This window comes from Chrysemys picta, chromosome 22, assembly GCF_011386835.1.
Source record: "Chrysemys picta bellii isolate R12L10 chromosome 22, ASM1138683v2, whole genome shotgun sequence".
NCBI lineage: Eukaryota > Metazoa > Chordata > Testudines > Emydidae > Chrysemys > Chrysemys picta.
In genome coordinates, this window is record NC_088812.1 from 1,476,611 (window position 1) to 1,537,558 (window position 60,948).

At 55.7% G+C, this 60,948-nt stretch overlaps 4 protein-coding genes across 13 annotated transcripts in view; 1 reads left to right on the top strand and 3 right to left on the bottom strand.

The window, feature by feature from the left end:
* The window catches only part of KRI1 (KRI1 homolog), an 11,065-nt gene extending 10,339 nt beyond the window's left edge, over positions 1-726 (bottom strand). Inside the window, 2 exon segments of the mRNA XM_065575641.1 lie at positions 201-277; positions 567-726. Of these exon segments, the coding sequence (XP_065431713.1) occupies positions 201-277; positions 567-648 (159 nt within the window). The 5' untranslated portion in view covers positions 649-726.
* A 1,733-nt stretch (positions 727-2,459) lies between these two features.
* On the bottom strand, positions 2,460-5,433 carry CDKN2D (cyclin dependent kinase inhibitor 2D). Its single transcript, XM_065575658.1, has 3 exons — positions 5,178-5,433; positions 4,700-4,857; positions 2,460-4,162 (listed from the first exon to the last, which is right to left on the bottom strand). The coding sequence occupies exons 1-3, from the start codon at positions 5,398-5,400 to the stop codon at positions 3,803-3,805; spliced, it is 741 nt and encodes a 246-aa protein (XP_065431730.1). The 5' UTR covers positions 5,401-5,433; the 3' UTR covers positions 2,460-3,802.
* Positions 5,434-7,161: 1,728 nt separating this feature from the next.
* AP1M2 (adaptor related protein complex 1 subunit mu 2) lies at positions 7,162-13,615 on the bottom strand. The gene is made up of 12 exons (XM_005279553.4): positions 13,436-13,615; positions 12,440-12,596; positions 12,151-12,218; positions 11,658-11,788; positions 11,289-11,436; positions 10,925-11,051; positions 10,438-10,580; positions 10,100-10,171; positions 9,282-9,440; positions 8,833-8,958; positions 7,577-7,652; positions 7,162-7,361 (listed from the first exon to the last, which is right to left on the bottom strand). The coding sequence occupies exons 1-12, from the start codon at positions 13,475-13,477 to the stop codon at positions 7,339-7,341; spliced, it is 1,272 nt and encodes a 423-aa protein (XP_005279610.1). The 5' UTR covers positions 13,478-13,615; the 3' UTR covers positions 7,162-7,338.
* An 8,959-nt stretch (positions 13,616-22,574) lies between these two features.
* SLC44A2 (solute carrier family 44 member 2 (CTL2 blood group)) lies at positions 22,575-60,639 on the top strand. 10 transcript variants are annotated; one of them, XM_042844381.2, is made up of 24 exons: positions 22,598-22,714; positions 33,300-33,456; positions 41,306-41,354; positions 41,651-41,724; positions 42,842-42,926; positions 43,800-43,884; positions 44,520-44,636; positions 44,849-44,909; positions 45,554-45,677; positions 46,208-46,291; positions 47,139-47,251; positions 48,011-48,142; positions 48,995-49,094; positions 49,386-49,478; positions 49,723-49,810; positions 51,132-51,394; positions 51,522-51,616; positions 52,589-52,692; positions 53,169-53,242; positions 53,792-53,862; positions 54,129-54,217; positions 54,743-54,827; positions 55,778-55,933; positions 58,579-60,639. In XM_042844381.2, the coding sequence occupies exons 2-23, from the start codon at positions 33,420-33,422 to the stop codon at positions 55,897-55,899; spliced, it is 2,145 nt and encodes a 714-aa protein (XP_042700315.2). In that variant the 5' UTR covers positions 22,598-22,714; positions 33,300-33,419; the 3' UTR covers positions 55,900-55,933; positions 58,579-60,639. The 10 variants fall into 10 exon arrangements, with proteins under 10 accessions (XP_008173659.2, XP_042700313.2, XP_042700315.2 ...); XM_008175437.4 differs by lacking the exon at positions 33,300-33,456 and having other exon boundaries at positions 22,575-22,714; XM_005279591.5 differs by lacking the exon at positions 55,778-55,933.
* Positions 60,640-60,948: the final 309 nt, after the last annotated feature.

Here is a 60,948-nt window from a genome sequence, read left to right on the forward strand (position 1 = left end):
AGTCACTCACCCAAGGGCACAGAGCCAGTCAGCGTCAGGGCCGGGGTCAGAACCCAGGAGTCCTGGCTCCCAGCCCCCCCTGCTCTGACCCACCAGCCCGCACTCCCCTCCCAGAGCCGGGGAGAGAACCCAGGAGTCCTGTTCTGAAGCCACTCCCCGTTCTCAGGCCCGCTGACCCCCAACCTCCATCCCAGGCTCACCCCGTCGTCCCCACTTTCCTCCGATTCCGAGCTGGACTCCTCACCGGCCCCTGCGTCGGCCCCATAGCGATCCTGCACTGGGGTGATCAAAGGCAGTGGGGTTAGCGGGGAGCCGGGGGGTCTGCGGGTGCCTCTCCCCCAGGGGTCCCACCCCCTCCCCCAGGACCACGGAAGGAACGGGGGGGGGGTCTCTGGGTCAGGGCGGGGGGCTATTCGCTGAGCTGGGGGGCAGCCCAGGACAAGGGGGGGCTGCAGGGGCCGATGTCATGCAATGGGGGGGCTGCTGGGGAAAGGCGCCCTTGGGGTGGGGGGGCTCCCCCCCTCTCGCAGGCCCCGCCCCCTCGCCAGGCCCCGCCCCCGGCTCACGCCGCTGCAGCTCCTCCCGCCGCCGGTAGCGCCCGTAGCGGGCCGCGAAGCCCGCGTTGATTTTCAGCTCCGGCTCCGGCATCTTCCTCGTCCACCACGTGGGCGCCGGGCACTTCCGGGTCGGGGAACCACGTGGGCAGGCCAAGAGGCGGGGCTCAGGGGCAGCCCCCCCCACACATTTAAAGGGACCGCAGCAACCTGGAGCTGTCACTGAAGACAGTGTCCTCCCCCCTCCCCCCACCTCCTTCCCCAACCAACCCCCCCCCAGCTCTGCCAGTGCCCCTCAGTCCCAACCCACAGCCCCCCGGCTATCCCAGCCCCAGGTGCCCCTTAGCAACACTCTGTATCTGAGGTAGCCCTCTGGCTCGTACCCCTGTGATCCCTGCGTGCCACAACCAGGACGTAGGGCAGAGCTTTCTCCCCTATTGTACGGATGGGGAAACTGAGGCCCAAAGAGATTTGGGCCTAAGCTCCCTGGGGGCTGTGGCAGACTCTGCTGGGGGAGAGATGCACCGGGTGGGTTCGCCCCACTGTGAGCTACATCACTGGGATGCAGCGAGGACCGAACAAAGGGGCCCGCCGTGGGGTGGGGGTGAGGAGCTGTGGCTGGGGAAAGCCTCCATCTCCAGTAATCTCCTCCCAGCTGCTCGCGGCTTCCGGCACTTGCCCCAGGCTGGGAGGTTGTGAAACGGCCCCAGCTGGGCCCAGGGCTTTCGCTTTTATTTTTTAAAGCGCCTGGCAGCAGGCAGCGCTCCTCTCTCCTCCCCTCCTAGCTTGGAGGCTGAGCTGCCCCACCCTGGCCTGGCAACAGGCACCCAGCTAGCGTTGCCAAACGCTGGCTTCCTTCCTTCCCTTGCTGTGTCACTGAGCGCCCCACCCAGAGGCTGGGCCCAGGCCGCAGTGACAGTCCGGCCGATAAAGCCTCCCTTGCAGCGTCAGTGCAGAGACCCAGCCAGCGCTAGGGGCAGAGACAGGCCTGGGAGCTGGGATCCCCACCCCACGAGCGCCAGGGCGGATCCCGCTGCCCCCCCCCCCCCCCCAGTTCCTATAGCAGCATCTGAACCAGGCCAGATACCCTCCCTTGCAGCAGGAACCTCCAGGCCGTAGCAGGGAAGCCAGTTCCCCTGCCCCCTAGGGGCCTAGCAGAAAAGGGGAAGGTACCCGGCCAGCATCCCCGAGCCGGGCTCCAGGCGCACAGTTCCCAGCATTGCGTGAGCAGCTACGGTCGGGCTGGATTCCCAGCCAGAGTCACGGCCAGCCCGGCAAAGGCTCCGGACAAACCTGAATAGTTCTGAGCCCCTTCTCCCCACAGCCCATGGAGCAGGTGGGAGGAGAGCTCTGCCCAAATCACGGGGATCGAGGCGGGTTCTTGGCATCTTCTCCAGTCCCTGTTGCAGGCTACAGGGAGCAGGAGACTCAGACAGGGGAAAGGGGAGGGTGATGCACCAGGGAGCAATGGTGCCAGACCCCCAGTGTCCTCCCCCCAGCAGTTACAGCAACTGGCACACAGGGCACGCCAGCGACGGGGGAGCCAGAGCCAGGGGACTGTGCTGCCGTAGTTGTGTGGGATGTGACGTGGGTGCAAAACACAAGGTATCAGGGCAGCTGCAACTACTGCCCAGCTCTGGGAGGGGAGTGGGGTCTAGTGGTTAGAGCGGGGGGCTGCTGCGTGCCAGGACTCCTGGGTTCTGCCCCGGGCTCTGTTGCAATCTGTGACACCTCAGAAGAGTCACTTCCCCTCCCAGTATCAAATGGGAGCAGTGACGGGAAGTCGGACTGAAAAGTGCATTGAGATCCTAACTCCCCACCTCTGTGGCAAGACAGCTGCAGGGAACCCACCAGCCCCACCCAGGCCGCTGGGGCCGCCATCTCTGCCGGAAGGAAGAGCCAGGATTCATAATCCACAAATATTAATTTAATGGTTAAAAACATTAAATTATCCCCCAACATTTCCTCCAAAGCACAATAAATAGAATCTGGTTTAATCTTTTCTCTGTTTTAAAAAAAAACACTATGTACACAGCACAGATCCACCAATTCATCCGGGGAAGAGGCTGCTGCCGGAAGAATCAAGCTCAAACGTTTTCAACGCAAAGACAATTCTCTTTCAAACACACGGGCGCTCGGGGGGGAGGGACGCGGCTCGCCTGTCCCCGGGAGAAAACACCAGCCACCATCCCCCAAAACGTGGCTGGAGCGTGGCTTGGCGAGACCACAGAGCCCAGCATGAGCCGCATTGCATGCTGGGATGTGTAGTCTCTAGGGCAGCCTGGACCGAAGAGGGGCAGGAGGCACAGAGCTGGGAGTGGGTGTGGAACCCCCAGGGGCAACGTGAGGCTCTTGGGACGCCCTCTTTAATAGGAGCCCCATGCATTGCCATGGGGGATCCCAACTGCTGGCCGGCCCTAGACATAGGTATTTGCCCCATAGCGCCGACCCAAATCCAGCGCTGCGCTGAGACAGGAGCAGGCCCCCTCTGTGCTGGGTTCTAACCTCCTGCCCCCCCCTCATCAGCTTGGCCCCATTAATCCTTTGCATGCCACAGTTCCCAGTGCCCCCCGCCCCACCCGGCTGGATTCAATGCAAAACGGACACTCACAAAATAACACTGTACAGGGGAGGGGGGGAACGGCAGATATGGGGGTGGGGGGAGACCAGAGAGCACTGTGCATGGAGCTCTCTCCTGGGGAATCACACAACCCCACCCCCACCCCCACCCCACCCCGCTTTGCAGGTGGCAGGGAAGGTCTGGCTTTGCAACGGCAGCACCATTGTGTCGCCGTGCCCTCCCCGCACCGCAGACAGGCTTTGCGGGGTGGCAGGTACTCCTCCCGGGTGCAAGGTTAGCAAGCCACCCAGGGATCCAAGTTCGAATCATGGGCAGCAAAACCAGGCATTCACCCCCCGCACACACACACACAGGTCAGCAACCCGAGAGGGAGCGGGGAGGCAAAGAGGACAGGGTGGGGAGAAGCCCCCCCCCACTTGGGAACATCCTAGGAGGGGAGAAAAGCACCCACAAAAAATATAAATAGAAACAACAGTGAAAGTTAAAGACGAACTCTGAGGTAGGTGAGGGGCGGGGAGCTGCCTTTACACGGGCGGGGGGAATTAGGACGGGAAGGGGCAGGCACGTCCCTTTGGGGCGGGTGCAACTGAGGGATTGGGGATGTCCCAGGAGGAGCCAGCCACCCCCACCCCAGAGCGGTGCCACCCACCTCCTGCCCAGGAAGGTGTTACGCGGGGGCAGACAGGTGCTGCTCCAGGATGGCCTGGAGGTGCGACAGGCCCAGGTGACGGGCAAGCTCCAGTGGGGTGCGCCCCTCGGCGTCGCGGTGCCGCAGGTTGGACTCGGGCGCCAGGTACCGCACCACCTCCGTGTGCCCCTCCCGGACGGCCACGTGGACGGGCAGTGCCCCCGCCCCATCGGGCACATTGACGTCGGCCCCATGCTCCACCAGCACGCGCAGGGTGTCCAGGAAGCCGGTGCGGGCGGCGTCGTGGGCGGGCGCCCGGCCAGCCTCGTCCTGGATGTTGGGGCTGGCGCCCTGCTTCAGGAGCTCCTCGGCCACAAACGTGTTGCCGAACATCATCACCTGGGCGAGCAGATGGGCGAGGGGTCACACGCAGCCCGGGGGGGAGGGGATTTGAACCCAGGACCATGCTCCCCCGATGGGCAGCTGGGGACTGCACCTGCGTCCCAGAGCCCTCTCCCCGCTCTAGCCAGGGAGCGGACAGGGACTGGGGCTCAATCCCAGTGAGACCTGGAGCCAGGCCAAGGGGCAGCCTTCGGCCCCGGGCGGCTGTGTTTGGTCTGCACCCTCCCCGGCTGTTTATAAACATTGCTTGTTTGGGATTCGTGTAAACCTGGGGGAGGGGGACACGCCAGGGGACCCGGGTGCTGGGGGGGCTCTGGAGAGGATGGGGGAACAGAGGTTGGGACCCCGCTGGCGTCCCAGCCCTTTCGGGGAGGGGGGGCCCTTAACTGGACAGCCTGGGCACAAAAGAGCTGGGGGCTCCCTCCCCCAGGAACTGCCCTTCGACCTGCAGCTGGGATGGGGGAGCCAGCCCCCCGCGGGGGGGAGCGGGGGGGTGGCTGCCTGCCCTGGGGGGAGGGTCCGGGGGGGGCCCACCTGCAGCGCCGTCTTGCCGAAGCGGTTGTGCGAGTCGGGATGAACCAGCTCCTGGTGCAGGAGGCGGCGCAGCTCGGCCAGGTCCCCCCGGGCGGCGGCTCCGCTCAGCCGGTCCCCGGCGCTGATCTCGTCCCCCAGCAGCATGGCCGGGCGGGGACCTGGGGGCAGACACACGGGGGGGGGGGGGGGGTCAGCCCGCAGCCCCACCGGGCATCGTCCTCCGCCCAGGTACCCCCAGCCGGCCCGGCCCCTCCCCTCCCGGGGCTCCGCCGCACGCCAGCCCGGCCCCCCGGCCCCATCCCCGGGCTCCCCGCGCCCCCGCACGGCCCCCCGCCGGGCTCCCCGCGCCCCCGCACGGCCCCTTCCCCGGGCTCCCCGCGCCCCCTTCCCCGGGCTCCCCGCACCCCGGCCCGGCCCCTTCCCCGGGCTCCCCGCACCCCGGCCCGGCCCCTTCCCCGGGCTCCCCGCGCCCCCTCACCCTGCTGCGGGGCGGCTGCGGCCAGGGAGCGGGGCCGGTGGCTGCGGCAGTGGGGAGGGCGGGGGCCGGGGCGGAGCTGGGGGGCCGCAGGGGCGGGCTGGGGGCGGGGCGGGGCCGGGCTCCGCGAGGCTGGGACCGGGGGCCGGGGCGGGTCCCGCGCTCGGCTCCGCCCACGTGGCCGCGCCGTGTTTGTTTTTCTCTCCCAGCTCCGGGTTCGAGACATTGTATCCGAACCACCGCCCCTCTGGCCACGCCCCCTCCGCCGGCCTGGCCAATCAGAGCCCGGCTCCGGGCAAGCTCTTGGAGCGTCTCGCCTCCTGATTGGCCGCGGGGAGGTAGCACGGAGGGCGGGGCTCCCTGATTCAAACGCAGCTTCGGGCGGGAAGGAGGCGGCGGCGCCGGAGTGACCGGGACCCCCTGGAGCCACCCCGGGGGGGGGGCAGGGACCCCGTGACCCGCCCCTCCCCCCATGGCCAGGACCTCTTCGCCCCTGTCCCAGTGACCCCCCCGGGGCGGGAACCCCCTGACCCCTGTCCCAGTGACCCCCCCGGGGCGGGAACCCCCTGACCCCTGTCCCAGTGACCCCCCCGGGGCGGGAACCCCCTGACCCCTGTCTCAGTGACCCCCCAGTGACTAGCCCCCTAATCCCTGGGGCCGAGCCCCCCCAGGCTGAGTGACCCCCTGGGGCTGGACCCCCCCACCCAGGAGCCTCCCCCAGCTCATGGTCTCTGTCCCCACCTGCTAGGAGCCCCCCCATCCCAAGAACCCCCCACACGCCAGGAGCCTTGCAGAAGCTCTGGCACCCCCACACCCGGGCTGTGCCCCCCCCTTCCTCAGATCCCCCCCATGCTCTGTGGGGAAGGGCTCCCCTGCAGCAGCATCGGGGGGGGGGCAGCAACTGACCAGGACCAGAGGAAGCAATTGATTGTTGGGGGCACTGGGGGCAGGCAGGCAGCCACTCCCCAGGGCAAGGCAGGCTGTGTGCCCAGACATCATGCCCCAGGCCCCCTCGATGAAGCACCTGCCCCATATGCTGCATTGGAGGATGGGGGGCCAGCCCCCCTGCGATCCAGGCAGGCATTCTCAGCTCTGCCCCCTCTCCCCCAGCTCACTGCATTACCAGCGTGGGGAAATTCTCAGGCCTTTCCCCCCCGTGCTGAGAGGGGGAGGATCTGTTCCTCTCCATGCCAGGCAGGTCAGCGCACCCATCCATCCTGCCTCGCTCCTGCCCACACCCCTCCGCCCCCTGGCACGCGCCGAGCTGCGAGGGGGTGGCCTTTACTCCAGGGCCATTCATAACCGGCTCTCAGGCGAGCAGCCGCTGTGTTCGGCTGACTGGCAGCTCCAGGGGCCCGGCGCGAAGGGCCGACACTCCCTCACCTCTGCCCCCACTTTGCCAGGCCCTGGCACCGCAAAGCCAGCAGGCCCGGGCCCCGGGGAGGAGCAGCAGGCCGGTTTGGAGCCAGGCCCCGGTTATCTTTCCCCACAAGCACTAGGTCAGACCCTCGCCCTGGGGCAGAATTCTCTGCCTCCTGCCCCCCTCCCGTCCGATTGCCCCCAGTTGATCCATAGCAGGGCTGGCACATAGGGGTCCACCTTGCAGCTGCCATTGGAGGCAGTACAAACAGGCCACCTGTAGCAGCCAGAATCCGGTCTCAGCTACGCCTGCTCCAGAGGAAGGACGATTCCTTGGCCCCGGGGTGCCCTCCTGACCCATTCGAGATTGGCTCATGCCCCGAAGCAGGTGGGTTTAGATCCCATCCCAGCTCTCAGGCTACGTCGTCCTCCCTTGGGTTCCTTGCAGGGCCCAATCCCCTGCTCAGGGACGCACATCCAGCCCCGCTGACTGCAATGGGGAGCAACTGAGGGCAGAACGTGGCCCCCCGCAAGCCCCGCCCAGGTACCAGCAGCGCCTTCCAGCCCAAAGGGGGCAGGAGACCCTCTCCCCCGGCAGCTGGCACTAAAACCATCCTCAGAGCCAAGCGAGGTTCATTTTCTCTTTATAAATCGATAGAAGTTGGGAGAAAGGACCAGGCCAGGGCAGGACAGAGGGCAGCGGCCCAGGGGGAAACACACACGACCAAGGGCCTCTCTGCAGTCCGGGGGCTCCAGCCTCCTTCGAGCGTGGGGGCGGCAGGATCCCTCGCTCCTCAGTTGGTGCCTACTGGGTCCGGAGCTGGTAATCTGGACCGAAAAAGGGAGACGTGCGTGTGAGAGGGGGTGCCGGGATCGTAATGGTCCAAGTGGATCACGCCAGCGCAAAGTGCACCACGGCCCTGTGACCCTTCCTTCAGTAGACCCCCACCCCCATGGCCGGGGGCCGACACAGGGTGAGCGTCCCCCAGCTAGGGCTGAGAGGGGAGACCCCAGGGGACCTACCCCAGCCCCGGGTGACTCACCCCCGCTCTGTGTGATGTACCGCACCCAGGGCAGCGCCTGGTACCCGCTCTTCTCGATGATCTTCATGTAGCGCACCTGGCGGGGAGGGGAAGTCACAAGGCAGGTGGCTATTTGGTGGGGACGTTCCTGCCCCCCACTGGCACCCCAGCCTCCCCCCAGCTTGCCAGTCACCGGGACCTTCCCCTCTGGCCCCTCTCCAGCCTGGGTCGTCCAGAGATTTCAGGGGCATGCTGCAAACATCAGTCCCCTGGGAGCAGGCGAGTTGTTATACAGGGGGAAACTGAGGCACAGGCTTACCCCAGGAGCTGGGGCAGAGCCCAGCCCTGGCCCGGCCTCCCTGCGTCTCCAACCCATCTCCAGAGTCGCTGCATTTCCCTTAGCCCCAGCCCTCCCAGACTGCCCCGACTCTGCGATAGGAAGGCTCAGGGAAGAGGAGGGGGAATGAACCCCATGCCTAGCTGCTGAGCTGCGGTCCGGGGGTGGGGGGGGGCTCCCCCATCCAGGGTCCAGGTCCCCCGACGAGTCGCTCGCACACAGAACCACCATGCACGTCCCCGGCAGGAACCAGAGTGTCCCCAAGCCATGAGCAGGGGGAGGGGTGATGCGGGGATCTCCCCACACCCAAGGGAGGCACTGGCTGCCCCCCAAGTCGTGGGAAAGGGTATAGCCCCGTCCCTGGGCTTCCCCAGCCCTCCCCACTCCCAGCCCCTCTGCAGTGGGGCAGGAAGGCTGATTGGGGAAGCAGTCACAGCTGGCCAGGATATAAGGGCGCAGGGAGGGGCTGGCTCAGTCTCACTCCAGCCTTGGAGGGGGAAGGACGTGGCTGCCGGGGAGCTCAGGGTCCCTGAAGCAGGGCTGGGGAGCTCCAACCGGGCAACTCCCCAGGCTGAGGCCTTGTTCAAGACCCGAGAAGGTCCTGGGGCTGCAGCGGCCGCTGGTCCAACCCCCTGGCCAGTGATGAGTGGCCGCAACAGACTGTGTCTGCCCCAGGGAGCAGGGGCTAGATGGTGACTGGCAGTAGCCACTGAGGCAAGGTGGGGGGTTCCCCTAGGAGGGGAGACCCAGAGTGTAGGGGCACTGCTATGGGGCAGCACCCCAAGGCAAGGGGCACTGGGGCAGCAGAGACACCGGCCAGCAGGAGACACTCACGCTGCTGGAATTGAGCTAATTCCCAGACTGACCAGCAGGAGGTGCCGGGGCGGTGAGGCTACAGTCTGCTACACCCCCTCACTCCATATAACCCCCTCCTGCCTACCTGGATTCCTGAGACGGTGAAGTAGGGGATCTCGAAGCGGACAGCAATGGGCGGCCGTCCCTCCACCTCCTCCTTCTCCACGCTGGGCAGCCCGAAGTGGGCCCGCATCAGGAACTCTTTCCCACCCTGCGGAGATGAGTGCAGCCCTCGTGGGGAAACTAAGGCTGCAGATTACCGCAGGGCACCCCCTCCCCACCTTCCCACACCTCTACAAGCAGCCGGCCAACCCAGGGATCGATTCGACTAGGACAGGCAGCAGGTAAGTAACTCGTCCAAGGTTACTTAGCAAGTCAGTGGCAGAGCCAGGGAGTGAATCCAGCAGTCCTGGCTCCCAGCACCTACGGCTCTAACCACTAGACCCCACTCCTTTCCTAGAGCCAGGGATAGAACCCAGGAGTCCTGGCTCCCCACCCTTGCCAGTATAGGGGGAGGGCAGAGGCTGCTCTTACCGGGAACGACTTGATGCTCCAGACGACGATGTTCTTCTCGGGCATGTACTTGGCGCTGCCAACGCTGGTCTTGAACTTGGGGGAGTCGGCGTCACTGGGGACGGGGACCGAGATCTCCACACTGTTGGCCACCGACTGCTTCTTGAACTGGCCCTTCGCCTTCCCAGGGCAAGGGGGGGATGCAGTGTCATTGGAGGCGTCCCCTTTCACAGCTCAGGAACCCCGTGAGCTGGGGCCGGGGTGGGAGGGGTGAGATCAGACCCTCCGGCTGCTCCCCCAGGAAGGAGGCATGGTTACTGCGCGGAGGAGTTAATTGGTGGGGCTTGTTATCAGCCATTAGGACACGGCCCTGCAGCCCACAGCGTGCTAGCAGAAAGGTCTCCTGTCTAGGTGCCTGTCTAAGACACTCACAGTCAGAGGAAGGACATGTTATCCCCATGTTACAGATGGGGAAACTGAGGCATGGGGCTGTGTGAGTGACACACTCAGGGTCCTGCAGGAAACTGACCCCAGGTCTCATGAGTCGAAGGGAGTACCCTACCGACTAGGCCATCCTTCCCCACTAGAGTCTTACCCTGCTAGGGGCAGACAAGGCTGTGGGTGTGGCCCCAGCCCCACCGGGCGTTCATTCCCCTTGGCAGGCTGAGGGTGTTTGGGGGGGCTCAGTGCAGGCCAAGGGGAGTCCCCACACCCCGTTAGCTCCGGGGGATCTGGCACCGCGGTGTGAAAATCGGGGGTGGGGGGGCGTGAAGGAGCGAGGTGCCCTCGGGCCCAGTCATGGCAGGTTACCCCTGCCCCCACCCAGCCCGGGGGCTCACCTTCACCATGATCTCCACGCGGCTGTGGGAGAACTTCTCGATGACGGACTCGATCCAGATGAGGGGCTTCACCTTCCCGCAGGGAGAGAGACCAGAGAGTCAGGCACCCCCGGGGGGGGCAAGAAGGGAGTCACTCAAGGTCCCACATTGAGTCATGGGGAGAGCCCAGGAGTCCTGCTTCAACCCACTAGATCTGCCCCCCCCCCCCCCCGAGCCAGGGACAGAACCCAGGAGTCCTGGCTGGCTCCCAGCACGCTCTCTGACCACTCAACCGTATTCCCTCCAATCTCACGTGTCAGCTGGGAGCGGGGGGCCCTCCCTGGGAGCCCCCTGCCCACCTGCGTGTTGAGCCGGTAGGACATAAGTTCGAAGTCTCCGTCGGGCGGGATGAAGGAGATGGTGCGGTCGTTGTCGAAGCGCGAGAGCCGCACGCACTGGTGGAACTTGACGTCCTCCAGCTCCACCGACTTGTTCTTGCCACCTGGAATGCCGAGCAGAGGGGGCAGCTGTGGGGGGGCGGGTGGCAGAAGGGCTGGGGGTGTACAACTGGACGGGGGGAGCCCTGCAGACACTTAAGATCTCCTGCTCTAGGATAAGAAGCTGAAAACCAAGACACAGTTTACATAGGACCTACAATAACTCAAGGTGCTAGAGGGAGCTCTGCCATAAGTGTGTGTGTGGTGGTGGGGGGGGGCAACCTGTGAAGTCAGCCTGCCCCCCAGCATGGCCCCACCCCTCCAGACAGGGAGCTCCTCCCCTTGTAAGTGCTCTCTGCCCCAGACAGGAGGGGCTAACCCCTGGTAGGGGGCACCCCCAGGTACTTACGCCCGGTCAGCTCGAAGAGCATGCGGTCGTTGAGGCCCAGCCGCAGCTCGGGCATGCCGGAGAGAAACACCTTCAGCTTGATGGTGCCCACAATCTCGCTGAGCAGGACGCTGCCGTTGGTGTTCACCTGGGGGGGCAGGAGCGCGGTCAGTGGAGGGACCCCGTTCCCCTCTCCCGCGCTGACCCGGCGGCCAGGCCCGGTGCTGCCCCCAGGAGCCAGCCGCAGCCCCGACACACGCTGGGATGGGGGGCTTGGGCAGCCACCGGCCAGGGCAGGGAACCACAGCTGGTGTCCACTCTAATTTGGGGTGTCTCTCCAGCATCTCCCTTGTGGCCCCAGGCACCCCCCCCCCCCCCCGCTCACCAGCAGGTTCACGGACTCGATGACGTCGATGAAAACCTCGTTCTTCTTGTACTTGATGCCCTCGGAGCGCCAGGACACGGCGTTGGTGACGGTAGGGGGCACGTGGGACTTGCCAGTCTCCAGCTTGTTGCCTTGCTGGGTGATGTACCTGGGGACAACGCCCGGTTAAAAGAGCCCGTCTGCTCCCCATGGCATGGCCATTGCTGCCCACTCTACCCCTGGCTGGAGAGATCCCCGTTACCCCCAGCCCCACGAACCCAGCAGGAAATTCGTCTCTGTATTAGCCTCTGTTTCCTGTGCGTCTCCATTCGCCTGGTTTTCCCCGGGCCCAGCCGCATGAATCGACTGACTCCTTGCCGGGCTACTCACTCCTGGAGGATTTTGCTGTCGGTCGTCTGGGGGAACCCGAAATCCATCAGCTCGTCCAGAAGTTCGTAGATGACGACGAAGTTGTCTCGGATGCTCTCCTCCTCCAGCTCCTTAAAGTACTCGGAGAAGACCTGGGAGAGGGGCAGGAGCACCAGCCACTTCAGACGCCTCTCGCTTGCCCGGCTCTTCCCAGGGGCCAAGGTGGGATCTCCCTCCCCCGGGAATAACCCGTGGCCCTGCTCAGCCAGCTAGGTGAAGCCATGCCAGGGAGATGAGGGGGAATCAAGTGGATCTGCTCCGGCATCAGGCAGAACTCCCATGTCCAGAGTTTTGCTACCTCCCCGTGCAGACGTCATTGGCTCTCCCAACCCCTCTGTGCTCAGCCCAAGTGGGGTCCCAGGGGACGTGACACGGAGGCTGCAGCCCGTCCCCCCCCTCCCACCCCCGCAGCAGGACACGCCCCCATTGGATCCAGCACCGCCCGTGCCCTCACCTCCACCACCTTGTAGAGGAAGGAGTAGACCAGCGAGGCATTGGCATTCTTCATAGTGGTGGCCACCACTGTGGGGTGGGTTAAGGAAAGGGGGAGGTCACCTTGGGGAGCAGGGTGCCACATTCTGCCCACATGCCCACCCCTGCCCCAGGAGGACCCGCCGAGGGGAGAGAGGTTGGGTGGCTGCTGGTTAGTGCCGGTGGTTTGGGGACATGGGACCAGGAGACCACGGGGGCCAGAGCTTGCAAAGCTGGGGGTGGAGGGGCGGCAGTCAGCACGGGCAGGATACGGTACAGGTTGGTGTGCTTGATCCAGAGGAAGTGGACTTTGCCGTGGGTCAGCAGCGGCGTCAGGGCCCCCTCCTCCTCCTTCTGCATCAGCAACGGCATGAAGTGATCGATCTCAGCCATGCTCACGTCCCCCTTGTAGTTCCGGCTGATCAGCGGCTGTGGGACAGAGAGGCTGGGGGCGCATGGGGACAGGCCCGAGGGAGACCCCCACGGGGACCCGCTCCCCACAGTGAGGCTTTGGCTCTGTTCCAACAGGGGCTGAGACTTTGTGGCCTTTCATTCATTCAGACTCCTCGCTCAGGGGACTCTTTTCCCCCCCCCCTTGCCAGGCTCCCCCCCAGCACCCACGCAGCCCCTGCCCCCCATGGCCTGGCAGCCCCTCCAGAGCCCAGGCGAGCAGTGCTCAGAGCTCGGTCAGGGTAGGACGAGGCCTTCCTGGGGCAGGTTGTTCCCCGTCTGCCCCTGGTGGAGCTGGAGCCGGGGCTGGCCAGTCCCACCTGGCTGGGGCCAGTCCGGGACCTTCACAGGACCCCAGGGGGAGTGGGATGTCCCCCCCCATCCCTTCACAGCGTGCTCCTCCCCACATCTCATCTGCTAGTCAGAGCAGGGGGGCTGGGAGCCAGGACTCTGGGAGGAGAGTGGGGTCTAGTGGTTGCTGGGGGCTGGAAACAGGACTCCTGGCTTCTCTCCCCAGCTCTGGGGCTGGTGATTGGAGCAGGGGCCTGACGCCAGGACTCCTGGGTTCTCTTCTTGGCTCTGGTTCTGTGGCCGTGGGCAAGTGTGTCGTCCCCCCTCCCCGGTGCCTCGGTTTCCAGGGCTAGTGTTCAGAGTGGGGACTGGGGTGGCACCGGACCAGGGCAGAGCATGCTGGGGGGGGGGGGGAGTCTCTCCAGCTTCCCTTTAGGGACCATTTGCAAAGTGCTCCCCCAGCTCTCCCCTGCCTGGACCCAGCTGCCCAGGCCGAGCCGGGCGGGGGCTGGAGGCCCAGGGCTCACCTTGCCTTTGAGGTCCAGGACAAAGACAGCGGAGGCTGACATGATCCTGGCCTGGCCTGGCCCCACCGGGCCTGTGCACACTGGGCAGGGCTCCCTGTTGCTGCTGCTTCCTCCTTCCTGGCTCCCCGCAGCGTCACCTGGGCCAGGTGAGGGAGCTGCGCCCACAGGTGAGCTGGCCCCTTAAAGGGGAAGTGACACAAATCTGCGACAGGAAGGAGGGAGGCGGCCCCAGTGGGACTGGGCACCTGAACAGACGCTTGTGCCCTCCCCATGGATCTGCCCCACAGCTGGCCTGGTCTCTGGGCTGCAGCTCCAGGGGGCTGGGCGGGAGGAATCCTCTCCACCCTCCAAGAGTCCAGCGAACCCCCCCCCCCAGTGCTTAGCCCCAAACTGCTGTCCCCTGTTCAGCACCTGGGGGTCATTCCCGGGGGAGCAGAGCCCAGCCCTGGGGCTGTCAGCGTGTGGGGGTGCCAGGGGGGAGGGAGCTGGGGGCCATTGTGGAAAGATGGGGGGATAGAAGGGTCAGGAATGGGGGTGGCACTGAGGGGAGAGAGGCAGTGGCCTGGGCCCTGTCCCGACAAGAATTCCCCAGCCATCCACGCGGGCGCATTCCGGCCTGGGTGACCCCACCAGCCAGGACAATGCGGGGCTGTGCTGGGCAGGGGTGGCAGGGCCAGTCCCAGCTGGAATCCAGCCTCCTCTGCGCCGGGCTATGCGGCTTTGGCGCTGCCGCGTGGCTCCAAGCATCAAAGGCGGCTTGTTGTGGAGCCGGATACGGAGGGATGTGGGAGCCTGGCACAAGCTGGGGAATGCAGGCGGGCAGCAGCTGGAGCTGTGGGACCTCATGCATCAGACTCCATTTCCCGCAGAAGATTCTCGCAGGAGCATCTAGAAGCCCTGAGCAGCATCAGGGCCCCCCTGGTGCCGGGCGCTGCCCAGACCCCGACCGAGATCTGAGCCCCCTGGTGCCAGGCGCTGCCCAGACCCTGACCGAGATCTGAGCCCCCTGGTGTCGGGCGCTGCCCAGACCCTGACCGAGATCTGAGCCCCCTGGTGCCAGGCGCTGCCTAGACCCTGACCGAGATCTGAGCCCCCTGGTGCCAGGCGCTGCCCAGACCCTGACCGAGATCAGGGATGTGACTTGCCCAAGGTCACCAGCAGGGCAGTGGCAGGGTCAGGAACAGAACCCGGCTGTCCTGAGACGCAGCCCAGCGCCCCACCCACTAGCCCGCACTGTCTCTGTGGTACGATGAGCATGGTCGGCTCCGATACCTCCTCTCCCCAGCCCAGCAGTGCACTGGACTCTGGGCCTTTCGCTGCTCCAGCTCTTGGCCCGTTTCCTAGCTGGGTGGGTGCTTGACACCCCCTTGCCAGCAACCTCAGCAGAGAGGAGACCTGCTCCCTCCAGCTGGGGGCGGCACTGCATCACAAGGGGGGGGGATGTGGGCACCGGGCACGGCCCCTCCCCAAAGAGTGCCCGCTCTGCCCCCCGGGAGGGGCCCACTCTGCCCCCCCGGGGGCCAGAAGGCAGCCGAACCCAGGGGCCGCAGGGACGATTCTGTTACAAAACCCAAACTCGTGTGGGCGTCCGGCTCGGCTGCTGCTCTGGGGCTCTGCGTCGGTGCCACGGGGCGGATCTCAGAGCTCTGAGCGTCTCCTCCCCTGGCACCAGCCTCAGGGAGAGTCAACCCAGCATTGCCCCCCCCCGCCCCCGGTTCCACTGCAGCTGAGCTGCCCGGGGGGCTAATGGGGTGCCCGGCTCCAGACAGCGCAGCCCGAGCTGCCAGGGCCTGACTCCCCCATGAGCAGGGGACTCGCCCTTTTCCAAGGGACCCGAAGCCCTCGGCTGGGATGGGCCCAGTCCCTGCCCTGTCCCCACGTGTCCCTCGTGACGTGTTTCCCAAGCAAGGCAGCAGGGGGCGCTGGTGCCCCCTTTTAGGGACCCAGAGAGCCTGTTTCCATGTGCCTGCCCCCCAGGAACTCTTTAGGGGTGTCCAGCGCTGGAGCCTTGTGGCCGCCCCCAGGGAAGCTCAGGGAGGTGCAGAGACCAGCCCGTTTGGGAAGCAAACCCTGGGGTTTGGCAGCACAGAGCCGAGAAGGGATGAGGAGGAAGGATGGGCTGGTGGCCGAGGTGCTGGGGTAGGACCCAGGAGATCTAGGGTCAGTTCCTAGCTCTGCCCCAGACTCTCCTGTGGGGCCTTGGGCCTGTCCCTGCATCTCTCTCCATTCCCCCTCCCTCAAATGAGAGTGACCCTGCTGTTCTCCCGCTCGGTCTGTCTGGTCTTTTTAGATTGGAAATACAGACGGATTGTCTGTGCAGCGCCCGGCGCGACGGGACCCCGATCTCAGCCGGGATCTGGGCGGCGCCCGGCCCGACGGGTTCCCGATCTCGGCCGGGGTCTGGGCGGCGCCCGGCCCGACGGGTTCCCGATCTCGGCCGGGGTCTGGGCGGCGCCCGGCCCGACGGGTTCCCGATCACGGCCGGGGTCTGGGCGGCGCCCGGCCCGACGGGTTCCCGATCTCGGCCGGGGTCTGGGCGGTGCCTGGCCCGACGGGTTCCCGATCTCGGCCGGGGTCTGGGCGGCGCCTGGCCCGACGGGGCCCCGATCTTGGTTGAGACCTCTCAGCACGGCTGTAATACATATATAATAATAAGGGGAAGCTCAGGAAGAAAACGGAAGCAGGCGATCACTCTGTGCTGGGCAGTGCGTGCAGACGCCGGTGCCAAGCCCTGGGCTCTTTGCGCAGGGACAGGGCCCTCACGCTCAGCATGGCTCTGTAATTCACGGTGTATATTTTGGTGGGTACAAGCACGTTCTGTTGGGGGACGACCCACAACGCAGCAGGGCCCACGCCCAGGGTAATTGTTGCTGGGCAGCGAACGAGGCAGTTCCCGGCTGCAGAGTGAAGATCTGCCTTCCTTTCACGAGTATTCCTGGATCCGAGGGAGGCAGCAGGACTGCGGCTGGGTGGGGTTGTGGTTGTGAGTTCTTGTCGGACCAGCCCAGGATCACAGGCCAAGCAGTGCACAGGAAATGTGGCCGGCTGGTTCCTTCTCCGGCACTGACATCAAAGTGTGCAGCCCACGGGCTCTATAGGGCCGTAGGGGCTGTGCGCTGCTGAGACCCAAGGAGGAGCAGGGTGGGATCTAATGCAAGGGGTGGGTCCTGGGGGGGTCTCAGTGCCTGGGACCAGTGCCCCTCCCATCCTGCTGAGCTGATGCCAGGGGGGAAATTAACAATGAGTTTTCATTCCAAAAAAATTCAAACTATTTGGACTGATTTGTTCTGACAGGCTGCAGGGACGATGGACTGATGGCCTCATCCAACACAGCTGGGATACCAGGCTATATGGGCCCATAATAATCTATATGGCATGACCGGACAGGGGATAGCGGACTATTAGCTCTTAGAAGGAAGGTAATATGGAAGGTGAGCGTTCAGCTGTTGTGACCTGGACAGGATGTGCCATGTTTGTCTTTCTTCCACAGGACAGAAGCGACTTTGTCTGTACGAAGTGCAAGCTGGTCTCCATATTGGAAGAGAAGGTTCGCGGTCTGGAGAAATGAGTATCGACCCTGCGTTGCATACGAGAAAATGAAGATTTCCTGGACAGACGTCAGGATATGCTTCTACGGGCACAACGTTCTGAAGAATTGGAGCGGGCTGCGCAGCGGGGACAGAGGGAAGGTGAAGAAATGTGGCAGCATGTGACCTCCAGAAGAAGAAAGAGGAGCGTCCATGTAACAGCAATGCAGATACAGGTGAGCAACCGTTTCCATGTTCTTCCACAGTTACTAATGTGGAGAGTGGAGTAGATGATACATCTGAGGGAAGGGAGCAGAAGGAGACTCCACCGATTGGACAGTGCATCTCCTGCCTTCCTAGGGATGGGGGTTCCACGGCCACCGCTCCCAAGACAAGGAGGCGGGTGGTGGTGGTCGGGGACTTCCTCCTCAGTGGGACTGAGTCATCTATCTGCCATCCCAACCGGGAAAACCAAGAGATCTGCTGCTTGCCAGGAGCTAGGATTCCCAATGTGATGGAGAGACTGCCGAGACTCATCAAGCCCTCGGATCGCTACCCCTTCCTGCTTCTCCACGTGGGCACCAATGATACTACCAAGAATGACCTTGAGTGGATCACTGCAGACTACGTGGCTCTGGGAAGGAGGATAAAGGAGTTTGAGGCGCAAGTGGTGTTCTCGTCCATCCTCCCTGTGCAGGGAAAAGGCCTGGGTAGAGACCGTCGAATCGTGGAAGTCAACGAATGGCTACGCAGGTGGTGTCGAAGAGAAGGCTTTGGATTCTTTGACCATGGGATGGTGTTCCAAGAAGAAGGAGTGCTAGGCAGAGACGGGCTCCACCTAACGAAGAGAGGGAAGAGCATCTTTGCAAGCAGACTGGCTAACCTAGTGAGGAGGGCTTTAAACTAGGTTCTCCGGGGGAAGGAGACCAAAGCCCTGAGGTAAGTGGGGAAGTGGGATACCGTGAGGAAGCACGACCAGGAGAGCGCAAGAGGGGAGGACTCCTGTCTCAGACTGAGAAAGCAGGACAATCAGTGAGTTATCTTAAGTGCCTAGACACAAATGCAGGAAGTCTGGGAAACAAGCAGGGAGAACTGGAAGTCCTGGCACAGTCAAGGAACTATGATGTGATTGGAATAACAGAGACTTGGTGGGATAACTCACATGACTGGAGCACTGTTATGGATGGATATAAACTGTTCAGGAAGGTCAGGCAGGGCAGAAAAGGTGGGGGAGTTGCATTGTATGTAAGAGAGGAGTATGACTGCTCAGAGCTCCGGTATGAAACTGCAGAAAAAACAGAGAGCCTCTGGATTAAGTTTAGAAGTGTGAGCAACAAGGGTGATGTCGTGGTGGGAGTCTGCTATAGACCACCAGACCAGGGGAATGAGGTGGACGAGGCTTTCTTCCGGCAACTAACAGAAGTTACTAGATCACAGGCCCTGGTTCTCATGGGAGACTTTAATCACCCTGATATCTGCTGGGAGAGCAATACAGCGGTGCACAGACAAACCAGGAAGTTTTTGGAAAGTGTAGGGGACAATTTCCTGGTGCAAATGCTGGAGAAACCAACCAGGGACAGAGCTCTTCTAGACCTGCTGCTCACAAACCGGGAAGAATTAGTAGGGGAAGCAAAAGTGGATGGGAACCTGGGAGGTAGTGACCATGAGATGGTCGAGTTCAGGATCCTGACACAAGGAAGAAAGGAGAGCAGCAGAATACGGACCCTGGACTTCAGAAAAGCAGACTTTGACTCCCTCAGGGAACTGAGAGATGGAACAAACCATCCCAATGTGCAGAAAGAATAGTAAATCTAGCAGGTGACCAGCTTGGCTTAACAGTGAAATCCTTGCTGATCTTAAACACAAAAAAAAAGAAACTTACAAGAAGTGGAAGATTGGACAAATGACCAGGGAGGAGTATAAAAATATTGCTCAGGCATGCAGGAGTGAAATCAGGAAGGCCAAATCACACTTGGAGTTGCAGCTAGCAAGGGATGTGAAGAGTAACAAGTGTAGTAAGTGAAGGCCCTAATAAAGGCCCAGTACGAGGCCTGAGGCCTGAACTAAAGTAATGGTCAAAACTTGGCTAAAAAGCAAAGTCAGACTGTGCGCTGAAGGCCGGCTCGGTTCACAGAAGCTGGCAGGAAAAGGGCTGATGTTGCATAAATATATATTCACCTCGCAAAGTTAAAGTACAAACATGGTACCAAAACACACTATACCGGAACATTCCACAGAGAACATGGAACAGGCCGACCCATCCCAATGACAGGGGCAAAAGGGGGATATGATGGATAGGGTTGTTTTGATCGAACCAACAGGTACAAGGTGCGAGGCGGCACCTTGCTGCGTGGAGGGGTTGCACCTCAATACGTCAGGAGTGATGTGTAACTTGTTTGTACCTGTGTATAAGAATGTATCCCTGGGGAGGTGCCTTTGTCCGGCCGAGGGGGCAGTGGAAAGTCCCGCCACTGACTGAGCTGGGTCCATTGCCAAGAGGCACTTTCTCGTAGTATGCCCTGAGTTAGGCTAAGAAACCTACAGGGAACTGCTATTGTGTCCAAGATCGCAATAAACCTAGTCAATGTGACTTTGCATCTTTCTAGACTCTGTGGTTATTGGGGGTTCTCTTTGGGTCAGCTGTCTGCGCAGAGCTGGGGCAGCACACGGAGGGAACACACGCACGCAGCCGAGTGATATCAACATAGGAGAAAGCAGAGCACCACACCGGTAGCATCTGACAACAACAAGAAGGGTTTCTTCAGGTATGTTAGCAACAAGAAGAAAGTCAAGGAAAGTGTGGGCCCCTTACTGAATGAGGGAGGCAACCTAGTGACAGAGGATGTAGAAAAAGCTAATGTACTCAATGATTTTTTTGCCTCTGTCTTCACGAACAAGGTCAGCTCCCAGACTGCTGCACTGGGCAGCACAGCATGGGGAGGAGGTGACCAGCCGTCTGTGGAGAAAGAAGTGGTTCGGGACTATTTAGAAAAACTGGACGTGCACAAGTCCATGGGGCCGGATGCGCTGCATCCGAGGGTGCTAAAGGAGTTGGCAGATGTGATTGCAGAGCCATTGGCCATTATCTTTGAAAACTCATGGCGATCGGGGGAGGTCCCGGATGACTGGAAAAAGGCTAATGTAGTGTCCATCTTTAAAAAAGGGAAGAAGGAGGATCCGGGGAACTACAGGCCAGTCAGCCTCACCTCAGTCCCTGGAAAAATCATGGAGCAGGTCCTCAAGGAATCAATTCTGAAGCACTTAGAGGAGAGGAAAGTGATCAGGAACAGTCAGCATGGATTCACCAAGGGCAAGTCATGCCTGACTAACCTAATTGCCTTCTATGATGAGATAACTGGCTCTGTGGAAGAGGGGAAAGCAGTGGATGTGTTATTCCTTGACTTTAGCAAAGCTTTTGATTTGGTCTCCCACAGTATTCTTGCCGCCAAGTTAAAGAAGTATGGGCTGGATGAATGGACTGTTAAGTGGATAGAAAGCTGACTAGATTGTCGGGCTCAATGGGTAGTGATCAATGGCTCCATGTCTAGTTGGCAGACGGTATCAAGCGGAGTGCCCCAAGGGTCGGTCCTGGGGCTGGTTTTGTTCAATATCTTCATTAATGATCTGGAGGATGGCGTGGACTGCACTCTCAGCAAGTTTGCAGATGACACTAAACTGGGAGGAGTGGTAGACACGCTGGAGGGTATGGATAGGATACAGAGGGACCTACACAAATTAGAGGATTGGGCCAAAAGAAATCTGATGAGGTTCAACAAGGAGAAGTGCAGAGTCCTGCACTTAGGATGGAAGAATCCCATGCACTGCTACAGACTAGGGACCGACTGGCTAAGCAGCAGTCCTGCAGAAAAGGACCTAGGGGTCACAGTGGACGAGAAGCTGGATATGCGTCAACAGTGTGCTCTTGTTGCCAAGAAGGCTAATGGCATTTTGGGCTGTATAAGTAGGGGCATTGCCAGCAGATCGAGGGACGTGATCATTCCCCTCTATTCGGCATTGGTGAGGCCTCATCTGGAATACTGTGTCCAGTTTTGGGCCCCACACTACAAGAAGGATGTGGAAAAATTGGAAAGAGTCCAGCGGAGGGCAACAAAAATGATTAGGGGTCTGGAGCACATGACTTACGAGGAGAGGCTGAGGGAACTGGGATTGTTTAGTCTCCAGAAGAGAAGAATGAGGGGGGATTTGATAGCTGCTTTCAACTACCTGAAGGGGGTTCCAAAGAGGATGGATCTAGACTGTTCTCAGTGGTACCAGATGACAGAACAAGGAGCAATGGTCTCAAGTTGCAGTGGGGGAGGTCTAGGTTGGATATTAGGAAACACTATTTCACTAGAAGAGTGGTGAAGCACTGGAGTGGGTTACTTAGGGAGGTGGTGGAATCTCCTTCCTTAGAGGTTTTTAAGGACAAAGGCCTGGCGGGGATGATTTAGTTGGGGATTGGTCCTGCTTTGAGCAGGGGGTTGGACTAGATACCTCCTGAGGTCCCTTCCAACGCTGAGATTTGATGATTCTATATGGACCAGCAACAGTCTATATAGTATGGCAGGACATGAGATACTGGACTGTATGGACCTGTAAGTGAGATCCATTAGGGAGGAGCTGTGGATACTGAGGTCTGAGGCCTAGTCCCCTACGCAGCCACCTAACGAGCTGGACAGACCCGTTCTTCTGTTCCGGACTGTTCAGGTTCTTGTCCGGTGCTCATCACTGAGGTATCATCTCCAGCGTGTTAGCCAAATGGGCTCGTTTCCCCCTGGAGCTGCCCAATTACCCCAAGGAGGCACGGGAGTCTAGAAGACGGCTTCAAGTTCTTTATTGATCAGTCAGCTGAGCGGGTGTCCCCCTCGACTCATGCCAGAGGGAGGAACACACCTTACAAGCACAACTGGGCTTCTTTTATACAGAGAGACAAACAACTTAGCGTGTCTAAATTCTGCTAACCTATGCATTGTTTAAATTCAGTTCTAGTAGTAATCAGGATACATCTGTTTAGCTTCCCGTCCTTCACATTCCTTTCCCAGGGTCCGTCCAACCCCCTGCCCTTTTCCATATATCTTCTATACATCCTGTATACGTGCAGCTTCATGCATGGGAAACGACAGTGAGAACTGAGATAAGCATGTTTACTGGGATAACAAGCAGAAGCCGAGATAAACATGTTTTTCGGTTTTTGGGCCTAACAAGCGCAGCAGGGGGCAGGCACGGGGCCAGCGGGCCTGTAACGGCTCGATCCTGCAGGGCAGAAAGGAGGGCGCTGACCTGGCATGGCAGGAGGAGAGATATCAGACAATAGCGACCGATGAGCCGATCTAGGGTGGAAGATGAGCTCTGTGGACCGAAGTTCTGATCTGCAGTGGCAGGAGGTTCCATACGGGGCTAGATGGACCGATGCCCCTCTGGGCAAGCCCAGGAGGGAGCTCTCTGACTATACGGACTGATGGTCCAGTCCCAGGCAGCAGGAGGGGGGATATTGGACCATATGGACTGATGGCCGGATGGGGCGGCCATGGGGCTATATGGCCCCGCCCCTCCCCAGGCAGGCGGCTCTCGTGGCAGGGGGCGGGGCGCGCGGCCCCCGAGGACCCAGGCGATTGGGGGGCCGAGCTCTGGGGGTGTGGCCTCAAGCCCCGCCCCCGGCGGCCGCCGGGCTGTGCAGGGCGAGCGGCTGCGGCGGAGCAGTGCGGGGAGCCGGGGAGCGCGATGGGCCGGAAGGAGCCGGACGAGGCTTACGGTAAGGGGGGGGGCTCGGCGGGGCGGGGGGGCTGCGTCCCTGCCGGGCGCCGTGCCCAGGATCGGGGCCCTCCCACGCCCGGCAGCTGGGCGGGAAAGTGCCCGAGGGGAGCTGGGGTGGGGCTGCCCCATGTGCTGGGCTCGGCCGGGGGGGGGGGAGCTGGGATCTCCAGTCGTACCCCCCCCCCCCGCGCTATTTCTCCTTAGGGCCCCCGGCAGCCGGACCCTGTAACGCCCACGGGCTGAGCCCCCGCATCCCCCACCCCCGGGCTTCCGCTGTCAGCGGGGGACGGTCAGGCGGGGGCTGTACGGCGGGGGCCAGGCTGGCGGGGGGCTGTGGGGGGAACCGGGCCCGTTAGCTGGTCCGCTGCGTGGCCGGGGCGAGCGATGGCTGATGGTGCGTGTCGGGGAGATGGGCGCCGTGGGGCTGGGTACAAAGGCAGGAAACCCTCAGGGTGCAGTGTAGTAAACCGAGAACTGCGTCCAGGAGACCCCCACCCAGACCTGGGCCCCGTCGTGCCGGGCGCTGCCCAGACCGTGACCGAGATCGGGGCCCCCTCGTGCCGGGCGCCGCCCAGACCGTGACCGAGATCGGGGCCCCATCGGGCCGGGTGCTGCCCAGACCCCCACCCAGACCTGGGCCCCGTCGTGCCGGGCGCTGCCCAGACCGTGACCGAGATCGGGGCCCCCTCGTGCCGGGCGCCGCCCAGACCGTGACCGAGATCGGGGCCCCGTCGCGCCAGGCGCTGCCCAGACCCCAACCGAGATCAGCGCCCTGTCGCGCCGGGCGCTGCCCAGACCCCAACCGAGATCAGCGCCCTGTCGCGCCGGGCGCTGCCCAGACCCCAACCGAGATCAGCGCCCTGTCGCGCCGGGCGCTGCCCAGACCGTGACCGAGATCGGGGCCCCGTCGGGCCGGGCACTGCCCAGACCCCAACCGAGATCTGGGCCCCGTCGCGCTGGGCGCTGCCCAGACCCCTTTAGTTACAGCACTCAGTTGTTCCCCCTTCGCGGGGAGCCCGCTCTGACCCGCCCCGGAGCACACACGCAGGCTGACGTGTGAAGATGGGGGCTGGGAGCACCGGAGATGTGATGTTACAGACCATTAGTTTCCTCCCCCCATTCTGCCCCTCACCCCGAGCTGTCAATCGTGCCCAGTTCCTGGGGTGATGTTTCCTAGGGGGAGGGGGTGTTTATCTGAACCAGCCCTGGGCTTGGCCGCCCGCCCCCCCACTTCCGTTTCGCATGGCGCAGGGCCCTGTGTTTCTAATCATCAGCACCAGTCGTGTTGTTTCCTTCCTCTCGGACTGACGGTGGCAGGGAAGGGAGCGGGGGCGGGGTGGCTGGGCCTGGGGCACACCCTGGTGTGACAGCCCTGTGAGAAATGCTGCCCAGCTCCCCCAGGCGGGTGCCCACACTTGCTGTCCTGCACAAGCAGCGCTGACAGCTGTGGGGGGGAGCAGGGTCTAGGGTTTGCCTCACTCCAGCCGGGGAGCAGGGTCGGGGGCCGCTCCTAGCAGGTCCCAGAAGCAGCGGCACATCCCCCCTCCAGCTCCTATGCATAGGGGCAGCCAGGGGGCTCTGCTCCGCGTGCTACCTCTGCCGCATGCTACCTCTGCTCTGCATGCGGCCAGCTCCTACGTGGAGGCGCAGCCAGGAGGCTCTGCGTGCTGCCCCGTCTGTGGGCACCGCCCCTGCAGCTCCCTCTGCCCGCGATTCCCAGCCAATGGGAGCTGCGGGGGCGGTGCCCGCAGACGGGGCAGCACGCAGAGCCTCCTGGCTGCGCCTCCACATAGGAGCTGGAAGGGGGACATGCCGTTGCTTCCGGGAGCTGCCTGAGGTGAGATCTGATGTGCCTGATCCTGGCAGCGGATGGCACCGCATCCAAACCAGCACCAACCCCTCTGCTCCGTAGATTCCTGCGCTCTCGGTAGGTGCTGCCGCTGCACCCCTCACCATGGTATCTGGGCCCCTTCCAGTCACATGGGGCTCGCTCGCTCGTATTCTCTCCCTAGGTGAGCGTACGGGATCCTCCCCCCGCGGCTAGAGCCCAGCCTGCCTGGGGGGCAGGGCAGGGCAGTCACCCTCCGGGAGGGGGAGAAATACCCGGCTTTAGACGAAAGGGCTGGGCCCTCGCCTGACAGCGCTGGGGTGGCTGGGAAAGGGCAGCACGGGAGGGGGGGTAGAGGTATTTGCAGGGGATGCGTCTCTCTCTGGAGGGGCTCTCCCAGGCGGGGTGGCGCCCAGCCCCCTGTACAAGGGGAGCAGCATGGCTGGAGTTTGGGCCGTTCTGGGCCAGGGGCACTTGTCTGTTGGGCCTGGGACGGAGCCCCCAGGCACGTTCCATACCCGGGCCGGTGACCAGCTACTCACTGGCAATTCGCTCCCCTGGCTGCCCAGGGGGGCTGTGTTCCGGGGCTGCAGATGAGGTGCCCCCTCCCGCCAGCTGGCAGCGTTTCAGAGCATGACATGCTGGGAGGAGGGGTGGAAGTGGGGCAGGAACTGAGGCAGGGAGGTGGCTGCCTTCTAGACATTCAGGACAGGGTGGGTCACAGAGCCACTCGCTTCCCAGGGACACGCCTTGGGAGAGAGCCCACAACCCGCCATGTCTCTTGCTTTCCATACATTTGGCTTTTCACTCCCAACCCTGCTGTGTTGAAACGGGGAAGCCCAGCTCCTGCCTGCAGTTAGATAGCGAAGTCCAAACCACTGAGCTAGAACGGGAGAGGGAGCATGCAAAGGACAAAGAACACTCCAAACGCAGGACCACCCACTGAACCCAACTCCGTGGTGAGGATAGCGTGCCTACCGCGGGGGTTTGCAAAGGGGGCTGCTAATGAGATGCACAGGAACTGCGGTTACGGTGAGAGAATGCAGCTGCTTCTGGGGTGGAGCGGGGGCTGTTTAACAGTGCACAGCCACAGCTTAGGGGGTGTGTGTGTGTGAGGAGTTCTGTGCCTAGTGGGATCTAGGGAGGAAGAATGCCCCGGAGAAAGACGGACCTGCTCCCTGGCTGACCCACAGAGACCTGCACCCGAAGCGGCTGTGGGAGGGGGTGGGGGATGTTTCCATCTGTCGGGTGCTGTTCAGTCTCCTGGAGGTTCAGATGCTGCCTAGGGCCCCAGTCCCTGGATTCAGACCCTTATGACCCAGAGGCTGCAGATCTTGGTCCAGCTGGAGAAGGAACCTCCCCTCTCTCAGTGGACTCCTGCCCCCGCTAGCTAACTCAGGGAGAGGGAATCTGAGCAAGGCAGGAGCTGACTCAGCCAGAGGGAGGAGAGGGAGTTTTGAGGGGTGGAGAATCATAGAAGATCAGGGTTGGAAGGGACCTCAGGAGGTCATCTAGTCCAACCCCCTGCTCACCGCAGGACCAATCCCCAACTAAATCATCCCAGCCAGGGCTTTGTCAAGCCTGACCTTAAAAACCTCCTAAGGAAGGAAACTCCACCACCTCCTAGGTAACCCATTCCAGTGCTTCACCACCCTCCTAGTGACATAGTGTTTCCTGATATCCAACCTAAACCTCCCCCACTGCAACTTGAGACCATTGCTCCCTGTTCTGTCATCGGCCACCACTGAGAACAGCCGAGCTCCATCCTCTTTGGAATCCCCCTTCAGGTAGTTGAAGGCTGCTACCAAATCCCCCCTCATTCTTCTCTTCTGGAGACTAAACAATCCCAGTTCCCTCAGCCTCTCCTCATAAGTCATGTGCCCCAGCCCCCTAATCATTTTTGTTGCCCTCCGCTGGACTCTTTCCAATTTTTCCACATCCTTCTTGTCGTGTGGGACCCAAAACTGGACACAGTACTCCAGATGAGGCCTCACCAATGTCGAATAGAGGGGAACGATCACGTCCCTCGATCTGCTGGCAATGCCCCTACTTATACAGCCCAAAATGCCATTAGCCTTCTTGGCAACAAGGGCACACTGTTGACTCATATCCAGCTTCTCGTCCACTGTGACCCCTAGGTCCTTTTCTGCAGAACTGCTGCCTAGCCAGAGAACCAAGCTCTGAGATGCCGCCAGTTCACATGCCAGGCAGGACCCAGCTTACAGGGAGAGCCGCAGATCCTGGCCACGCTGGGACCCGTCAGGGCAGCAGAGGCCAGGCCCGGACAGCAAACAACTGGTGGTTTGGTGCTGCAAACGGGTACTGGGTAGCGAGGCTGGAAACGCCGGAGGTGCCGGGACCACGTGAGGATTTGGAAAGAGGCAGGCGCTGCCCACGGGCCCCCACGGAGCCCCCAGCATCAGAGGGGCCCGGGACTGGCACAGTCACTTGGCCTCTTGCCTGTCTGGCTGTGCTAGCAGGCATGACATCCTGTTACCAGCCACACGGGTCACGTGCTCCCGTGGGGCCTGCAGAGGGATTTCCTCACCCCAGGGCTGGATGTTGTTAGCGGAAGGCAGGGGCCAGACTGGCAGCTGTGGAAACTGGCATCTGCTGGGTAAGCCCAGAGCGGGACCCGTGGCAGGGTGACCCCAAACCTGGGGGGATGGAACGGTTTGTAGAGTGGGGGTGCTGAGAGCCAGGGAACCAAACTCTAAATCCTGTAGGTGATGGAAACCGCTTCAAACCAGGGGGTCCTGCCGTACCCCGGCACCCTTACTTGTAGCACCTGTGCCCATGCCCTGTACCTGTTGCCGCTGGCGTCTCGAGGTCTCTGTCCGCACCACAGGTGCAGCCTGGGCCATGGCAGGATGAGCTGCTGAGTTTAGGAAGGGCCCCAGGTAATAAATCAGAGATTGGTCCGGAGGCTGGAATTAGGGAACCCGTCCTTCCTGTGTCCTGGGGCTGTCCAGACTGGGGTGGGGGGCGTCTGACCCAGGCTGGTCACAAGAGCAGCTTTGCATCAGCGGGAAGATCCACCCAGACCAGGAGACCGCCCCTGCGGCAGCAGGCCACAACCTGGTCAATTCCGGCAGGAGGCAACCAGGGCCCTGCTGAGGGCGGAGCTGAGAACCCCTCACGTCCTCAGCCCGGGGCTGGGGGGACGAGGCGGCTGCAGGGATGGAGCGAAGGGCATTGGGAGAGTTCAGCTGGGAGCCAGGACCAGACTTTGGTGAGGCTGTAGGTTGGGACTGAGGGGCATTGGTGGAGCTGGGGGGACAGGCCTGGGGTAGGAGGGGGCTGCAGGTCGGGAGTGAGGGGCACGGGCAGAGCTGGGGGGCAGCCCTGGGCTGGGATAGTGGGGGCTGTGGGTCAGGGTTGAGGGGCACCGGCAGAGCTGGGGGGCAGCCCTGGGCTGGGATACCCTGTTTCCCCGAAAATAAGACATCCTCCGAAAATAAGGCCTACTTACAGTTTTGCCTCTCGTTGTAATATAAGGCATCCCCCCGATAATAAGACCTCCCCGATAATAAGGCATCCACCGATGTGTACCGTATTCTTCTTCATTGAAATATAAGACATCCCCTGAAAATAAGACCTAGCGCATCTTTGGGAGCAAAAATTAATATAAGACACTGTCTTATTTTCGGGGAAACAGGGTAGTGGGGGCTGTGGGTCGGGGTTGAGGGGCACCAGCAGAGCTGGGGGGGCAGGGCTGGGATAGTGGGGGCTGTGGGTCGGGGTTGAGGGGCACCGGCAGAGCTGGGGGGGGCAGGGCTGGGATAGTGGGGGCTGTGGGTCGGGGTTGAGGGGCACCGGCAGAGCTGGGGGGGGCTGGGATAGTGGGGGCTGTGGGTCGGGGTTGAGGGGCACCGGCAGACCTGGGGGGGGCTGGGATAGTGAGGGCTGTGGGTTGGGGTTGAGGGGCACCGGCAGAGCTGGGGGGGCAGGGCTGGGATAGTGGGGGCTGTGGGTCGGGGTTGAGGGGCACTGGCAGAGCTGGGGCGGGGCAGGCCTGGGGTAGCAGGGAGCTGTGGGTCAGGGGTGAGGAGCATAGATCCTCCATTCTCCCAGGCAGCGAACTCTTCATTAGAAATCAAAACCAAATTAACCCGTTACCACAGGACACAAACCCAAGTTGGTTGAATCTGATAAACGCTTTAAACGGAAATTGTCCCTTCCCCCCCGGAGAGGTCAGTGCGGTGGGTCTAGCAGCTGCCGGTGGGGAGCGGGGCAGACAGACTAAACCCAATTTGCCATTGTGATACTTTCGGCTCTGCAGCGAGCCTGCGGCTGCCCAAAGATCTCTGGCTACGCCCCACTTCCCCGTGCCCCTCGGAGCCCATGGGGCAGGTGCGGCTGAACAGCCGAGCACGAGGCTGGAGACCTCGGGGCGGTTCCACTTTCGGGCTGCGAGGAATATGTTGGTTTTCTGCCCTGGAGAGAGGCCTCGGGGGGGTTTCCCGGGGCTCTGCGAACTTGCGGCTTCCTGGCACTTTCTCTGAAACGGCCTCTCTATCGAGCGCCCCTTTGATCCTGGCTGAACGGCAGATAAAAGCCGGCGGCATCCATCTCTTTTAATTAGCACCACTTCATTTCCTGTTGATCGGGTTGTGCTTGCCAGGACGCTGCTCGCCACCTCCTCTGAACAGCACCCACTGGGGCTGGCGCCCTGGGGCAGCCCCTGGAGATGGGGGGGTCTGGGGACTGTCATTGTGCGTGGCCGGAGGCTGAGGGCAGCTGGCTTGGGAGGTGACACTTTCTACCTTCTCCTCGTTCTCGTCCCCGTCCTCAGGCCCGGCAGCTCATGGCGTCCGAAAGCTGTGAGGCTGCGTCCGGGGCGCGGGCCGGGGGCTGGCTCGGGGCTCAGCCTGCAGCTTGTGGACAGAGAGGAGGCTACGAGATCGCGCCCACCCGGAGGGAGATGGAAACAAACCCGCAGAATCCATGTTGGGGAAGGAAAATGGCCAGAAGGGCCTGGGAAGGCCACGTGATGGGAAAGTCAAAGGGTGACAAAAGGAACCCAAATGGCTCTGGGTGTGTGAATAACCGAGCCAGCCTCCGGTGAGCTGGCCACGCCAGGGGCTGGGGCATCTCAGCAGCCTTGCTAGCCCTAGCTATGGGAGCTGCCTCTCTAGCCCAGCCCTGGGCTATTACTCATCTTGTACAGCTGGGTCCCGAGGCACAGAGAAACTAAGTGACTTGACCAAGACCACACAGGGAGTCAGTGGCAGAGCAGGGAATTGAGCCCAGTTCTCCTGAGGCTGAACCCCTGGATCGTCCTTCCTCCCCGCACTGCCTGGATCTCCCAGTCCCACCCCTCCAGGCTTCCCCCAGCACTGCGGCTCAGGGACCGGCTGGGAGCATTCGCCCTCTAGGCTGTGGTTAATCGGCCTCCCTCATGCATTCACACCCTCGTGCTGCTTGTTCCGTTCTCCCCACCCTCCCTGCAGCAGCCTGAGTGGCAGAATGACTCATGGCCCAGCAGGCTCTGCCCTGCCTAGGGCGCGGGTCTGGCCTCTCTCCTCTCCTCATCACGGTTGAGGCTTTCCCCAGCCCTCCTTTGTGCCTAGGGCAGCCTGGCGCTGGGCAGAGGGGTGCGGGTCCCTCCGTCCAAGGCAGCAGCTCCAGGAGAGGTGCTCGGATTCTCCCGCTCCTCCAATCCCGGCTTTTGTTTCGGAGCCGTAAATCGTGGCCTACCAGTCTGCCCCATGACATCACTGCCAGCCAATGGGAGCGCAGAACTGGGCAAGGGCTCACGGGCGACTGGCACGTAGGGCAGCGAGAAACGTGCTACTTACAGGTGGTGACTCCAAAAAGTACTCCCAGGGTGCGTCCTTAGACCAGGTCTGAGCCCAGCAGCAAATGATACAGCTGCCGGGAGGTAGATTCTGCGCTGGCTTAGGGGGGTTGCACAGGATGTACCGTCAATCTTTGGCTCAGTTACTATCCCAAGGAAGTTTTGTCTAGTGCTTAGAGCAACGGGGGCTGGGAGCCAGGACTCCTGGGTTCTATTCCCAGCTCTGGGAGGGAAGTGGGGGGTCTCATGGTTAGAGTGGGGGAGGGGCTGGGAGTCAGGGCTTCTGGTTTCTATTCCTGACTCTGAGTCAATGTGTCTAGTGGAGATTTATTTACAATCTAAATATAGCGAAGAGGGTAGACCACAGCAATGAACTGTAGGCTCAGGGGACAGAGTGGGCATGAGACACTCAGTGATTTCAACGGCAACCCGAGATTGGAACGCGCACCCTAGCGCAACGTGAATTTGGTGGGTCTCAGCCACGAACAGAACCGGTACCAGCTGGCTTCTTGCTCTCGATCCCAGCAGAGATGCCGAGGATGCTGAGATGGAGCTGAGGCCCTGGCAGGAGGTGGCGGGAAGAGAACCCTGCTGTCAGGGTTCCCTCCCCACTCTGGGGTACAGATGTGGGGACCTGCATGAAAGACCCCCTAAGCTTATATTCCACCATCTTAGGTTAAAAACTTCCCCAAGGCATAAATTCCTTACCCTGGGATGGTATCGCTGCCACCACCAAGTGAGTTAGACACAGATTCAGGAAAAGGACCACTTGGAGTTCCTGCTTCCCCAAAATACCCCCCCAATCCCCTTCACCCCCTTTCCTGGGGAGGCTTGAGAATAATATACCAATCAAATAGGTAACCAAGGTGAGCACAGACCAGTGCCCCTTGGGTTTTCAGATTCTTAAAAACAGAACTTTATTATAAAGAAAAAAGTAAAAGAAGCACTTCTGTAAAATCAGGATGGAAGGTAATTTTACAGGATAATAAGATTTAAAACACAGAGGATTCTCCTCTAGGTAAAACTTTAAAGTTACAGGAAACAGGAATAAACCTCCCTCTTAGCATAGGGAAAATTCACAAGCTAAAACAAAAGATACTCTAACGCATTTCCTTGCTATTATTTCTCTAATATTAGATGTATCATTTCAGTAGAAGCTGGATTACTTGCTTGGTCTCTCTTTTTGTCTCAGAGAGGACAACACACAGAGCACAAAACAAAAACCTTCCCCCATAGATTTGAAAGTATCCCCTTATTGGTCCTTTTGGTCAGGTGCCAGCCAGGTTATTTGAGCTTCTTAACCCTTTACAGGTAAAGGAGGGATTTTATGCTACCGTTAGCTGTATACTCATGACACCTGCCTTGCTGTGGCTCACCGTGTGTGCCCCCTGAGGCTCAGTCGAGGTGCTGGGACTGGCGGCTAGAGCTGTCTGCCCATGGTGCTGAGTACACGTTATGAACACAACAAGCAGAACCAGCTTCCAACCACAGCCCCGCACCTTGGTCCCGTGCCAGCGGTGGCCAGTGGGGTGGCTAAAGGAAGAAGAAGAAGGTCTAGTGGTCAAGGGCGCTAGCCTGCGACGTAGGTGAGCCAGGTTCAAATCCCTGCTCTGCCACAGACTCCCTCAGGCAAGTCACTTAGTCTCTCTGGGCCTCCAGTCCCATCTGCCCACTGGTGGTAGCAGCCCTGCCCTCTAGGGGTGTGTGAAGGAGGGTAGATGAGCACAACACATAGAAAGGCTTAAAGCTTTTTTTAAAGACACAATTCTAAGGTCTTGTCTATACACAAAAGCTTAACTCTGTCGGTAGAGTCACCTAGTGTGAACCTGGTTAGCCCGATATCAAGGTGCCTTGAACTAGTCTAGCTATTCCTGACAGGAAGGGGAACACGTTGTAGCAGCAAGACACCTTTACTCTGGCATACCTGCATCCGCACTAGAGGCTGTGGGAGTATGACTGTATCAGGAACCAACACAGTTCTACCACAACCACGGTGCCTCGGCCCGTCAGCAGAATAGAAACGTGCACGCACATCTAGATGTGTCTCTCTCCCACTTGTGCCTTCCCCTCATTCTCTGCATCAGGGACTTGTGAGAGGAAAGTCTCTTTTTCAGAGGAAAAGAAACTCAGATGTTCTGCCTGTAGCTGCTGTTGCACATGCCAAGCGCGCACGACTGAGAGGAGAGAAGAGAATTCAGCCTGACGCCAACCGCGGAGGGGTCAGAGCCCAGCTCAGAGCATTGCATACCTATTTTCATGGGTGTAAAAAAGTTTCTTTTGTTAAGCAATAAAACTTCCCCATTTTGTTGCCTTTTTATGGTTTAAGCAGCTACAACTGTTCACAGCCTGTCTGTGAGACTCCCTTCTGCCATGTGCCACCATGCTGCGCGGGCACTAAGGCATGGAGCTGCTTCATTGACCCCTTTCTTTGGGGAGAAATTCTTCGCAGTGCGTCAGATTCCGTGTGTTTGGGGGTGCAGGGGTTTGTGGTTGGGATTTCGCTGTGCAGAGCTCTGCTTGGCTGCAGGTCTGGCCATGCGAGATGGCTAGAATCTGATACATCTTCCATGTGAGGGACATCTTGAGAGATCCTATGAGTGCTAAAGAAAGAGCCTCAGTCCTGCTTTTGAACTGGCCCCTGCCTTGCACCTTGGGTGATGTTTCCACTTTTGTTCCCATTCTGATTCGGGAGCACTTGGCATGCATTTGGCAGAGGGTGTAAATGACCAGACGTGGCACAGGGCCTGGGAGAAGCAGGCCAACAACCCAGCCCTATCCTAGAGGAGGGTTGCTGTGCCTTTAAATGTGCTCGCTGAATGGGCCTGTTTTTATTGGCTGCTCATGGTCACACCCAGAGAGAAAGGGAAAGAGGGCTAAGACAGCCAGAGAATCAGTGTGTGAAAGAGCAACACAAGCTGCCTGCAAAGGGAGCTTTTTGATAAATACCTATTACAGGTTAGACCAGTTCAGCCAGAGAGGAAGAGGGGGCCACGGGAGCCCGACTGGGCAACCGATCCCCAGCTGACTGTGGGAGTCGAAAGAAAGTGAGCTGAGCTCCTGCAGCGAGTCGCTGGCATGGCGGGAGATGAAGAGAATTATTATGGCAAACACGGTAAGAAAGTGTGCGTCGTGCAGCAATGTCCAGTGTGTCTTTCTTCTCTGGGGCCTGCTAATGCCAGCCTCCTGCGCTCCCTTCCTGCTCCTGGCGCTTTCTTCCCCCTCTGTGGCGTGCAGGGGGCTGCAGTGGACAGCACTTGGTTCTGGGGAATCGGGGGCTGCCTCGCCTGGGTGCCTTGGGACTTTGCCAGTAGCTTTCTGTGCTCGGATGCCTTTCTGATTATGGGCATGGACGGACATGGCTGGCTGTCAGGAACCTCCCTGAACTTGAATGAATGTCTGCCAGTCAGACTCCTTCCCAAGCAGCTGAGGTCCATGGAAGGTAGAGAGGGTGCGGAGTGTTACGGTTAGCAGCTTCCTGGCTAAACAAGTCAGCAACTGCCTTTCCTCTGCGTTTTTTTTCAGTTGTGGTTAGCCCTGCCCTGGGACTGAATGGAGAAAAACGCTCTAAGCCCTGGTATAAAGGCACCCTGCACCCACAGAGCTTATTCCCTTTCTTGCAGGGGAATAGCTATAAAAGCACCTTTGTAATCAGTAGAAACACTAGCTGGCTTGTACTGCTTTCGATGGTGTAGTTAAAGCAGCATGACTTGTGTGTGGACAAGTTGTCACTCCCTTGTTGTGAGTCACTCTGTGTTAGGTACATAGCCCTGGGCTCTGGTCCCTCCTCTTTTAGACTCCCATGGCCACAAATTAACCTTGGAGTCTCTTGGCCCTGATGGCTGAGAAGCTGGACCTCCTCTGTGACCCTCACCCTTTCTGCAAAGGTTCAGAGTTCCCCTTGTGTCAGCACAGATGGTGGAGAATTCCCTCCCCCCCTTGCTTTCCAAGACACTGCAGGGGGGGTGGCTAGTTTGGGGGTAATTGCCACAAAGTTGTTGCTTGCGTGGTATTCTTAGGGAGGTGAACGTTCCAGCAAAGTTAGCCATCGCTGCCCCGGAGTGATCCAGGACTGGAAGAGCAGGGTGGGGCAGAACTGAGGTGTGTTGGCAGAGTTGGGGGCATGGGGAGCCCAGGACTGGAATAGAAGCAAGATGCACTGGCAGCATCCAGGCCTAGATTAGCAGGGAGGGGCTGCAGGTTTGGCCTGAAGTGCGCTGTCAGCTACCAGCTGCTCTCTCTCTGAACAGTGAGTTGTGATCCCCCTGAAAGGGGGAAAGCCAGGGAGCAGAAATCAAGAACTGTTTCATTTCACCTGTCCCTAGTGTCCTGCTGAGAGCTTGGTGATCTCTGTAGCTTGGCAAATGGGCCATGGTGCATTTTTGAGTGGTGAGTGGGAGCTGCAAACCAGCTGTTATAAACTCTTCTGCATAAATTCTCCCAGGTGGGGGTGGGGATGCAGCTGCTCTGAATGTTCACAGAAGTTGGCAAGAATCCTGCTCTGTAGATAAGGGAAACGGGCCTTGTAAAATCACTTTACTGCCTGTCCACAAACAAGGTGGCCAAGGCGGGTGCTCTCTGCATGTGAGAGATACAGAGAAGGAACACTGCACACTCATGTCTCTTCCACAAGTGCCAGCTGTAAGTACATGAGGTAGCTGGAATTTCTGGCGTATGTATGCTAGCTAGCCTTGCCCTGTTTTTCCAGGAAATCCACTTGGTTTCACTTTCAAAGCATCTGTGTATGCCTGCCTTGTGCACTGGCTCTTACCCACGTTTTGATCCAGGGATTAGGGAATCTCAGCAGCTCCTAGGCGTCTCAGAGAGGGATCCGGGCCTGGCTCCTTCTCAGGGTGGGAGGTAATGGAATGAGCAGTCTGGCTCCAGCTATTGAATTCCATCCAAGGAGTGCTTCGGTGGGTATGGGCGGTTGCAGCCTGTAGGGAGAAGGGGTTTCTAGGTTAGCTAGAACTTGCTATCCTAGGTCTGGAGCTGGGTCTGAGTAACCTGACTGATGGGCCCCTGGGCCTCTTCTGAGACTCTGAAAACAGTTCTGGTGACTTTCTCTCTTGGAAAATTCCCAAGAGCTGAATGGAAACATTCGCTAAGAATTGGCCAAGGAGCTGTGTGGAAACTTGTTCTACAGTCAGGCATCAAATTATTTCCAGCCCTGGACACTAGGATATCGGAAGAAAAATGATGTCTTGGTAGATTATTTTCCTCCCTGGTTCTGGTAGTCTCCGGGCCTTTGCTGTAAAGGTGAAACCCGCTTCCAGCCTCCTCCATCCGCACCGTCCATGGTGCCAAGATGAGGATGTAGTATTCTAATATCTAAACTGTATTGTTAAATCTAGTCACCTAAATGTGGGCTGATTCTGTACTTTATGTATCATATGACTTTTAAAAACTAACTTTATATTTGTGGATAATCTCTAAGCACTATACCCAGATGTACAGACGCTCTTTTCCCAACCTACGTATTCTATATTTTTTTTAACATTAGCTTTAATAAAATTTTTAAATCTGTTCCTCTTTTCCCAGACCCTGTCTCCTGCGATGTGTCCCCTGCTTTGGGTGTACTTTCCTAGCATCTCTCCTGCCCCTGTGCAGCGTTTTTGCTACTGCACTCAAACTAGGGGTGCCAGTTCCAGAAAGAACAGAAAATACCTAGGGAAAGCTTGGAAGGAGTTTTCAGGAGACAGAGGCATGCTTTTGTGGGCTGAGTTCATGGGAAGGAGATAGGACGCCTGGGTTCTGTTGCTGATTCACCGTGTGACTCTGAAGAATTAATTTTTCCATTCTGTGCCTCACTTTCTCCATCTGTAGAATTATGATTCTGACTGGCCTCCCGGAGGGGTTGAGGCATAGGTGATAAATGTTTTGTTTGTAAAGTGCTTTGAGATCCTTGAATGGAAGGCACTGGGGAAAACCTGACATCCTTGGTGGATGGCCAGCATTTCCTTCCTTCCTAGGAGCATTACTAATTGTTTTGGCTCCAGCAATTTGTCTCTTTATTTTTAAATTCCCCACCTGCCCCAGTGACTTAAAGCAGTTCTTGAGCCGATGAAGTGTTAAAGTGAAAAGGTGAGAATAGTCCTGGGAGGCTCACGGAGCGGGCTGTAAGGCACAAACTGCTCCTTGGGGCAGGAATTCCTGGTATTTTTAGATCTGCCTGGCGTTTTGTTGGTATTTGGCGTGTGACAGAGGCAGGTGAGGGTGGCTGTGTCTCTGGTGCTCTTCTGTGCTGCTGGATTGTTTAATGAGCATTTTCCTTAATTCCCGTGCTTCTGGGGGATGGCTAGGATCAGCCCAGAACATGGTGGTTGCAGGTGATTTCCTGTTCTGAATCTTTCTTGCCTATGTCTTACAGAACTGAAGTTCTCCTGCTCACGAGAGCCCCAAACTCATTACTAACCCACAGGTTCCTGAGTTCTTCTCTTCTTGGTGGGAAGAAATTCAACTGCCACAAATAGACAATTAGACTTAGAATCAGACTTCCTCAACACACTTTCCCCACCATAACATAGCAGACATGCACAACTCTGATTTTGAAAAGTAAATACAATGGGCCATAGTCTGCCCTCTGTTATATCTCCAGGGCTGCATGGATACCCCACCGGGGCCAGATTTGGCTCAGTCTGTGTCCGGTGGCGGCAAAGAGGAAGCACTGCCAAGTAGTTAGAGCTGTGGCAAATGGTGTCCTGTTCTTGGCTGTTGCATTGATGTGCTGTGTCCCTTTGGGCAGTGTGTGTTACGGAGTATTGGGGAACTCAGGGCCCTGCACCCCCGGCTTCCTGCGATTCACCATGACTCTTAGCCAGCCAGTAAAGCAGAAGGTTTATTTGGATGACAGGAATACAGTTCAAGATAGGTTTTGCAGGCACAGACAACAGGGACCCCCTCAGTTAGGTCCATCTTGGGGTCCCCGGCCATCCCAGCCCAGCCCCCCTTGGGGGGTCAGAGCCATCTTTGCCTCCCAGCCATTTTTCCAGCCTGCTTCCAGCACTCCCTCTCCGTGACCCCTCCCACCGCCTTTGTTCAGTTTCCCGGGCCCCGGAGTCACCTGGCCTTCAACCCCTTCCTGGGTTCTCATGTTACAAGCTCAGGTATGTTCCCCCGGGCAGACTCCCATCCCCCGATGCAGACCATCCTAGTCACACTCCCCTGTCAGCATTCACACACCCCAGCAAGAACAGTCCCAGTTCGTCACATCTCTTCCCCCTTTGAGACCGAACTGAGCAGGGTCACTTTAGCCAGTGACCTGGGGAAGTTCGAACCTACCCCCGTTCCCATGGATGCCCCCGCATCCCTCCCATTCCTTGGTGGGAATTACACCAGGCCCCTCCAGTTTCACGCCCCCCCTTAGGTCGGGGGTGCTGGATGGCACTCGCAGTTCACATGTGGGAAGGTTTATGCGGCCTGTGCCCTTTCCCCACCCCCATACCTCTGGGGTTCCAACTGGGCGGTGGTTTTTTCCCAGCGCTCCAGTCTGGAGGTCTGTGCTTTGGGCTCTCTTGGTTTAGAGCCGCCCTTTTAACCTTGGCCACCCTCCGGAAAGGATCCTTTATGCTGGGCAAGGGTCCTAAAGCTGTTTTTCCCTTGTCCCAGGCCTTCCTCCCCCTCTGACAGGGGTCACAGGATCCGCAGTACTGTCGGACAGTAACAAAGACCCCAGGCCAGTAAAAGCTCCGTAGCAGCCTCTGCTGGGTACGCCAGGTTCCCTGGTGCCCTGAGAGGGGAATGTCATGGGCCTGGCACAGCAGCTGGCGGCGATACTTTTGGGGTACCACCAGCTGCCTTCTGATCCCCCCTGACTTCATTTTTCCTGGGGGAGCCCATTCTTGGTACAGGAACCCCTTCTCCCACAGGAACCTTTTCCGGCCACCTCGTCCCATGGTCTGTACCGCATTGAGGTCGGCCAGGTCCCTTATCTTCCGCAAGGAGGGGTCTTTCTGTAACTCGGCCTGGAACTCAGCAGCTGGGACAGGGATGGCCACCTGCTCTTTCTCGCCCGCTGGGTCCGAAGCTGCAGCCTCCCTGAGCCGTGTCCCTGGGCGTTCCCTCCCCACCAGGTTAGGGTCCTGCGCCTCAGGCAAGGCACCCCCCCCAAGGCCAGGGCGCAGTGGCCCTTGCCGGCTCTGACTGCGGGTCACAACCAGTGCCTTTTGGGGGTTGCTTGGCCAGTTCTCCAGGTCCCCCCCCATCAATACCTCAGTGGGCAAATACGGGTGTACCCCCACATCCTTGGGGCCCTCCTTGGCCCCCCACTTCAGGTGTACCCTTGCCACGGGCACTTTGACTGGTGTTCCGCCCACCCCCGTCAGGGTCAGGTAGGTGTTGGGCACCACCTGATTTGGGGCCACCACCTCGGGCCGGGCCAGCGTCACCTCTGCGCCCGAATCCCAGTATCCATTGACCTTCCTCCCATCCACCTCCAGGGGAACAAGGTACTCTCTCCGGAGGGACAGCCCCGCGCCCACCGTATAAACCAAAAACCCTGAGTCTGGAGCATCCAGCCCCCTAGAGGAGCTGGCCTGGAGCTCTCCTCCCTCCTTAGCAGGTGGTACTCTGCCAGCCCCCCTTCCCTGGGAATGCTGCCTCTCGCCGGGCTCGGTCTCTACCCAGTCAACCCTCTGTGGGTTTGGTCTGCTCAGTCTGTCCCTGAGCCTAGGGCACTGGGCCCGTATGTGGCCCTTTTGGCCACAGTGGTAGCAGCCCATGTCCCATGGGTCCCCCCGGGTGGGTCGGATGGTCCTGACGCCGGATGTTCCCCTCTGATGGGGTTTTTCTGTATTTTCCCACGGGGAGGTCCCATGGTGACTCTCTCTCTGCGTTGTGGTGGGACTGTTCCTTTGGGACTCCTCCCTTCTATCTCCTGACCGGCTCTTTACAAACTCATCGGCCAGCTGCCCTGCGTGTCGCGGGTTCTCTGGCTTTCTGTCCACCAACCACAGCCTCAGGTCGGATGGGCACCGCTCATACAGTTGCTCCAGTACCAGCAGTTTAATTAGGTCCTCCTTCGTCTGGGCCCCACCAGCCCACTTGCTGGCGTATCTTTCCATGTGGGCGGCTAGTTGCAGATATGAGATCTCAGGGGTTTTATCTTGACTCCGGAACCTTTCCCGGTACATTTTAGGAGTCAGCCCAAACTTACGTAGCAGGGCCTTTTTGAATAGTTCGTAGTCCCCTTTCTCTGCCTCTCCCAGTTGGCGGTACAATGCCACGCCTTTGGGGTCCAGTAAGGGGGTAAGGACCCGGAGTCTGTCCGCGGGATCAACCCGGTGCAGCTCGCAGGCCGTCTCAAAGGCCTCCAGGAAGTCATCCATGTCCTCCCACTCCTTATATGGGGCCATGATGCACTTATCAAAGCTCCGTGCAGTCCTGGGTCCCCCCTCACTCACCGCAGCCGGGGGTTCGCTGCCCTTCAATCTCGCCAGTTCCAGGTCATGCTGACGCTGTCTCTCATTCTCCTCCCGTTCATGCTGTCTCCGTCGTTCACGATCCTCCAGCTCTCTCAGTTTTAGCTCTTTCTCCCATTCCAGCCAATTCCGCTCCACGGATGCCGAATGTCGCCGGGAGGATCCTCTGCTGGCTGGCGGGCTTCGCCGGGGGGATCCCCTGCTGGCCGGGGGGGTCACGGCGCCCTCGGTATTTGCTGGGCTCCTCCCCACCCTTCCCCTAGGCCTAGGAAGGAGGGGTCTCGGGAAGCCCTCAGCAGCCGGCTGACCACTCCCAGCTGGGACAGACACTGGTGCCTGCGCTGCATTTGCCAGGCTGCTTTCCTGAGACACAGGGATCAGTTCATTCGCGCGATCTTCCGCCTCCAGCTGGGCAATGAGCTGTTCTTTGGTGAGCCTCCCAATGCGCAGCCGCCTCTGCTTGCACAGCTCCACCAGGTCGCTCTTAAGCCGCTTGGCATACATCTTCCTGCTGGCCACTCACCGGCCTGTGTGCTCACAGCTCCCCACAGTTTCCAGGGGGCCCCCTAGTGTGCCAGCCCTTCTCGAGGTCACCACCTCTCTGCCAGGGTCGAGTTGCAGACTCCTCCGCCCCTGGGACCACTCGCTGCGATCCCCCCGGGGGACCCTGTTACTGCAAAAGTCCTTCTCGCTGGTCACACACTCCCAGGGGTAATAACCGTCTCTCTCTCACTCTTCAGCCCGCCTGGTCCCTGTCAATCCCCCTTCGTTTTACTGCTCCCCAGTCACTTACTGCAGGAAGCGCCGTCCACGGGGTGCAGTAGATCCCACCCCTGCCACCAGTTGTTACGGAGTATTGGGGAACTCAGGGCCCTGCACCCCCGGCTTCCTGTGATTCACCATGACTCTTAGCCAGCCAGTAAAGCAGAAGGTTTATTTGGATGACAGGAATACAGTTCAAGATAGGTTTTGCAGGCACAAACAACAGGGACCCCCTCAGTTAGGTCCATCTTGGGGTCCCCGGCCATCCCATCCCAGCCCAGCCCCCCTTGGGGGGTCAGAGCCATCTTTGCCTCCCAGCCATTTTTCCAGCCTGCTTCCAGCACTCCCTCTCCGTTACCCCTCCCACCGCCTTTGTTCAGTTTTCCGGGCCCGGAGTCACCTGGCCTTCAACCCCTTCCTGGGTTCTCATGTTACAAGCTCAGGTATGTTCCCCCGGGCAGACTCCCATCCCCCGATGCAGACCATCCTAGTCACACTCCCCTGTCAGCATTCACACACCCCAGCAAGAACAGTCCCAGTTCCTCACAGGCAGATCACTTCCTCTTGCTCGGCTTCAGTTTACCAGCTGCCCTGCCACTTGATGAAAGGGATATTTGTCATCTCTAACCAACACCAATATTTGCCAAGTTCCTGCTTCTCCTGGGTGTGAAGTAGCTCCATATCAGGTCCTAGTAGGAGGAAAAGGATGGGGAAAGTTACCCTGCTGTCCCGATGCTACTCCAAATGGATGGCTAACTCAGCGTTCTCTTACCTTCTTTTTAGGGACGCCACAGAAATATGACCCAACATTCAAAGGTCCCATTCATGACAGGTAAGAGCAGCCTCTCAGCAGCTGGCAATAGGAGTGGGGTGCTCCTCAGGCGGAGCAGAGAACACCTGTTCTCATCCGAAACTCTGCGGTGGCAATAATAAGAGTAGGTGACTGGGGAATGCTGATTGCCGCAGAGACCTTGGAGGCAGGAGCCACGTCTCCGCTAGAACGTGGATGTGATTGGTTTCTGCAGGGGGGTGCTGGGATGAAGCAGGGGGTCATAGTGAGTGCTCCGGTCTCCATGCTCTTCTGTGGCTAGTGCCTGATCTTGTTCTTACTTCTCCTTCCTCCCTCAGGAGCTGCACTGACATCATCTGCTGTATCCTCCTCGTCGTCGCCATTGTTGGCTATGTCATTGTGGGAATCGTAGGTAGGTAGCATGAGGCCCTCTCTTCCTTTCTCTGGTTTTTAGGAAACAGAGTGGCATTTGTCACCGCCGACACCTCTAGACTCGGATCCTGGCGGGGACAGGCCCTAAAAAGGCATTGGGGTACAACAGACACAAAGGCATTGGGGTAAAAACACCAGGTTGACAAGTGATTAAATGCTTACTGTGTTGTGATATTACATATGTGTGTGAGGGGGGTGGCTCACAGGGCAGTACTTGGCACAGTACCCAGTGCCCAGCCACTAACAGGTGATGTTTCTGGGTAGGAGGGATGGTTCTCCTCTTGCAGGTGGAGTTGCCCCTGCTCCTCGAGGCAGGATCCCTGACTGTGACGTGGCAGGGCTTCTCCCCAGCTTTCAAGCATATGCTGCCATGGCCAATATTACTGAAGCAAGTTTATTGTCCAAACCAACAAAACCAGTTCCTCCGCTCACCTGTCCTAGTGTTTTGTGGCCTCTCCTTCTAGGGGTTTCTGGTAATCCTGCTTCCCTTCTTCTGGAACGCTGGCACCGGGGTTACCTCCTTGAGCACCTGGGCCCTTGTTCCAGGGATCCATCCCCAGGGTTAGCTCCACTCCTCTCTGGCTTCTGTCCTCAGGAACAACCTGCCCCAGTCACTCCTCTGCCTGTCCTCTGGCAGGCCTTCCTAGCCCCACATGGAGCCCTATCCCCTTGAATGGGCTCAACTGGGCCCACCTACTCTGGCACAAGGGAGCCAGACCTGGTCTGTTCACAGTGCCCAGCCACCCTGGGACAATCCCTTTAGCTCCTCAGCAGCTGAAAACTCATGGGGGCAGGCTGTCGTTTCATGCACTACCTCTGTTTTCTGTCTGCTCCTGTTTCAAACGGAGGCTGAAAGAGGCTGGTCCATGTATCCACAGCCATGTCAGATCAGCACAGAGGAGAACTCTGGGTGGGGCTACCCATGATGAGGCTGCCCCATTGATTTGTTTGGGGAGGAGGGTGTTTATACGAGCTCACTTGCTAACTGGGGGAGGCCCTTGGCCAATGGTTGACTCAGCAAGTTCATACAGCTGGTGAGGTGGGAGAAGGGAATGAAGGTTGCCTGGTTAATCATAGCCTTTTTTTCTCCCACTCAGCATGGACACACGGTGACCCCAGGAAGGTGATTTACCCCACAGACAGTCGCGGGCAGTTCTGTGGCCAGCTGGGAACTCCCAATGAGTATGTGTCTGAGATCTCTCTCCCTTTAAAAGACGGCAAGGGAAGCTGGTTTGCCGTTACATGGGAACACTGAGTAATGTCCTGTCTTTGCTCCATAACACCTCTAGAAGCAAGATAGCCTCAAAATACTACAACCTTCATTTTGTGGCTCCCTATAACTCCATTCAACTGTATCTCCTCCCCTCCCCTGGCTGCTAGGAAGGGGGAGATTTGCCCCTTTCCCTCTGTCCCCCCAACCCCAAGCTCCTGTGAGGTATAAAGCGGGACACCAACAATCCTATCTGTTTGCTCAGTGCTACCTTCCGTTTTTCAGGCTGTGTGAGAACCGCCCCCTCCACTGGCCGCTGCCTGAGACTAGGCAAAGCAAGAAGAACTCTGATCAAACCAGCAGAGACTACTAGAGCTGCGGATAGTGGTTATAGACCCAGGCTGAGCAACACATCCTTTTAGGCTCTATTCACACCCAAGTGTGGGTCATTATGATTTTCCAAGTGGCAGCTCCGTTCTAATCAGCCAGGAAGTGTATTGCTGCGATTCTCTCATCCCAAGAGATGAACCTCTTGACAGGGAGCCAGATACAAGAGCAGGATTGGAACTAGGTTCTCCAGCCTGGGGAGACAGAGCATTTGACGTTAGGTTCCTGCTCCAGCTCTTCGGCCTGTAAAAAGGGAAGCAGTATAAATGTTTCAAAAGCACTCAACTGTCTTGGTTGTGGAAGGACAGTGTGACTTCTCCAGTGCAGTCGGATGGGCAAGGCAGCGCAGGGTCTCACTTCAGGCCTGGAGTAGAATAGGTGGTGCGGGAGGTTCCTGGGTCCCATGTTCCCCTCTTGGACAGGAGATTCCAGAAACTGAAATGTCATCTTGTTTGCAGGAACAAGTCTTTCCTGTTTTACTTCAACATCATCAAGTGCGCCAGCCCCTTGGTGCTGCTGGAGTTCCACTGTCCGACCAAACAGGTAACACAGCTCTCCGCAGCTTCTCATGCTCCCAAACACCTCTCGTTGCTGCTTCTCTTGGGGCTCCGACCCCTGCTTTGTTCTCATTTGGAAGGTTTTAAATAAGAGCTTTGCAGTGTCCCACATGCTATTCTTAGCAAATGTCCTTGCAGATCACACGCAGACCCCGCCCAGGGAGCAGGGGATGTTGTTTTCCAGTCAGCCATGAGTGAATCCTGTAACTGGGTGGGCACTGGGTATGGAGCCAAGTACGCAGAGCACGTCTCCCGGTGTTTGTCTCTCACAGTGTTTCTGGAGAGAGGAGCTACTTGGTGTGGTATTGCCCTCTCTTGGTTGTGCCTGGGCATTGCAATAACAACTGAGAGCCTGACCAGAGAAAGGTGCAGGAACAGGAGCAAAAATGAGTGGCTTCTGCTGGTGATTTGCTTTGAGTTTTATGGCACGATGGGCAAGAGTTGAACTGTAGGCTGAGACTGAACAGACAGGATGCGGCTAGCAGACTGCTGCCCCTCACCCAAGAGGGAGCAGTAACCTGGTGTCTGTCTCATCCACTCCTCTCTGATTAATAATGATACTTAGATCTTATATAGCCCCACTCGGTTCTTTCAGTCTTCAGTACTGTGCATGTCTTTCAGATCTGTGTGAATAAGTGCCCAGACCAGTATCTCACGTACCAGAATGCCAGGAGACAAACCAAAGACTTTGAGTACTACAAGCAGTTCTGCGTCCCAGGGTTTAACAATCCGCAGAAGGTGAGTTGTATTAAAGGAATGGGATGTATTTTAGAAGTCAACTATTCAAAACTGGTCCCAGTATGGTGCCATTCTGCACTCTTCTTTCTCTGATGTTAACCTGATGCTTGCATGTTTCTCCAGAGGAAGAGTGAATGGTGTAGAAATTTTCAGGCTGAGAATTTCATTTAAACGTCCGTCTCTCTCTCTCTCTCTCTCTCTCTCTCTTCTAGAGCCTCCCAAAAGTGCTGCAGGATGGAGACTGTCCGTCCATGATCACTCCCAGCAAACCCTGTAAGTCTGACTGGGGAACAGAGGAAAAGAGGCTGGGAAGGGTCCTGGGAACTGAATACGGCTAGTGTTTAAGTTCAGACAGGGTTTGTTGCCTCTGGTGCAACAGCATGTGAGGGCAATGTACATCCAAGATAGCTTTGCACACAGGTGTGTTACTACCAGCTGGTCTCCATGTGTCTGTGTCCCCCTAACTAGGATTCACTCCAGTTCATTCCCTTGCATGTTGCTTGGAAGAGACCTGCAAATACAAGGGTACAGGTTCCTTCCCCCAGTGGCACATCCAACCAGTTGGGACAGGGTATTGGAGATGGCAGTGACTGAGCAAAACCCCCATTAAATTGCTGGATAAGAGCAGGAGCAGACCAGCTGCTGGGTTTGGGAGTGCAGTATGGTGATGAGAGCAAGGGAACCAGCCAGGTTCTAAACCCAGCTCTGCTGCTGATCTGATGTGGAACTGTGGCAGAGTTCCTGCCCTAATCTGTGCCTCAGTTTCCATATATGTGTAAAATGGGGATAGTGGTATTGACACTTGTGTAAAGCACTTCCTGTTAGCCTTTACTGGATTTTCCTGATGAGGCAAGTGGCGATTATAGACTGCTTTGCTCTCCAAAGTTCACCTGTGCCTCGTATGCTTCATCCCTCAGTGGCGCACAGGTGTTTACCAGCAATCAACACCAAGAAAGGGGTCATCATGGTTGGGAATGACACAACCTTTGAAGATGGAATGGGAAAACGAAGGAACGTGACAGAGCTGGTGGAGGGGGCCAAGTGAGTTCTGAGCCTCATCTCTGAGGCGAGGTATCCTGGGTGCTTCTGGGCTTGTCTTCGCTAGGAAAATTGGTCATGTTAGAACATGACCAGAAGGCATCATGGTAAATAATTTGTCAGTGAAATACTGCTTATTTACTTGTGTTGTGGTAGCACCGAAGAGCCCTAGTCCTGGACCAGGAACCCACTGTGGTAGGCTCTGTGCAAACACAGAACAGAGGGTCCCTGGCCTAAAGAGCTTACAGTCCAAGTCTAAAGACCAAACACAGGTGGAGACAGACAGCTGGTGGAGTACGGGCACAACAACCGCCCAGTCACTAACAAAATGTTTGTAGGCATCACAGCGGAGTTCTAAAAAGGTATCTGAAGGAAGACAATGAGGTAGCTTTGAGGATGTTCAGTGAGAACAATTCTTATCCTGGCACCGACAGGGCCTTGGTCGACCTATAAAGAGTGCAGGGTTGATCAGAAACTGACATGCCTCTCTTCCACCCCCACCCCCCACAACTCCCTGCTCTTTTTAATTCCAGAAAAGCAAATGTGGTTCTGGAAGCAAGACAACTGGCCATGAAGATCTTTGAAGATTACACAGTTTCCTGGTACTGGATAATAATGTAAGCAGAGACCTGAATGGCTGAGCTAATGCATACAAAGAGCATGATGTCCGACCCCCTTCCAGACAGAGCTGTATGGGAACGGAGCCAGGGAGCCGCTAGTACTTAATGGGTGCAGAGTCTGGCAGAACATGTGCCGTCTGAGAACAGTGCGGCATTTGAATGAACATGTATCAAAGCTTGCTGGTTATGGAAGCTGTAGGGTTTTTCTGTCCCCTGCGTAATGAGGTTGTGGTGGGGATTTTTCCACTCCATTTTGCTGATGGTAAAAAGGTGGTAGTGGAACTATGTTAAAATAAAGGAATTTAGAGGGATCTGAATGGAATCCAGGGTTTGTTTTTCTGTATTTGTTGGTTTCCGCGCCCACCCCCGATTCTAATCCACCACCAATGTGGCAGTGGCTGAGTCATTCACCTCTGACAGTTGGGCATCTTGTATGCAGTGAGTTTGGTGGGTCTCAGTCCAGTTCTTAGCAGGACACGTGTTGCCAGGACGAACTGCCCCCATTGTTGGTAGCCCCCATCTAGAGACCAAGGATCTGAACAAGCATTGGGGACTGACCTCTTCTCCCCCCTCCTCCAGGAATGAGAGACACAGAGAAGGCAGTTTAGGGGAAAGTTTGCTCTGAAGCTGCTTGTGTTGCATCTACTCTGGGGACAGAGGACTTCCATCAGTAAGCCTGCCAACTTAGTGCCTTCTGCTGCTGTTAAAGTTCACAGGAAAAAACAAGAGACTAAAATCAGTTAATGGAACAAAGCTGCAGGGCACAGAAAATGGGAAACTCTGACGCGGGCTTGTTTCTGTGTGTGGTTCTGTGCTCATGAACTTGCCTCTCTCCCCTCCATAGAGGTCTCGTGATTGCCATGGTGTTCAGCTTAATCTTCGTTGTCCTGCTTCGCTTCCTTGCTGGGATCATGATCTGGGTGATGATTGTGCTGGTAATCTTGGTGCTGGGATACGGTGAGTGGCAGTCGAGCCCAGGGTCTCTGACGTGAGGCTGGCTCCAGGGACTCTCTTCGCATTCACCCTGCAGAACTATCTGAGATTGGTTTAGTGACTTAGCCGCTCAATCTGTGTTCTAGTCTCTTCTGTTTCACTGTGATACTGCAGTAGGGTTGCAGGGCTCTTCTGCCTAAAGATGCAGTTATTTCCACTGACTTATGCTATTATTTCCAACCCAGGAGACAAGAGGGGATGGGAATATCCCTCTCTGAGGCAGAGGGACAGGGAGTTTTGCAAGGAAAAGCTGAGGGACAGCCAACCTTAGTCAGAAGTTTGTTTACATTAACAATAAAAATTAAGTAAGCTCCAGGAAGGAGGCAAGTTTGGACCATATCCAGCATGTACATTTTGTGTAGACCAGGGTGGGAACACACATGAACATCTGCTGGGGGGTGGGGAGACCTGACTATACTGTCTGACATCTTTTGGTCTGTCGCTTAACCCTAGTTTGTATGGGGCTGGGGCCAAAGGCCCTCTCCAGTTATCAGTCGTCTCTTTGCCTGGAGCTCCCCTGAATGCTTAGAGAGCAGTTGCTCCTGTAGATATGCATTGACTGAAGCCTCCTCATTCTTGCGTCCCAGAGAGCTGACAGATCCTCCCCACAGTCTCCTCTTAAAGATAGTTCCCGCTGGGTAGCAGATACTCTGAGCATGAGGTTAATCAGAGGCTGCTAACAGTTTCACTCTAAGGCAGTCAAATCTCTGCTTTCCATTGCAGGAATCATCCACTGTTACATGGAATATGCCCGACTAAAAGGAGAAGACGGCTCTGATGTTTCCCTGAAGGACCTGGGATTCCAGACGGATCTTCGTGTCTATCTCCACCTGAGGCAAACGTGGTTGGCCTTCAGTAAGTCTCTCTTCTGCTCTACTTGGCCTAGTGCAATGCAAACAAACATGGGGCTGTGGGACAACAAGCACTCCTGTATGCTGATCTCTTGCACTCGTTTGCTTGGAGGAAGAGGCTAGAAAGTAAGACATCATGAGGGTTTTAGGTCCTGCTGTCCTGCAAGAACAGGAGATGGTGGTCTGCGGATGCACAGCAAGAACCCACATACCTCCATATGTGATATTCCAATCAGGGGACTGTGTTCATGGCTGCATTCAACAGGCAGAAATGCCTGGCTGGGGGGGATGTGAATTTCAGTGCCGGACTGACTGCTCCTGGAGACAGGAATCCTCAATCTCCATAACAGGCCCACCAGCCTGGGCAGTGGTAGGACATGTCTTTTTCCTAAGCTCCTCTGGGGTTGTGAAGGGAAGAGAGTTCATCCTCCGTGGCCCTTCAGTCCTCTGACTTTCTGCTGAGGCTGCCAAGAAGGCCGCCAGTTTTTGTCCCTCTTGCAACCTGGATGCCTGGGAACTGGAGAGAAGGGAGAACTCCTTCAGAAACCAACATCTGAGGAGGACAATGACATCGCACAACTGCCTGGTCAATTATTTGGAAAAAAATGTAGACCGTCCCCTACAGAGGATATCTATGCTCATAGCCTCTAGAGAGTTTAAACCCAGGTGTATCAGTGATAATGCTAACCCAAAGTTGGTGGGTTTCCTTAGGACGCTGTGGAAGAAGAGGTGGTCTCTTCAAGGTGTGCTGCTCTCACATCTAGGGGCCAGCATTGTAGGATCCTACTACAAAGAAACCGCATGCATCCAGAGCTCTGATCATGGTACGACTCCAGTTTTCCCCTCTCTCTTTCAGTGATTATCCTGTGCATCATGGAGGTGATCATCATCCTGTTACTCATCTTCCTCCGCAAGAGGATCCTCATTGCCATTGCGCTCATCAAGGAAGCCAGCAGGTGAGCTTTGTGTGGACTGCAGCAGCCACATGCAATAGTGGGGAGTGCTGTGTTCACTTGGGGGGAGTGGTGAGGACCAACTCTTGCTGGGTCTAACACTGAAGCCAAGTCCCCCCTCTGGCCCATGATAGAGATGGCTGCGCAGTGGCGATTCCAAACCTGTGGTGGGAGGTTTGGGGTCTATGCAAAGCAAGCTGCTGTCTGTGGATGGTTTCTCCTCCACCTGTTTGGATTTCCCTTGCAATGGGAGGGTTTTTTTGTTGTTTTTACTGACTCTCTCTTCCCTGGCAGGGCTATTGGTTATATCATGACGTCGCTGGTGTTTCCTCTGTGCACCTTCTTCCTGGTGTGTCTCTGCATTGCTTACTGGGCCAGCACCGCTGTGTATCCTTCCATCTTCCTCTCTCCTCCATCCGCAAAGAACCCCTGGTGTGGTGGGGGCAGAAATCTCACATCCCTCAGAAGGCTAGACATTTTTTGGTATTATTTACTTACATGTATCCAGTCTCATGATCAAATTAAAAAAAAAAAAGTGGTTAACAGGATGGTAAGAGCAGGTCTGTATGGGACAGATAGAGAATTAGGTCCAGTCTCATAAAGTTGAATCCCCTTAACTGCTTTTTCCCAGTTTCTTATCTACTTCTAATGAGGCTGTCTACAAGGTGTTTAACGAAACGTCTGAATGTGATTATGCTGGGCAGACCTGCATACCAGAGGTGAGGGGCTCTCTGAATAGTCACAACTGAACATGTTAACACCTGTTAAGCAAACATGATTCTGGGATGTATTAACAGGTGTGTTGTGAGCAAGACATGAGAAGTCATTCTTCCGTTCTACTCTGCTCTGGTTAGGCCTCAGCTGGAGTATTGTGTCCAGTTCTGGGCACCGCATTTCAAGAAAGATGTGGAGAAATTGGAAAGGGTCCAGAGAAGAGCAACAAGAATGATTAAAGGTCTTGAGAACATGACCTATGAAGGAAGGCTGAAAGAATTGGGTTTGTTTAGTTTGGAAAAGAGAAGACTGAGAGGGGACGTGATAGCAGTTTTCAGGTATCTAAAAGGGTGTCATAAGGAGGAGGGAGAAAACTTGTTCACCTTAGCCTATAAGGATAGAACAAGAAGCAATGGGCTTAAACTGCAGCAAGGAAGGTCTAGGTTGGACATTAGGAAAAAGTTCCTAACTGTCAGGGTGGTTAAACACTGGAATAAATTGCCTAGGGAGGTTGTGGAATCTCCATCTCTGGAGATATTTAAGAGTAGGTTAGATAAATGTCTATCAGGGATGGTCTAGACAGTATTTGGTCCTGCCATGAGGGCAGGGGACTGGACTCGATGACCTCTCGAGGTCCCTTCCAGTCCTAGAATCTATGAATCTATGTTGGACTTAATAAGATTAGTCTCTTGAGCAGACATATTGTGCAAAAGCCAATTTGGCGGCTACTGTAGCCTCCATCCCTGGAGTACCATATGGCTCCCATTTGCTGGGACAGTCTCTCGGGCTAGCTAAACTGTACCCTCCCCACCCTTTGTTCATGTTTACACTCTTCAGATCTGCTGATTGCTCTCCTCCCCCTCATAATCCTCCTTTAACCACTGTATATACTTGACCCTCTCCACCTCCAAGCCCCTCTTGAGAGTGGGAAATATATATTCCCATTTTCCAGAGGAGAAACTGAGGCACATACTTGGCTGAGGTTGCAAAGGAAGTCCTGTGTCTGAGTGAGAATTAGAACTTGGGAGTTCCTGACTCCCCGCCTTGAGTTTAGTTCATGCCTTTACCCCTCATCTTTGTGATGTTGAGGCACCTGAGATCTTCACAGTACTCTCAGGGGCTCAGTGAGTAGTGTATAGACAAGTTCTTTTACCCATCTGAAATGCAACTGCTTCTGGGGTTGAACGTGGTGTATGAGAAGTGAAGAAATAATTTCCTGGACTCAAACTCCAGAAGTGGCTTTTGGGTTGGCGAGAACTACTGTCTATCTAGGTTCTTGTATGGGCCTCATCTCTGCAATATCTGAGTGTCTCTAATTCTCTCTAGACATTCAATATGACCAACATCACCAAAGAGTGCCCAGATGCCCGCTGCCTCTTCGCATTCTATGGGGGCGTGACGGCCTACCACAAATACCTCATCGTCTTCCAGATCTATAATGCCTTTATGTTCTTCTGGCTGGCCAACTTTGTGATTGCGCTGGGCCAGGTCACGCTAGCCGGAGCCTTTGCTTCCTACTATTGGGCCTTCAAGAAACCTGATGACATGCCGGCTTTCCCCCTCTTCTCTTCCTTCGGCCGGGCACTCAGGTGAGCATGGAGCTTTTCCAAAGAGAGGTTTGGGTTTTCTTGTTGGCTACAGGAGAAATAACTTAAAAGCAAAAATGCCACAAAGCTGCATCTTACAGAGGTCCTCTCCTCCTCTTCCCCGTGGCAGGTATCACACTGGCTCGATGGCCTTTGGGTCTCTGATTCTTGCCATTGTCCAGATCATCAGGGTCCTTCTGGAGTACCTGGATCACAGGCTGAAAGGTACGCAGTTGAGGATAATTTGGGAAAGGGCAGGTGGGGGACAAACAAGGTGAGCAAAGTTTCTCCATGTCGAGTCACAACTCAGAATAACTGGGTCTGTGTAAGCAGATGGTATTCCTGCCCTACTTCAAACTTGCCCTTTTCCTTTACCTTTGTATCTTATTACTGAATTTAAACATAGGTACTACTCTGTGCTTCCTTCTGAGCCTAGCTGTTCCTAAAGGCTTTCTCTGTCAGACCCCCTCTTCTCTGGATTTTTCTGCCTTTTTGGGCAGAGAGACCTTACATACTCCTCTTGGGTAGGCACTAACCCACTTGGTCTGATTGGCTCTGGACTTCTGTGCAGAATTGCACTTGACACTCTGTTACAGTCCTGGTCTGACCAAATGACTTCAGTGACTGTGAAATGTGAGCTTTGAATTAAAACGCAAGAACGACACGTGAGACCTTTCTCCCGGTACGATTCTCCAGAGCACCCTCTCTGTCCACAGGAGTAGTACAGTCCAGTGGGTAGGGTTCTCACTCCAGACGAGAATACTAAAATCCCAGTGCTTCCACTGGCGTGATGGCTGTGGCTAACTGGAATACCCAACCTAAAACTGACATGGGATGCTCAGGATGAAGCGAGGGACTGCTGCTTGCTTCTTCTCTGAGGACACTTGTGATTGTGGATGGCTAAAAAAGAAAATTGGTTTATGTTTCCTGAAATTATCTGAGCAAGAGAAGGTAGCTGCCAGCTACATCTGTCAAAGTGATGGTGCTGTGACATAGGGTTAAGCTGAAAGGAGCAAAGAGAAATGGCTGGAGAACAGATATGGGTGGGAACTGTGCACAGGATGGGGGTTGGAAGGATGTGTTGCAGGGAGCGAGGTGTCTGGTGCTGAGATTTTTGATACTTGAAGAGTTGCTGTTTCAAAGAACAACTTTCTCTTCTGCTCCACACTCTTTCCACTGTGTCTCTTGTGCTTTTAGCTGCTGAGAATAAGTTTGCCAAGTTCCTGTTGACCTGTCTCAAATGCTGCTTCTGGTGCCTGGAAAAATTTATCAAGTTCCTGAACAGGAACGCATACATCATGGTGAGGACCCCAGTTTAAGAATGCCACCAAATACCCAGTGAACAGGGAAGGTCACAGTAGATTTGGAGATTCTCCAAAAGGGGCTGTTTCTGAACACTCCTTCCCACCCCATCAATGGTTGGCTTCCCCTAGCTCCATGAAGATCTCATTTAGGTCTTAAGAGGCATTGGCTGTCTTACGTGAGTGACCCAACATCCAGCAGTGTCCACAAGATCAGCAGATCAGATCTGCTCTGTGTACTAGTGAGAGATGGCACAGGTTTCAAACAGAATGGCCACTTGGCACATTCTGCCCTGGCAGTGTGGTGGAGGGGCGGGGGGGTCTCTTTACCCTAATGCGGCTCTGAATGACTAATCTGTACAGCAACAGTTTGGTGACAATCTTTAGGCTTCAGGGCAAAATCTTCTGGAAAAGGCCATGACTCCTACTGAGTAACCCCATTACTGCTCTGTGTCCTTCTTTGTGATCTGTCCCAGATTGCCATCTATGGCACCAACTTCTGCACTTCAGCCAAGAATGCATTTTTCCTGCTCATGAGGAACATTATCAGGTAAGAACCTGGAAACTGGTGGGATCCTCCCTCCTCCAACGAGGAAATGTCTCCTCTTCCCCAGGGCTACTCTTTACCAGGCTTGGTCAGGGTAGCTGACTGAGGGCATGACATGGGTACAGCCAAATCCATGAAAGTAGCTTGGGAGGCCTTGCCACGGATAGAGAGGTGACCTGTGGAGGAAGGTGTGTTGGGAATGGAGAATAAGAGGTAGTAGCTAGAGGTAAGAGGACAGGGAGATATTCTAGTCCCACTTGGAAGTAGCCTCTCTGGGGATATGTAAAGGTGGCTTTTGTATCTGAAACCATTTCAGAGGCCTGTGTGAACAACTGACTCTCACTGTGGATATCCAAGGTCTGTTTATCTGCCAGATATCAGATGGGAACTGCAAATTGGCTCTAGGTTTGCACAAACCATTGTGTCTTTAGCCCCTTAGCAACTCTTATCCTAGGTTGTCTTTATCACAGAGGAGCTTGGATGCACTTTGCCTCTTTTTCTTCCCCCCATCCTGGAGGGTACAGAAAGACATTCACATCTCTCTGTTTTCAGGGTGACTGTTTTAGATAAAGTCACAGATTTTCTGCTCTTCCTTGGTAAACTCCTCATCGTGGGAAGTGTTGGTAAGTTTGCGATCTCAGTCCTCTTCGAGGGCTTACTTCGGGTAAGCCCCTCCCCCTGAACCCTGTGTTTGTAGAGACTGGCAAAAGCTGCATGTCCTTGCATCTTCTCAATTCCTTGCAAATCTCCCCAGCTATTCCAGGAATGGCTTTCCATAATCCCCCTACCAGGTCTCTAAATTCACCTTCCTCCTCCCCTAATGTTGCCCTTTCTTGCTTGTCACTAGTGCATCTCACAAACATCTGTATTTTTATTTTCTCCTCTCTAGGAATCCTCGCCTTTTTCTTCTTCACTCAGCGGATAGACGTGGTTCGGGACACTGCACCTCCTCTCAATTACTATTGGGTCCCTATCCTGGTGGGTATCTTACTTGCCTTACAATGAATTTAGGGACGTTAGCCTTTCTCCGGAACATATGCAGCTTGAGCAGAGAAAGTTTCCTCCACTCACTGTCCTCCAGGAGTCCCGCTTTGTAAAGGAAGGAGAGCTCATTCTGTTTCCCATTCAAACCATGGCTTCTCTGCAGAGTCAGCCAATTAATGCAGAAGCACATCTCCCCATGGGCACTTCCAGGCAGCTGCACTGAGCCAAGACTGGCCAGCTTCCATTTGCTGGTGCTACCGTGCCTGAATCAGGTTGGGCAGGGCCATTTCTTTTCCTATGGAAACAGAAGGGGGAACTGTGAGTGGAGTTCAGCAGGTCTTTTCTCTCTTTCAAGGGACCTTCTGCAGCATCTTGCTCTCCATACTGGTATCAGGTTATAGATTTCAAGACCAGAAGGGATCATTGTGATCATCTAGTCTGACCTCCTAACACAGGGCAGAGAGCTGCCCCAGAATAATTTGGTTCAGCATTGAGATGACAACCTGGTTTCTCTTACAGACTGTGATCATGGGCTCCTATCTCATCGCACATGGATTCTTCAGCGTCTATGCCATGTGTGTGGACACCCTCTTCCTCTGCTTCTGTAAGTAACTGGGCCGCATGGGTTTTGGAGCTCAGTTGAGTATTACTTTGTACTACTTTGTGGCTACACCTCTGTCACCCCAGAGGGCTGGCCTGTGGAACTGTTCTGTTGTGTTTGGCTCATGCAGCCTTTCTTTGACTACTTGTCACTTCATAGTTTGCTTCTGCTCTACTGAACCACTTCCACCGACATGGCTTCTGCTTATAAAAGAGGGCAGCACACCACAAAGGGACGCTCCAATCTCCATCCTCCCCGTTCCCAAGAACTGAGGTGTCATACTTTTTTCCTTAGTCTAGGGCTTCCCCATACTTCTCGTTGCCATTAAAGGCTGTTATGGGCCCTGGCAAACCTCCAGCTTTCCTCTGCATTACAGCTCCATTAATCTCTAATGCTGCCTCTTGTGCATGGGCTGCAATGGGAAGGATGTGCCCAGGGCTTAGAGCACTTGGGCAAATCTTTCAAAAATGCCAAAGGATTTAGAAGTACAAGTCTTCAAAATCTCCCTCTAAGAGCTGCGTACAAAAATGTGCATGCACTAACTCGGCATCAGTGATTTAAAACCCTGAATAAAATGAGATGATGGAAGAACCCCTGAAAGCTAACTCCTTCTTCTATCATTTCTAAAACTGTGAAGTTCTCTTCTGCCTCTCCCTCTTCACCACCCCCATCACCACTCTAACAAGCAGCTCCTGTACACCATGCTTGGTAGCAATAGAAATTTGTAGCTCAAAACTAGACTCTCTGTAATCTGTTTTAGTCTCTCTACGTTTCTTGGTACTTTGATCTCGGTGGTGGAATCTAATTGCAACTAACGTCAGTTTTTCCTTTTTTTTCTCTCCCTCTGTTGTTCTTCTCTCTTGTTTTTGCTGTGCTGCTCCCCTTGCTCCTCCACTGCTTCTCATTCCTCCTTTCCGTGGCCACTTCCTTCATCTTCCTGGGGTTGCGAAAAGGTGAAGACCTGGAGAGGAATGATGGATCTCCTGAGCGACCTTACTACATGTCCCCAGAGCTGAGTGAAATCCTGCTGAAGGGGAGCCTAGAATCATCCAAAAGTGCTGATAGCCAAGGATAGGGCCCAACTTTCTGAGCAGGATGGGCTAGCACATGTGGGTGTCTTGTAGAAGACTTGTGCTCACCCAGTCAATCTGTAATTGTGTGGTATTCTTCCAAGGCTCCACCCTGGTGGTGCATGATTTTCAGCTGGTTGTCCTGGGAATTCTTGAGGGTAGAGGAGGTGTTGATTTTGGAAGGACAGTGCAAGTGGGTGAATGCTGTATCAAATCCATGTTCCTTCCCCCAACTGATATTCTTGTACCAAAATGGGTGGAACTGTAATTGGGACTCTTGTGCATTTGACATAATCCTCTTCTAGAATGAAGCTTGAGTCCCACCTGTCCATTGATGCATGATACATTTTGCTAACCTAAGCAACAAGACTCTGCCTCCACAGAAGCCAAAGTTGGGTTTATATATACACAGGATAGTGTATATCTCACTCATTTAAAAAAATTATCTTGCATCCTCTTCTACTCTCAATTGCCTATAATGAAAGGGGCATTGTAGCTACTTCTGGAATGTCCTTTAAAAGTTGACTGACTTTTGCTCTGTCCCGTTCTATGCTCTATTTGTGGGGGAGCTGTTTCTCTTTGCAGTTGGTGAGATGCTAATTTGTAGAATGATCAAGAGGTTTACAGCTGCCCATATGTCAATCTGTTCTGGATGCAACTATATTTTCCTCAGCCCCTAGCTAGCTGCAAAGAGAAATTAACCACTTTTCTCACTACTATTTCTATGCAAAATGCAGCTGGCAGATCTGAAGTTTTCTTTACTGGGTGACATATGCTTCACTTTCAAATCTGTTGTGTCCACGAGGGTCCTGGAAACCTTTGTGTCCCAAAATGGAATTCTCTCTGTTTAAAGTAGGAAACTTGTAGTTGCTGTTTTCTCAGAGAGGTTATTTTTTGGGGGATGAACACGTTGGCAGGAATTTTAAGTTGAAAAATGTAATTGATCTTTTCACTTGTATGTACAACTTGACTTGTATAGAATTCTTTCAGTCTGTCTCCCACTTCCTGGTTGGCTACTCACTTAACTAGTAACTAAATGGAAGATGGCGGATCTTTGTGGTAACCGGCTTACAGAACTCTGCTCATTCCTGAGGTAGTTCAGATGATGATTGTCCCATTTTTCCATCAGAAAGATAGATGGAGGGGGTGGAGCAGCTTTCCAGGGTTATGGCCTCCAGGTCTTTCAAATAAGATCCTGGCACCTTCTTAGCTCACAGCCCAGTGCAGTCAGGCCAGTTGCGTAGAAAATAACTGAGGCTGAGCTACATAGAACAGAAAGGGACTCCCTAAATAGCTACTATGACTTCCCTTTAGCCACTAGACCATCCATCAAATCTAGATGCCACAAGAATCTGTGATTATGTACCCAGTGTTAATGACTGGAAAAGCAAGAGAAAATGGCAGATATTACATTTGGAGGTGTTGCAGCATGATGGTGGACAGAAATAGTACAACTGAATCTAGAGAGGTTTGACGGATGGCCAGTTTTTAAAGTTTTCGGCATCTAAAACATGCCCGCAAACACCCGATGGATCTTCACCTTATTTTCTCCTTACTATATCAAGGACCAGAAGGATGTTGTGTGGGGTTTGTTGTCTTATTTTGATTGATTTAGGAAGAGTCTCTTCCTTGAGGACTCAATTCTGCGAACACTGCCAAATCTTGCATTACAAATTCCCATCCAAATAAGGTTCCCATATTTTGAGTCTTATCCTTTTAGGAAAAAGTTGCTGGGTGTCAATGCTCGTGCCCTCATCACTATGCCATCAACCTCAAAATATTCCAGGACTGTTTCACTAAGCTATGAAGCTGATGGTCTCTGTGATTTTGGCAACTATTCTCCTATGGCTTTTGCTGGAGCTGCTGCTCTGCTTTGAACAGCTAACGTCTGAACAATATATTCTGTGCCAGGGACATGCCTAATTATTATGTATGTACTGTATGTTGACAAGGGTGTTTGTACACTAGGTGAACTGGGCCAAACAAATAACAAGTGACTTGCTTTACAGTCAAGTCATGAGCAGTTACACTATACTGAAGAACAATGAGTGAGCATTGTCTTGCCGCACTATCCCCAAGTAATGGTAATCTCTGTATTTCCAGGCAATGGTAGTATTGAGCAACTTGTTCTGTTCATATAGGAGGAGCCACTGTCTTAGCTGATTTGTAACCTAACACTTTAGCCCCCCTGCTCCTTCCAAATAGATGTTGATAAACAGCCTCCCTTCAGGAGACCAATACTCTGTCTTTAAAATGGGAGTGGAACAAGTGTAATTGTGACTTTTACATTTGGAAGCTGCATATATCAAGGGCTTTAGAAGAAACACAGAATACGCATACATGCACTGCCTGTGAGAAGCAGAAGGGCATCCACATCTCAACTGGGTATTTAACGGATGAGTATTACATCTGCTCTTTTAGCACTTGTCTGTCTCTAGACTTCTTAACTGCACCTTCTATGACCATCATAGGGACCACAGCAACTTTCCCCAGCATCCAACTCAGTCTGAATCATGGAAAGGTTGTGCATGTAGATGTGAGAGCACCTGCTGTTTAAATGGCACTGAAAACAAATGTATCCCTCCGGGGCTTGGCATGCCCAGTAACTGGTTCTAGTTTGAGGTGTTTACAACCCTGCAGTACTTAAGCTCTGTATTTTAACCTCCCCTCCCTCCCCCCTGCAGTGGAAGACCTGGAACGTAATGATGGTTCATCTGAAAAGCCTTACTTCATGTCGTCTGACCTGAAAAAACTTCTGAACAAGACAAACAGAGGTCACCTGAATGCATAGCAGCCTCCTCTTTCCTCACTGCTCTCTTCACTTCTATTTGTCCCTTCCCAGTTTTCATTTCAGGAGCAAAGCTGCATGGATAACATACAGCATTAAGTGCTATTAGTCCAATATGCAAACCTTGTTAGTACTTTGTGAACTGCAGTATCCTTTACTCAAATTAAGATGGATGGCTTTGGCTGTCAGCCTCTGCATTGGCCACAAGCTTGTCCACAGCAGTGCAAATTGTTTCTGGAGAGCATTTTGCTGGATTTTCCTTCCTCAGATAGAGAGAAGGGATTAGTGTCAATAGTTCTACATAAGATTGTTAGGCATTGCTAAGTAAAAACTGAGCCCACTGCCCTAGTGGACAGGTATGCACTACTGCAGAACCCAGCACTACTGGGACTCTGTTGGTCTCAGGAGAGAGGTGAAGAAATAATTGGTCAGTTTACAGCTGAGGCCCACTGATGTAAGGTTAACTTGCCCTGCCTTTGTCCATCTCCATCTATGCCAGAGACTGAATTCAGCCTACAGGTGTGAAGCCAGCACCAATCACAGATTCACAGACACCAAAGGAATTTTAAAATAAAACTACTAAATCTGTCACACCAGTAAAGCTATAGCATTACCTCCTCCATTAACTTGCTAGAACATCACTAACATACTTGACTGCACTCAGATACTACCATGTTGGACACATTAAATACCTTAATTGATTGAGGAATGCACCTACTAATGCCTTGTCTTCATGGATGATGGCAGGGACAGAAGAGAAACCTGCAGTGTTAAGCAAGCTGTAGAACTTGAACAGCAGAGGAAATGCAAAATACTCGGATAAGCACTTGGTAGGGAGCATGCGTGTCTGGATAGTCATTAGTATTACTGATGAAAGCTCTATGTATTTGTTTTGTCTCTTCAGTGAGATTGACAGCCCAGGAGTGTGCTGCTTCTGTACCTTTAACTTGTTTGGTTTATTGGAAAAATCCAGCATTATATGCAAAAACACATTTGAATGCATGGGAAAGAAAGGATGGTCACTGTTGCTTTATATATATGTGTGTGTGTGTGTGATATATATATATGTATATATATATATATGTAAAGAGCCGGCTTATGTAAAAGTATTGTTAACTGGGGTGAAAGAAGCCAAAGGGTCAAACAAACTTGCGTTGCAGTTCTGAAAGCCACTGTATTCTGTGAACTCTACCATCTGATGGGTGCACCTGCTGGGAAGCTCCAGTCAAGGGCAGCTTCCACCTAGAGAAACACCAGCAATATGTGTGAGAGAAAAAGTGAGACTGGAATGCCACTGAACATTAGAAAGCCCAGTGTTGCAAATTAAGTTATCAGTCATGTTAAGAATCACTGTAGTTTCCTTTAAATGGTCATCTCTCTGACTGTGTCCAATGTTGGCAAAACTGGTAATGTACTACAGGTGCAACTCTGCCTCTGATAGCAACAGTAGAAGCCGCAGAGTAGACAGGACTCAGTTTTTTACCAGTGATCAGGGTTGGCCAGGATGGTGGGGAAAAAGGACAGGTGTTGGGCTGCATTACAGCATCCACCGTTGCTACTGCTAGTTGTGAATTAGAGGTTCTATTTTCACTAGTGTAGATGGAGCCTTCTTGGGGATAGGAAAGCTGGTCAACCTCATGACTTTATTATTTTTAATCTGCTTAAACAAATTGAAATGGGGCTATTTGGATGGTTTACAGCTTCCAAATGATGCAGGAACACAGAGGTGCAAAGAGGCATTGTGAGGTTATCTGGACACTTTATTTTTTAAACAAAAAGGAACTCTTTATTTCATTATTTTAATTTGGCCAGTTACTTGTAACATTTAATTTGTGCTAAAGGTTACATTTTACTTTTTTTATACCTATTTCTAGTAACTTTTTGATCCTGTAGTATTTTTTGTAAGACACGAGAATTGTTTTATATCTAAAATATTAAAGGGTTTTTGGGTTTTGTACATTTTTGTTTTTATTAGTTGTACCCATGAGCTCCAGTACTGTTATTGGTCAATATTGCTTCTTCCGTTCAACAGAGATCTTAGATACTGGTATAGCCCCTTAGCCATAAAGTCACACCAGCCTGAAGCACAGCTTAGATCTCATAACAGTAGCTAATTTGTGATATAACTTTTGTTAGTTTTCTTTCTCTCCAATGGATGATCAGTTTTGCACGTTTGAAAGGTTGGTAGTTTATAATGAAAACCAGTTACCTTGGACATTTTGCTTTAGTTTTAAATAAGCAAATAGAAATGACCAAGTTGTTGAGT

Bases quoted from the DNA above. Each gene is read 5' to 3' on its own strand.
- CDKN2D (XM_065575658.1), bottom strand. From the start codon at position 5,400: ATGTCTCGAACCCGGAGCTGGGAGAGAAAAACAAACACGGCGCGGCCA. The intron at 4,858-5,177 runs GTGAGGGGGCGC...GTCTGCCCCCAG, and splicing joins CGCAGCCGCCCCGCAGCAGG to GTCCCCGCCCGGCCATGCTG. The intron at 4,163-4,699 runs GTGGGCCCCCCC...CTGCTCGCCCAG, and splicing joins TCGGCAAGACGGCGCTGCAG to GTGATGATGTTCGGCAACAC.
- SLC44A2 (XM_005279586.4), top strand. From the start codon at position 25,447: ATGCAAAGGACAAAGAACACTCCAAACGCAGGACCACCCACTGAACCC. The intron at 44,637-44,848 runs GTGAGTTGTATT...TCTCTCTTCTAG, and splicing joins GGTTTAACAATCCGCAGAAG to AGCCTCCCAAAAGTGCTGCA. The intron at 46,292-47,138 runs GTAAGCAGAGAC...TCCCCTCCATAG, and splicing joins TCCTGGTACTGGATAATAAT to AGGTCTCGTGATTGCCATGG.
- AP1M2 (XM_005279553.4), bottom strand. From the start codon at position 13,477: ATGTCAGCCTCCGCTGTCTTTGTCCTGGACCTCAAAGGCAAG. The intron at 12,597-13,435 runs GTGAGCCCTGGG...TCTGTCCCACAG, and splicing joins TCCTGGACCTCAAAGGCAAG to CCGCTGATCAGCCGGAACTA. The intron at 8,959-9,281 runs GTAAGAGCAGCC...TCATCTCCGCAG, and splicing joins GGAGCATCAAGTCGTTCCCG to GGTGGGAAAGAGTTCCTGAT.